The following is a 72,089-nucleotide window of genomic DNA, read 5'->3' on the forward strand; positions in this document are numbered from 1 at the left end:
ATGTGTCCCATGCCTATGGTCAGGTTACCATTACACAATATTGGATTTTATCATTAATATGAGCAAAATGAAGGTTACACCACCGATAACGATGCACAATAATAAGTTTGCACAAAAATGGCTTATAATAGTTTCACATGCAGGCATGCTCTATTCAGAAAGCTTACAAGGAAATTATCAGTATTTCATTACATCAGCCTATAATGGCTAAACACTTTCTTTTCAAGCTAAAAGTTAGGTGCTCATTGCTCAGTGTAATCCACCTTGGATCATGCGTGCATCAGTCAGAGCCTCTTTAGCAGTACCGAAGCCCAATTCTCTGCATACCACGCTAGCCGACTGCAAGCTCCAGTGGTCATCACACGCTGTACCCCACGCAGAGCAATTCAGGACCTCCACCCGGCCTTCCCCTGTCCTCGCACCACCCTTTAGACGCACCTTAGACTGGGTCAGTGACAAAGAACTACCTTTGTTACTGTTATGACTTTAAATAGTCCTTATTCTAACTAATGACTGAAATCTAGTCCTTATTCTAAAGTGATGGTTTACTGCTAAAGAGAAAGCAGAGAAAGTTTGTATGGAGTATTTTTCAAAGTCAACAACATTACACAATTTGAGATTTTCAATAAATGCTCTTACACTATAGTAAGCTTTCAGCACAAACCCATTCCATACATTTTCAGAGCTTTGAGAGAAGCTGCTAGTAAAATTACTTCCTACAGTGTTCACTATTCACTACTCACTATTCAAGAGGCAACAATGTGTGCTTAGGGTCGTTATCCTGTTGGAAGATGAACCTTCGCCCCAGTCTGAGGTCCAGAGTGCTCTGGAGCAGGTTTTCATCAAGGATGTCTCTGTACATTGCTGCATTCATCTTTCCCTCGATCCTGACTAGTCTCCCAGTTCCTGCCTCTGAAAAACATTCCCACAGCATGATGCTTCCACCACCGCTTGCCATTCTGGCCAAAGAGTTCAATCTTTGTTTCATCATGGTCTGAAAGTCCTTCAGGTGCCTTTTGGCAAACTCCAGGTGGGCTGTCATGTGCCTTTTACTGAGGAGTGGCTTCCGTCTGGCCACTCTACCATACAGGCCTGATTGGTGGAGTGCTGCAGAGATGGTTGTTCATCTGGAAGGTTCTCTCTCCACAGAGACACGCTGGAGCTCTGTTTGAGTGACCATTGGGTTTTTGGTCACCTTGCTGACTAAAGCCCTTCTCCCCCGATCGCTCAGTTTGGCCGGGCGGCCAGCTCTAGGAAGAGTCCTGATGGTTCCAAACTTCTTCCATTTACGGATGATGGAGGCCACTGTGCTCATTGGGACCTTCAATACTGCAGAAATGTTTCTGTACCCTTCCCTAGATCTGTGCCTCGATACAATCCTGTCTCGGAGGTCTACAGACAATTCCTTGTACTTCATGGCTTGGTTTGTGGTCTGACATCCATTGTTAACTGTGGGACCTTTATATAGACAGGTGTGTGCCTTTCCAAATCATGTCCAATCAACTGACTTTACCACAGGTGGACTCCAATCAAGTTGTAGAAACATCTCAAGGATGATCAGTGGAATCAGGATGCACCTCAACTCAATTTTGAGCGTCATGGCAAAGGCTATGAATACTTATGTGTTACGCTACAGCCAGCAGAGGGCACTGTGGCTCGGCTCCTGACGAGTCACATGACATTGTTTGGGTTCCTGCTGAACATTTATTGAAGTGACTTTCATTTGCCACAGTGTCTATGTTTTGAGTTTGATAATGTTCGGGATTTAAACGCCTTGGTTACTGAGCACGGGGCTCAGTATTATTGGTTGTATTATTTGTGTCGGTCGTTTCCATGCCTTGAATGATCTCACTGTATACCACGTTTCTTGTTTGCCAGCGAAGACCGCGTTTACTTTGATTTTGAGTTTAGTGTTTAATAAAGACTTTTGATCTGCACCTGCACCCGCCTCCAGTCTCCGTTCCGTTACATTATGTACATGTGCTTTTTTGTTTTTATTAATTTTTTTTAAATTTGCAAAGATTTCAAACAGACTTCTTTCACATTGTCATTATGGGGTATTGTTTGTAGAATTTTGAGGAAAATAATGAATTTAATCCATTTTGGAATAAGAGTGAAACATGACAAAATGTGGAAAAAGTGAAGTGCTATAAATACTTTCCGGATGCACTGTATTCATGTTTCCAGATGAAAGATGCATATTAAAAGGTATAAATGATGTATCCTTGATTGAGAGCACTACCCTTGCAACAAGGATAGTTACAGTTTAGTACCATACTATTATTTCGGAGAGTGTATCTCAATTCTGAATATGGCCCTTAATTTGTCATAATGATTAATTTAACAGCAAATGCATTTTTCTAAATCATGCTTTTTTGCTAATACCTTTAACAGTACCTTTCTCAGTGAGCTTATCCTTTCAAAGACTCAATCAGCCTCTTTTTTTAATCTTTTCAATCCCCCCTCTCTTTTCACTGTTTCCTTCCTGTGCCCGCACACATCAGTCATGAACATGGTCTGTGTAGCACAGCACTCTCTGCTTACATTTCACCATCTGGTGCGAATCTGCAAAAGTGTCTTTGACGTGGACTGCAGTTTCTGCACAGAAAGAGACAGTGAAAGAGACGGACAGATAGACTACAGGAGGGGGGCTAGACAAATACTTTAGACATTGATAAAAATACATTATAGACATGGACAAGCCATAAACTCACAAAAGAATAGGCCCATTCACCAGAGTCTCCAGCAATATTTTGACATTAGGTCTCACAGATGAAAGTTATTAACTGTCAAGGACCATGCAGATTCTAGTGATATATCATCAGAACAAGAGCAGATTTATGATCAAGTGGATTATGTTTAGAAACTCTCAGACTCAATAATAGTCTAGGATAGTGCTAGGATTTATATGTTTATGTCTATTGTCTACTGTATCTCACTTCATTATAAGACATGACAGCTTTTTTTTCCATTGTAGAAGAGATTATTTCAATGACATAAGATGTGTTCTTTGAGCAGCTACTCCTAAATGCACTAAATTAAGATAAGCATTCAACACTCAAAAAGCAGCCAGCAGCAAAACTCTCTTGGTTGCTTCCTATTTTCCTCAGGCTTCAGCTTTGCAATCAACACTTCCCATGATTATTCTGAAGACTCATGCTTTATTTGTCCCTTTATCATATTTTTGCTCTATGCAGTACTAAGTTTGGACAAATCTGGAAATGGAAAAAAAAAAAAAAGTCATAAAAACTTAGGAAATAAGACACATTTTCAATCATTCATCTTTAGTAATCCCTTTATCTTGGTAAAGGTTGGGGTGGATCTCGAGCCTATACAGGGCATGAGGCAGGAGTACACCCTGGATTACATACCAGTTCATCATAAGGCATTATGCTCACACATTCACACACTCAGTCATATCAATCCACCTTCCAGTACGTTTTTTGGGAAATGAGAAGAAACCAGACAGCCCGGAGGAAACACTACCCATCACCCTCAAAACATACAATATATCATTATGCATTTACCTGAATTGTTAAATAAATCTATATTATATTTCCCATTCTTCAACATTTCATTGACTGCTTTGTGAGTTTGTGGCATTTTCTCAGCAGCTTCTTGAGGGAATCGTCGTGGATGCTTTTCTAATAATTTTGAAAAGGTTATCACATATGCTGAGCACATGTTGTAATTGAGTGCTAATTGTAGGGAAAGAGCGGCATTTTGAATAATATTTCTGAATATATATATATATATATATATATATATATATATATATATATATATATATATATATATATATTTGTATATATTTATTTATTTTAAATGTGAGCAAAGAAGGCTGTGAAAAATTATGTTTATTGTTGAACCTTTTGAACTTTGTTAAAAAAAAAATCATAAAAATACCCTGCTCTCATGGAATCAAACAACTGCAAACAAAACACAGGTTTATAAAAAAAAATCTTTGTTAAATATAGGTGTGAAACAATTATTGGCACCTGTATGAATTCATATGAGAAAAATACAACCCCAGTTCCGAAAAAGTTGGGACAGTATGGAAAATGCTTACAACAACAAACAGGAGTGATTTGTAAATGTACTTTGACTTGTTTTTAAACAAAAAATTTATAAATACAATCTGTTTGAGATTTTACCTAATCAGCTGCATACTGTTTTGAAGATAAATGTTTATTTTGAAATTGATGCATGCAAAACCTTCCAAAAAGCGATGTAACAAGTTGAAATATGAAGGTGATGTGAAACAGGTGAGGCAATCATCTAATCATAGTATATAAGGAACCTCTAAAAAAGGCCTAGTCCTTCAAGAGCAAGGATGGGTCGAGGCTCGCCAATCTACCAACATATGCATCAGAGGATAATCCAACACTTTGAAAATAACATTCCCCAAAGACAAATCGGTGGGATTTTGGGATTTTCACTTTCTACAGTGCAGAATATAATTAAGGAATCTGGTGAAATCTCGGTGCATAAAGGGCAAGGCAGAAAACCACTTCTGAATGCATGTGATATCCTATCCCTCAGACAACTCTGTCTTAAAAACCGTCATGAGTCTGTAATGGAGATCCTGACATGGGCTCGAGAATACTTTGGTAAACGTTTGTCAGTCAACACCATTTGCCGCTGCATCCACAAACGCAAGTTAATTCTTTACTATGCAAAGCAGAAGCCGTACATCAACACTGTCCAGAAGCGCCGCCAACTTCTCTGGGCTCGGTCTCATCAGATGGACAGTAGCATAGTAGGATCATGTTTTGTGGTCCGACAAGTCAACATTTCAAATAGTTTCTGGACAAAACAGCCATCGTGTAATATTTTGAGATACTGGATTTTTGATTTCCATGAGCTGTAAGCCGTAATCATCCAGATTTTTTTTTTTTTTTAAAAAGGCTTGAAATATTTCACCTTATGTGTAATGAATCTATAATATATGAAAGTTTCACTTTTTGAATTAAATTATTGGAAAAAATGAACTTTTATATGATATTCTGATAATGATATTCTATACACTTTTTGGAGTGTGATGCAGTCATCAGATATTAAATGATAAATGATTATTTTAAAAAAATAAATTAAATGCACAAAGTAAAACATCAAACAATGTGTTAATAATGTGTTTTCAATATAGTACAGGGTGAACTGAATTAATTTTTTTAAAGCAGTTTGAGCGATGCTGTAAGGATGATCTGTTGCTACTTGCGGACTTTTACAGCATATTAGTTGCACGGAGCGCCACTAAGTGAGACCTCAAAAAGCTGCTGTATGAGGAGTTTGTGAAACAGCGAGTCATGCTTGAGCCTACCGAGACGGGTGTCCCATCACCGGTCAGTGGTTCCGAGGATTTGGCTACAGCGGAGGCTGGGGCCAAGCCCGAGGAACCAACGCACATAGATCGCGTGGTAGTAGACTCTCCATTAGAGGAACACATGCTTGCGCTGCAACAAAAGAAACTTGACCTTGAGTTAAGTCGTCAGCAGTACCAAGCTCATCTACTGCTGTTCCAAACACTGGAGCTGGAGACCAAGAAGGAGATAAAGCTGAAGCAGCTGGAGTTGCAAAACAGGCCAGCTCTCAGTTCACCTGCGTCTCCGGCACCTGCGCTTCCTGTACCTGCGTCTCCGGCACCTGCGCTTCCTGTACCTGTTCATCAGTCATTGCCTGTGCTAAGCTTGCGTATCGTGGCACCTCCTCTGCAAGTCCTGCTGGTTTTGACGTTAGTAAACACATTGCGTTAGTTCCTATGTTTAGGGAAAGTGAGGTGGACACCTATTTCCCTGTGTTTGAGCGCATTGCTGCCACTCTGCAGTGGCCTAGAAATATTTAGTCTTTATTGCTACAGTGCAAGTTTGTGGGAAAAGCTCAAGAAGTATGTTCTGCTCTAACGTTGGAACAAAGCTTGGAGTATGAAACAGTTAAATCGGCTGTGTTACGGGCCTATGAACTTGTCCCCGAAGCTTATGGGCAGAAATTTCGAAAGCATGCCAAAACCGCCAACCAAACATATATTGAGTTTGCGCGTGAAAAGTCTGATTTATTTGATAAGTGGTGCGCCGCAAATAAGGTCGTTACTTTAGACCAGTTAAAAGAATTGATCCTGCTTGAAGAATTTAAGACTTGTATTTCTGACAAAATTGTGGTTTATTTGAATGAGTCTATTTGCTCACTGATGCTGCCGTTTTGGCTGAGTTTGTGCTCACGCACAAAACTGTATTTTCCCCTCCGCGGCATGATATTTCTGATTGCAGCTACAGTTCGAAAGCTCCTGTGAGCGCATTTAAAAGTGCTAGTGAGTCGTGAATGTTTTTACTGTCGCAAATCTGGTCACCTCATTGCTGCTTGTCCCGTTTTAATGCGCAAAACAGAGTGTGGCTTTAATGCATGTACAACAACACTGTGACAGTTTGCATTCACTTCCTTCAGCTGAGACTGCATTTGAACCTTTTATTCTGGATGGTGTAGTTTCACTCTCCGATACCGATTCGGATCGTAAACCACTGTGTATTCTGAGAGATACCGGAGCAGCTCAGTCCTTTATGCTGGAAGGTGTCCTTCCTTTGTCTGAACACTCCAGCTGTGGTGCAGATGTTCTAGTTCAGGGTATTGAACTTGGTGTAGTGAAGGCCCCATTGCATATGGTTTATCTTCGTTCTGAGGTTGTGTCTGGCTTCGTTAAGGTTGCAGTTCGACCTTAGTTGCCAGTTAAGGGAGTTTCGTTTATTTTGGGTAATGATTTAGCCAGTGGAAAGGTTTTCCATTTTCCTGCTGTAACAGACGCTCCCGTGTTGCATGAGAGCGATGAGCTTACATGAGTTTCCCTCTGTCTTCAGTTCCTGTGTAGGGACACGTTCCCAAGCTCGCAAAATGAAAGGTGCTGTCGATATTTTAGACTCTTTTATGTGTAGTGACAATCCCTTGTTTGAAAACCAAGATTTGTGTTCATGTCCTGGGGTTCTTCCCGAATCTAAAACTTCAGTATTGGAAGAAGAGTGTGATAAATGGAGTGTTGGGCGAGAACAGCTTGCGGCTGCCCAGAAAACGGAGAGTTCGCTCTCTCACTGCTCGCTGCTGTAGATAAGGCACACTTACCTCATTGTTCTACAGCGTATTACTTTGATGGGGATGTATTAATGCGTAAGTGGACACCCCCGACCTCTGAGCATTTTTGTGTGCTCTCAGTTCTGGGAAGTCATAAGTGACGAGCATGGGATTGACCCTACAGGCAGTTACCATGGCGACAGTGATCTTCAGCTAAACACAATTAATGTATACTACAATGAAGCTACAGGTGAGCTATTTCAAGGTTATGTACTTTTTTTTTTATAACCTTTTTTAATACATATAATACATATTCTGTAATTTTTATTCATTTTTTGATCCTTTCAGGTGGCAAGTATGTCCCCCGTGCTGTTCTGGTACATTTGGAGCCGGGTACCATGGACTCCGTGAGAGGTCTGGACCTTTTGGGCAAATTTTCAGGCCTGACAACTTTGTTTTCGGTAATTATTACACAGAACTCTATAACTGCATACAGATGCAAAGCAGTAAATGAGATAGTCATATCTGTCTTGTGCCTCATTTTGATTCACCTGCTATTTCCTGCTAGCTGTAACTCTGCATGTAATAATCAACACTTCTCCACAGGCTAGAGTGGTGCTGGTATTAACTGGGCCAAGGGCCACTACACAGAAGGTGCTGAGCTGGTGGACTCTGTCCTGGAAGTAGTGCAAAAGGAGGCAGAGAGCTGCGACTGCCTCCAGGGCTTCCAGCTCACCCACTCACTTGGTGGTGGTACTGGCTCAGGCATGGGCACACTGCTCATCAGCAAAATCCGTGAGGAGTACCCTGACCACATTATGAATATCTTCAGCGTTGTCCCCTCACCCAAAGTCTCGGATACAGTGGTGGAGCCTTATAATGCCACACTGTCTGTCCACCAGCTGGTAGAGAACACGGACGAGACGTTCTGCATAGACAACGAAGCCCTGTATGACATCTGTTTCCGCACCCTCAAGCTCACAACACCAACCTACGGTGACCTCAACCACTTAGTCTCTGCCACCATGAGTGGAGTCACAACATGTCTGAGGTTCCTTGGGCAGCTCAATGCTGACCTGCGCAAACCGGCTGTCAACATGGTGCCCTTCCCCCGTCTGCACTTTTTTATGTCTGGTTTTGCCCCACTGACTAGCAGGGGTAGCCAGTAATACCATGACCTCACTGTGCCTGAATTAACCCAGCAGATGTTCGATGCCAAGAACATGATGGTCACTTGCAACCCACGCCACGGCCGCTACCTCACGGTGGCCGCCGTTTTCCGTAGCCGCATGCCCATGAAGGAGGTGGATGAACAGATGCTCAATGTGCAGAACAAAAACAGCAGCGACTTTGTTGAAATGGATCCTGTCATGATTCCCCCTTGAAGCAGCGTGCTCCTAGCGCGAATGCGCGAGCACCTGCTTTTCCAATGTTGACAGCAGTGACAGTTCAACATGTGCTCTTTGTTATTGTTTAGGTCACGTCTCCTCCCCGTCTTGTCATTGGTTGTCTTGTCACGTATGTCCAGATTACCCTCAGCTGTTAGCGGTTACGAGGGTAATCATATCAGCATATATACCGCATGCCTCGCAACACTCAGTGCGGAATATTATCGTAGTTTAGCTTCGAAGCCGTATGTTAGATAACCATAGTCTGAGTTCAGTTCATGTCATGTCATGTCATGTCATGTCATGTCATGTCATGTTTCCTAGTCCATGTCCGTTAGTTTAGTTTACTGGTTTCTCCGCTACCAGTCCCTCGCTGTATGCTTCATTTCATGTTTTGTATATCGACCCTGTTTTCCGTGCCACGACCTTGCCTAGCTAGCATTTTTGCGTACTGTTGTCCATGGTATTCCACAGAACTCCTCAGATGTTGGTAAAGAGATATCTCTGATTTGGTCTTGGTGGATGCTATATTAAAACTATTCAGTAAGAATAAATAGTTAGGTATATTATAAAGCTATTCTCATTATGGCTTAAAGCAGTTCCTGGTGATGGTGATTGGTGTTATAAGATCTGATTATTCAGCTGACCAGGATAAAGTTCATCTCCTTCTCTGCTTCTTCGCTGTATGAATCACCTAAGAACAAAATATTAAATAAAATGATTGTATTGCTAAGAAGAAACATATAAGGTAGATAATAAATAATGAGCTAATTAATGGTGGGATGTCTTGAAAAGTGAAAAGTCTAAACACTGCAAATCTATACAAATAGGGTTAGTAGTTACCTAAGTGGCACTGATGCAGCCAGATTCGATGACCATCGTATTCGCAATTGTAGCGCATGGTGTTATTGGTGAAGTCACTTTCTGCTACCTCAAAGTTGGGGTTTAGTATAACCTGTGAGAGACAGAGCCAGCGAAATGCGTTACACATTTTGGAGGAAGAAAGTGCTAAATAAACAAATGACTGACCAGTTTATGTTAATATTAACTAATGAATCCTACAGGTGTATCTCCCCTCGTTCAGTATATCATTGTGTGCAATGTCAGTTTAATAAACCTTTTTTTTTCAAAATCAAAGCTACAGTCACTGTCCACTTTAATAGGAACACTTGTATACCTGCTCATTTATGCAGTTATAGTCAGAAATAAAGATGGGATGGATTTTGGTTGGTAGCATATGTTGCTCTAAAACCTGTATATACCTTTATATCCAGATGTGCAAGCTGGAATTGAAACCTTACTTTTTCCTTAAAATGGTACATTTTGCTGATGATTCAAATCCAGCTGTCCTACATCTGCATTTCACAGATAAAATGCAAAATCAGACCCATATGTGCAGCCCAGGCCTATGCATATCAGCACCATAATCATAACACCTGCCGTACCTTCATTGCAGTCTGTGTCCTCGAGGCAGAAGCTGGCTTTGTGACCATCTGCCACTTTTGTGTCACTGAGATCCAGCAGGTCATAGTTGGTAAAGATATCCATGCTGTGATAGTGCCTGGTAGGCGTAACACACAGGTAGTGAGTGCTGTAGGAAAAATTACAGCAGGATTTATTACTGCTCTTACAACCATTTCCAAATACAAAACTTGACTAATTCACTTTAATGCCTGCTCACAATACATAAAATGTAAAACTAAAATGTGACTAGCACATTTTGTAGTACTAAGCTTTATGTGTGTTCCAGAAGCAAATTGAAATATTGAAAAACTCAACAGGTGGGGACTCAACACATGGTATAAACTCTAGAGCTCAGTTCTGTAAATTAAAGATAAATCCACCCTGAATGACTTGCATATTAACTCCTTTTGCTGGTAGCCAAAAATGTTTTGGGGCTACCTGTGTTCAGCATTGATGTGTTTTGTGATCTCACAAAAGAACTATTTTGGGGTTAAATGTTTTTTTTCTGCCTTTAGTTTGTGCAAATTTTCTTTTATGAATAGAGTCTTGTTTCCTTATGGGTTCATCTATTAGTCCCACGTATGGGAACTTTTTGGTTTTCATTATTTCGGTTTCTATGACTGAAACGATCTGTATTATTTTTTTTTACACGTTTATTGCATAAATAATAATCTTATTTTGTAAGAATTGAATAGCCTACTGATTTTTTTCCCCCTTCCGAGTGATGTCCAAATTATAAGTGACGGTTGATTTGAACTGTCTGGCGCACAAACCCCGTAAGTAAGGTACCACTCTACAAATGGCTCATATGAAAGTAGACACTTAAGTCTTTAAAAATTAGCAGTTATTTCAAGTATTTCTTATTTTACCTAGCCTACCTGGGGCAATATATTCAGAATTTTTATTTTAAATTATATAAAAAAAAAATATTTTTAACACAAATGTTATATCTTCACAGCAAATGTTGATATCAACCCCATTCCTCGTCTCAAAGATGCCCCAAGTACTTGTCCATGAACACCCAAAATATAAGGAGGTTATCTCCAAACACTAAAATTGTGTGTAAGGTTATCCAAACACAGGTAAAAACCTCTCCAAAATGGCACAAAACCTCTCCAAATGGCACCAAACATCTCAAAATGACATAAAACCTCTCTAAATGGCACAAAGCCTTTAAGAATGGCTTTTAGAAAGACTTCTAGAAATAGCAAACATTAAAAAAAAAAAGCACAAAATAACCTCTCCAAATGGCACAAAATGAAAACAAATGGCAGTAGCATGAACTCTGTTACACAATGTGTAATTTCACACACACACAAAACAAGTCTTATAAAATATAATGTTTATGAAAAATATTGCCAGAGCCCCAGGTGAAGGAGCACTTGCTCTCCAAATGGCTCAAATGATGGACACACGAGTGACCCCTCTGCTCTGACTTCTCTGAGGGTTGATAGAGGCCGGCCGACCCCGGAACATGAACTCGGAAATAACTGCTCCAGAAGCTGTGACGCATTCAGGCTTTTTCGGAGCACGCCGCCGCTATACGACGCCGATAAATCGCACGCTGAGCGAAAACCAGTGGAAAACTAGCGATCAGAAAAACCTGCTGTATAAAGTTTTGCAGGAAGACTGCTAGAGCGGAGCTGCCATTTCCTGATAGTTTCTCTGCATGGCCCTGTAGCGCTTTGCTGATTTGGCCTGTACCCGCTGACACACAACTCAAGACCAATGGATGCAAGCGTAGAAGGTTTAGTTGTGCTGATTACGCTTTTGATTTTCTCAGCCTCTGAGTGGTCAATCATGTCGAGTTTGGGTTTGTTTGAACGCTAGAAGTATCTACAATTGGTCGAAGTGGGTGTCAATCAAGTTAGACTGCCAGATAAAATTTAGGAGGCGGGTTGTTCAGCATAGCCAAAGCAGATTAGCGTTTTTTAGATGGTGTCTCAGTTCAGTTTATGGCTAATTACTAAATACCAGAAAGGTGGGATATCAAAACACTTGCATTTTGAAGAGGACATTGTGACTAAATATGGAACTTTGCATTTGGTTTCTTCAGTAAAGCTGATGGACTTTATACCGATGGAAATGTGCATGATTTACAAAACCGCAAGCGAAGTGGATTTTCGTCTATGTAGGTATTGTAAGGTAGTAAACGTTTATACAAGTTTAAATGTTATATTTTTATTGTTGCAGTTGTGTACGGTGTTTAACTATCAAAAAAAGCTTTAGTCGTGCTCTCCGATTTATCTGTCTCAATGTTTTCGTGGAGAGGTGTGAATTGTTTGCCCAGCACGGAGCTCAAACTCCGGCCCTTTCCCACTCCTCTGCTCACAGGCAGTTAAGCAGTCATGAAACTGCACACAAAGAAAGCCACCAATGTACCAGAACTACGGCGATAAACTAATACATTTGTTTATACTAACTGAAAGTTTCCGAACAGTCGTTTTCTATTCCGCCGGCGGAATGAACGTAAGTGTCGGACGAAAGGGGTTAATCTTTCTAATTGGGATCACTGGCGTTCAAAATTTTATTTTGTAATCAAATTTTTAGTTAGCCATTTTAGTTTAAACTTCATTTTATCAACATTTTGGTTTCCTACATTTGCCACAATGCCATTCAACTACCTGCTGATAGTGGTGCCAGTGGGATTTAGACCTTGCTTCATTTCTAACTAAAGAGACTGATGCAGCAGCGCTTTAATCTGTCCAGCTGCCTCACGTCATCTGTTGCATAGCTTTAACTTTTATACTAATACCAATATTAGCACTGTTGTGCTTGTCATCTTGTAGATCACTAACTCATCAAGCTGTGTGTGCCATAAATCATTAATTCAGATCAGGAATGAAAATGCTGATTCAGCAGTCCTTTTGTTATTGTGTTTGCATGCAGAACATAACCAAGGCAGTCATCCTCCATGGCCTTCTTAGTGTGCCACCTGGAACCAACCTGTACAGCTGCTCTGCCCTCATGGTCTGTACTGCCCCTGACCATACGGATCTCTACATGGATCCTGGTTCTCTGCAAGGTCTATTCACTGAGTTACGTGATGACAATCCAGTGAATATAAACAGGACTGTAATTCTATTATGCAAGGTATTCATTCATTCATATTATTGTGCTTTTGTGTCAGTGCTTCACTTTAAGTTGAGGAATTTACACTTTACCTGGCTGCTACCTCAATAACTGCCATGTCCATATTTGGTATAAGCTAATTTGCTGAACACTAAGTCATAGCATGTTCTGTTTACAATTATACCATTTTTAAATTATTGTTACTCCTTGGTACCTATCTTCAGCACTGAAACTGTGTACTGTTCACTGTGCCTATTGTCCTGTTTTAGTAGTATTGTATTGTCATGTGGTGTTAGCTCATGTTCGCATCTGCACTTTGTATAGAATGTGTAGATCTTATTTAGTTCAGTGTCGTCTCATGTGGTTAGTGTTGTTTTATGTAACATCATGGTCCTAGAGGGCTGTTGTTTCATTTCACTGTGTACTGTACCAGCTGTATTTGGTTGAAATTAGAGATGCACCAATGTATCGGCCGATAAAGGCTATTTTTCCCGCTATCGGCTGATAGTTTAAAAACATCCGATGACCAGGGCCTATTATATCCTGTCAATAAAAAGAGGGTGGGAAAACACATGGATTTTGTGCTGTGTGTAAAGATGTCTGTTGTCTGGAATGATTACAAAACTGCAGTTTGTAAGCTCTGTAAGTTCTGCACTGCTAAAATTTTACACTGGAAGTAAATTTTACAACGCAGAAGTTTCGGTGTCCAGTCACCCCCCCCCCCCCCCCCCCCCCCCACTCGCCCTCGTGCTGAAATAAAGCGCCAGTACACTGTTGAAAGATTTAAGTTGAAGATGAATTGACAAAAAAAGTATATATTGAACATAAAAATATATTTGTGGAGTATATGTATAATTCATATCCAGTTAATGTAAATATATAAAAAAAAATTATTCTATATTACCATTTTGATGCTCCGTCATGAAGTAGAAATGCTTTTGTTTGTGGTGAGTGAATGTGAGACTAACAGGAGGTTTTTTAGAATTCAGTCAATGTTAATATGAATTAATAACATTCAATAAGTTAAGAAATCTTACTTTAATCTTCAGAATTTAGTTCATGTGTTCATGTTAATGTGAGTAATGTGTTTTCTGTTTGAGACCAGTTACTGTGAAACAACTTGTTGAAATAGAGAGAATAAAGTTTTTATTTGCATTTCTTTCAGAATTCTTTTAAATTAATCATTATTAATTTAAAAGAAGGTATAAAAGGCAGAACTATCGGTATCGGTATCACTCTGAATAATCAGGTATCGGCTGAGAAATTTAATATTGCTGCGTCTCTAGTTGAAATGACAATAAAACCACTTGAACTTCGTTATTTGAGGAAGATTCCTGCTCATTAATCTTGATAACTGCTCACATACTATAATCACTGAATGCATTATCATAAGAAGAAGCAGTGTAGTTAGACTCATTCTCACTCACGATGCCTAGACTGCAGACAGTTGAAAGTCAAATACACATCTCATCATTTGCCCATCCACAATCTTTGAGATTTTGATTAGACATATGTCAGAATGGATTCTAATTATAGATTAACAGCATTAGGCCTACAGAATGCAAATCATATACAATGATCTAACAATCTGTACTGTCATGACCAGTTTGTGATCTATTATCAATGGAATAAACCAATTTTATTCCCTATGTTGTTGATTTACTTTGTTGTCGGCCACAGAAGTGCCTGATGCAAAATATTTAACTCATTTGCCAAATGCCAGTCCTTGGTATTATAACATGGTTCTGCATTTCCCAAAATACTTTTAATAGTAATAAAAGGTCATATGATCTAGTCTTCATTTACCAACCATTCTCAAGTAAAGAGCCGACTTGAGCTGCTGACTTTTTTCCATGAACAACGCATCACTGATTAAGGAGGATATTATACTACAGTACAGCAAGTGCTTAAGCTTTATAGTTATGAAAATGACAACCTTGTAGTACTCCTGAGTGTTCCAGCATCTGGAATCTGTCAGTCCACATCTTGAATCTACAAATGCAACCTGCTTCGCTTCGACAATAGTCTCTGTGTGTTTTGTTTCTTGTCCTGAGTTCACTTATGCTACAATCTCAGCATGTTATAGACATCCACTCCTGTTTAATACTCCGCTTATTTAAAGCACTGAGGCAGATCCATACTTTTGGCAACTACCTTCCTACACAGTATATATATGGCTCTATCTGACAATTCTATGTTTTTAGATGCACAGCTTTACATTGTTAATCTTCAGTAAGGTCAAAGCAGATGCATCTTGATGCACAACTTCTCACTTTTGTCAAAAATAATTCCAAGGTCTGAATGTTAAAGCCAGTCATGTTAGATTGAGCAAATAAGTCTCTGGTAACTGAGCTGGGTACCTCTGATATAATACACATGCTCTTGAAATTCTGGGAATTCGTACTCTGAGGCCGCTGCTAGCATATCCCAGTCTCAGCTGCCTGCATGCCACCATGGCCTCTCAAGAAGTCCAGTCATCCCCACAGATCAGGCCCCACTTCCCTAAAGCATCAGCATTAGTGGCCAGAATCTCCACCCGACCCTCCGGTTGTGTACGGCCTCCAGTTATACGGATCTGCAATGAGCTTAGAGACAAGCAACAAACAGCAAAGAAAAGTAAAAGGCTGTTCAATCCAGCGACTCATTTAAACTCACTAGGTAGTGCATCCATGAAAGATCATGGGGTGATTTCTACAATTAAGGGTTAGGGATGTCATGAGAACCGATCCTTCTATGCACAATAACAGATATAATGTCCTTAACTTTTAAAGTCTTGTAACAAATAATATAATGGTGTAGCACGTAACGCTGAGGAAAAAACACTAATAAGATTAAATAAACAGAAACGCTAACCCAGTCAGAGCATCAAAACGGAGAACCACATTAATACAGAAGTAGATTTAAGAGGGGTAAGTCCACAAAATCTAGACGAAGTAATGCAACGACAATATCTTCAATAAAAATGCAAATACTGTAGAGCTGGAAGGCTGAATGCAAAAAAATAGGAGAAGAGCGAAAAAGACGCCGCTGTATAGGTTCACCCCGATATCAAGAGTTTAACATAGTCTCCTGCTTCCTCCGCTGAAATAAAATCCTTCTGAACACCGTTATATGTAATGCGAAGCCGAGCTGGGTGAAGTATTCCATAGTGAGTACCCTCAATACCACAAAGTTGACGCCGAACCTCGTTAGTAGTTATATCATACAGTTTCTGTCAGCTTCAAAATAAAACAATACCACAAAAGTAAGTTCAGAAACAAACATTCTCTTATACCACAAAAAGGTATACATTTGTGTGTGATTAATTCAGGGAGAAACACGTTTCACAACCGTGTCATTAACATAAACACATTTGTTGGGGGAGATGCCCCACAATACACAAAACACACAGCACCAGGAATGGAAGGACACAACCCAGACATACAGGTGCCAAAATGACCCACTGATACAGTGGATAGGGTTACCCCCACCACCTCCGGCCATACATTAGGTGTACCTACAGAACTGTCGGTCAGGAAAAACACAAACCATAAATTAGCCCTCTAGTTCTACCGCCGTGATTGACATTTTGACAGAACGTACTGGCTACAATGAAAACACGTGTATGGGTGTGTTTAGAGAGAGAGAGAGAGAGAGAGAGAGAGAGAGAGAGAAAGAAAGAAAGAGGCGTGTCTGAAAACACGTATGTGTGGGCGGGGTTTAGCGAGAGTGAGGTGTCTCAGTTTAACTTCATTACTGCTTAACACAGCGACTGAAAGACATCTCTGGAAAAAACTTCTCCTAGTTTAAACATCTTTTAACATTTTTACCTCGTAAGGATCTTTGTTTAGAAGTCATGTAATATGCGCTATTCTTTTTAAACAGCTCTTTTAACCATTTTTACCTCCTAAAGGTTTATGTTTAGAATGTATGTAATACAAACGATTATTTTAAACAGATTCTTTTTTTAAAAAAAGACGCTTTAACTCCTAAACTTTTTATTCAAAGGTAAACCGGGATCCCTAAAAACATAATCAACAATTGTTTTCATTTATTTCACAAAACAAACATTCTATATTCTAATATTCTATTCTTATATGTACACATTCAAACATCATGCTTTTTTAACAATGTGTTTACACAAACACATTCCCATATTAAAAACATTATTTCTTTTCAGACGTATTTCACCCCACCAAAAACCAAACTCATTAACATAAACACCTTTTGTTGGGAGGGGGGCTATTCACGCACCTCTCCACAGCACACCCAGACACAAAGGAACCAGATTGACCAGCTGATAAACTCCATAGGGTTACCCTCCTCACCACCCCTACAGACCTGCCAGTCAGGGAAGCACAGAGGGTCATAAATTATCACACACAACACTTTGATTGACAGTTTGACAGAAAGTGTATGATATAACTACTCTCGTTAAATGCAGCGTGAAATATCAACAGAGTCATTGTGGTGGTGGAATCTGCACGCAATAGCTCGTGGTCGTTCACCAGGCTTGGGCTTCGGCTGAAGGGTCCGGTGGGACCGGTCCAAAACCGGCTCCTTCTCCAGACCAAATGCCACTCCCCAACTACCCCCTCTATCCCAACGTTATTGTGCCTTGACCTCAACTCCAAATCCTTACATTTATTCTCTAATTGAGTCACGGTTGCAGTGAGAGACTCGATAGTAGTCTTCATGTGTGCTATGTCATCGGTTCAACCGGAGAGAGTGTGCTCCATTTCCACAACAGTACCTTTCATTGTTGATATGGTAGCCTCGGTAGCGACTTTATCACTAGCCAGCTGTGTTTTCACGGCCTGCAGGTCAAGCTGGACAGTAGACAGCGCATCCCTGAGAGTCTCCTGGAGCTCCTTTTTTTAAAAAATCGGCTATCCTTCCTCAGTGAAGCCAGCAACTCGAGCTTGAGTGCGGCGAAGTCAGGGTCACCGCTCGGCGACGCAGATTCAGGGGAGGAAGTATTGGATATGTTAATGAAGTGAATTCAATATGTAACCAACATTTAGAATTATTACTTGAGCATAATCGTATAATCAATATTGGTTAAAAAAACATAATCTATATGTATAATCAACAGTTAGAAGCATAATCTAAATCCATAGAACAATGTTTGATCAAGTTATATTCTGAGTGGATTTGAGCTGAATGAACTGTGTTTCAGTGTGCAACAATTGTTCTTCTGTATTAGCTGGCACCTGTCTCCACAGCAATAAAAACTGGCAGTAGATAGTCGCATGCGTGAGTAAATAATTTTGAGGCAGATACAAATTAGGGAGTTAGGAGAGGAGGTAGATATCAGCGGGGACAACCGATAGAGACAGACAGATGCTCATTGAGGCCTAAGAAGGGAGCCAAGGTCAAGACACACAAGCCTGTGTGTAAAAGAAACCTTTTTTTGTAAAAGAAACCTTGTCCTCATGAAACCTTTTCAAGAAAAACAACTAACTGTGCATGTTCCACAAATTTAAGATAACGCATAGACATGAATATTTAATTGTGGCAAAAGAAGGTTGGTCTATTTCAACGAGGAAAAGCAAAACCCCAACTAGAAGACTATGCTTTGGAGATGGGTATATAAAGACATGTTTGTGTATGCGTAATTCAGACACTCTGCAGAGTGTCACACTTTATTGATTATCAATAAAATTTATTTACTTTTTGACATCTACTAAACTCTCTGTCTCTGAAGTTTTTGACCTAGGCTAAAAGGTTGATTTTATTCACGACATAATTGGTGAACCCGACATGATTTTCTAGGAGCAAAGAGTGAGACTCGAGCCGGCGAGGCTGACCCTGGAGAAGCCGTGCAAGCGTGGCCACTCATTTTAAAGGTAAGCAGTCCTCTGCTTTTTTGGATAAATACTTGCGTGGTTTTCCTGCGGGTCAGCCTGAGAGAGTGTTAAGGTCATACTATTGTTATACAACTTGAAGTTAGTAATTTCTCCTGGTTTAAAAGGCTATATTCTACTGGAGAAAATCAAATTGGAGCAACGTAATTTAAAAAAAAAAAAAAAAAAAAAAAGATTGTCAACTTGTGTTCATAATTATGGTAATTAAGTACATGACACTTAAATTCCTTTAAATAATGTGAAAAAACTAGTTGGAACAACTTGATTTTTATGAGTAATCAACTTAAAAACTTGTGTTTATTATACAGATTATTAAATAAGTTTTAATTGAAAATAAATTTGATTGTATATGAATAGGTAATTTCTCTAACTCACTGTAGTTCGTTGGTTGAAATTAATTTAAAGTTGTCATAACTCAAAATGATTGATGTTTTGCAAACTGTTGAGTTAATGTTTTGTTGAGCCTAAACATTTGTTTCTGGAGAGTACTGACAACCTTCACAGCCGTATTAGATCTGTTGTCCAGCAGTGTAGTGAATGTGATTTGTTTGGAATGGTTTGAGTTTTGGATAGATCAAGCTAAATAAAACGCTCAATACACATGGGTAATTATGTTTGTTTTTATATTATTTAAGGTTTTATGCTAAACATAATCCAAAGTTATGAACAATTAAAGGTTTAGTATAATTAGCCTACTCTGAAAAATTTAAGTGATATATGTGCACACATAATAATCATGGATCCAAATATTGCTAACTTTGGCTGAATTATAAAAGCCATTAGTCATACAGAATGAAGACCCGTTTGGGAGCTTATTGTTGAACTGAGTCAAATGAACTGACTTACTAAAAAGAGCTGGAATAACTCTAACTAATTTATGTATCTTTGATTCCTTTACGTGTACGTGTTTATAAATCTTTACATGCCCTGATGTTGCCATGCCAATTGGTCACTCACATCACGATCGCGATGAACTCAAAGCAGAAAATAAATAAATAATAAAATAATAATAATAATAATAGTAAAAATAATGTAATTATTGTTTTATTAAGTTGAACAGTGTAAGTGTAAGTTCTTTTGGCGTGTGGTATTCGTGTTGCACAATGATGAATAATTTGCTGCATATTTCTCTTTAAATGCTGCTTATGTCCAGTGATGAATAATATTATTAATATGGTAATATTAGTCTGCACGTATTTTCAAACTTTCTGTAACGTATTTTATGTCTATTACAGATGTGTTAGTCCTTCACATTAGAATAAGATGGTGAATAGTTAATGTTGAATTAGGATTTGCATGGATTACATGTGTCTGGATTAGGCAGCGTTGCGTGGTGTTTTCTTTTGCTGGTGATGTGACATGTTGTGCTGATGTGGGTCTCACTACAGTGACATGTTTGTTAGTTTAGTTCAATTACAGTCTCTTTGCAGCATTGTAGTTTGAGTGATTTGTATATTTTCGGAACCGTAGACTGTTGTAGAATAGAACAAAATATTGTGTGAATATACAAATATATATTATATACGGTGTGCTATGGATATGTAATACAGTGTATACGAAACACAAGTCTCAATATTTAAATAATACAGTGCAATGGTCACAAACACGAGGAATGGAGCGTATACTGCACAATCTGTGAGTGAATTGAAAGTCTTTTATACTGTAGCTGTGATTGTGCTGTGAATTTAATGCAGGTGTGTGTGTGTGAGATCTGGGAATTGCAGTACATGGCAGCCATGTTCGTAGGCCGCAGTACATGAGTAGATTTAACACCAACTTAATATGATCAAATACGGTTTAAACGAAATGGATACATTTATAAAGGGAATTTTTAATGCCTTTCACAAATGGCGTTCAGCAAAGGAAACAAATTTGTGTTAAATTGAAACAAAGCTCATAGATGATAAATTTTATGTTAGACTAAGCTAAATACATATACGCATTACTCCTAATTAGATATATTTAAATAAAATTAACAAAATTTAATGTGTCATGTATGAAGGGTCTGAGTGATATTTTGAGTGTGGTACAGTTATAAGTTAATAAGGGACAAAGGGGTGCATGCACGTCTACCCTTTTAAACTAAACACTATTGTTGTACACAGTAAAAAAACAAATTCAATAGGTTGTTTTGATTAAAAATTAGTGGGATAAAAGAGACTAGAGAAATGTAAATACATGTCTAGATCTCAACCTCATTTACTCTATTTTTTTTAGTTCTGTATTATTGGGATTATTACTCGTTAGCACAGATGGGATATTAACATGTTAGGCTAGTGTACATCACAAATAGTCCTAGACTAAAGGATTTTTTTTCATTCACCAGAAGGATATTAAGAAAGGAATTCAGGAAGGGATAAGAATGAATCTTTGCCACTTGGGGTTGTATTTTTTAAAGACATCAGACTAGAACTCTTTGACAGATTAACTAAACATGAGAGTAGAAGACCCCTTTTATGAGAGGAATTATTCCTTTGATTAGAGAATTAGAGATTACTTCAATAATTTTTAAATGATTTGATAGACCAACATTATTTATTCTCTGCAGCAATATTTCATGATCCACTGTGTCGAAAGCCTTTGATAAATCGATAAAAAGGGAAGTGCAGTAATTACCTTTATCTAGAGATTACACAATATTGTTTAAGACTTTCAAAATGGCTGTTGTGGTGGGTTTTTTTTTTTTATATAAACAAAATTTTTTTGTTTTATATTTTATATATAGAAAATATTTTTTTGCAATCTGATAACATGTCAACGGTTCACTGATAAGGATTTCTAAAAGTTTTTGATAGGACACACAGCTTTGGAATTGGACTGTAATTATCTAATAGTGGGATTTCCCTCTTTTAATAAAGGAACAACAAAAGCCGATTCACAAATTTCTGGTACAACAACAGTGCCTAATGAAAGATTAAAAAGATAAGTTAAAGGAGATGAAATAATATCAGCTGATTAATTTCAAAAACACAGATACCACACAATCAGGGCCTTGTGATTTGTTTATATCGAGTAATTTGAGTGCTCTATAAACATTAGAACTCTTAATGTGTTAAAAACTGAACTCCTCATTTTGAATGGGTTTCTGCATTATTAAAATCAGCGTGCAGTAAATCAAATGATATTCACCTTTTAATTTACTAGGCCTTGATCTGATGCATAAATTAAACATTTAATGATGTGTTTTGCAGTTGTGTGTTCCCAGTTGTCTGTCTCCAGTTTCCAAATTGGACAGTGGTGGTGGCATCCCTCATCCTGAACTCGCTAACATACCTGGCACATTATGGGCTACATAAGGTTGAAGCATGACAAGTAACATGTACACTGTATTAAGCTAAAGTGAAGTATAGTCATCCTGTGTCCTGTAAAACAATACCTTCTGTCCTCAGAAAAGGATGAAGGGACATGCCCAATTATTCTAGCATTATTACAGCAAGCTGTGATAACAACTGTGATAAGTTCTGCAATACAACACACCCAGTAACCAATGTTTAAGGCTGGAAGAGGACGGCATTTTACACAAAATTTGCAAAATCAACGAACTAGTAATCCCAGTAACTCCATTAGTGCCGGATGTCCCTACTGTAACCTCTTCCATTCCACATGATGATTATTATTTCTCTGTTGTCCTGTGTTCAGCTCTTTTTCCAATGTGCCTGCATGAGAGCTCTCAAGGCCGTTACTCCCCTTAACATTCCAAGATCAGTAATACACCTGGGTGCATCTCCCTCAGGGGCTGCAGACTCCCTGCGGTCTACTCCTCTGTGGTCAGAGACTCCCTCGCACGCTCCCAAGGCCGACAGGACATGATTGGGCTCATCCTCCGCCCCATAAAGCACAGCAAATGTTAAGCTTCCTGGACGTTATCAAGTATGGTCTTCAGTGGATCACTGATTGTTCTCTTCATGACAAAATCCTGAGCGCTGGGTGTTCTAAGGAAAAACTGACACTGAATGGACTTATGCTCTGCACCTGTACTATGGCTGGCAAACTACAACAAAGCCTTTCTCTTATATGTGACTGAGACAGGGGGTGCCGCTGCGGGGGTCCCGGCTCAGGAGTATGGGGGCGCTTGCAGGTCTTTAGTTTTATTTATCGAAAACATTGGATTTGGTGGCACAAGGATTGCCAGCACATTTGCGTGCCATGGCTCGAGCTGCTCTCTTAGTGCAGATCACTGGGAAAATAGCTCTCACACATTGATCTTACATTCATCACACCAGGTCACTTCTATTTTGAATTAGATCCACATGCAACACATGACAGCTCATCAAAGAACAGGATATGAAGTTATTCTTTGTGCCACCCAAAATTAAAATATTAAACCTATTAGTGTGTCTAATACACCAACTGTAGTGTTGTATTCCCTAATGAATTCTGTGGAGCCAGTCACTGAGAACACTCACAATAGCCTAGCCGAAATTCATATTTCCTCGAGCCGAAGTTTGAACTTTTTAGACGTTCCATCTGGAAGATTTTGTGAGCACCCTGCTCTGCCCAATTAAAAGCTATCACTACTATGAAATTTATGCTCAAAACAATGTCAGAAAGGGAAAATCAGTATCGATAGGGCTCATATCAATGCCAGAAGGGCCGTTTAAGCACTTGGTGATAGACAGGTTTAGCAGATGGAGGGAGGCAATGCCATCAGCAGACTAAACTGCTGGAACAGTGATTCAATTTTTAACCAGAGAGGTAATTCCTAGAGATGGCATACCATCTCAGATTAGCTCTGACAATGGCTCAGCGTTCGTTTAAAAAAAAAAGTGTTGCAGTAACTGTGAATAAATTAAAATTTTACTGTGTTTATCACCCTCAGTCACAGGGAATAGTGGAAATGGTAAGTGGTACCTTTAAGGCTAAGCTTAACGCAATTTGTGTTGACTCTGAACTCTTTTCGGTAGATGCTCTACCTCTTGCACTAATGACCTATTGCATGCAGACTAACAGAAATATGCATCCAACACCGCATGAAATGCTTACAGGTCGACCCATGTCTGTGTCATATCTGAGAGGTCCTTATGAAGAACTGCCACTGAAGTAATTACAGATGGAACTAAGAGCATATATGCGATAACTAACTGCTAAGTATGAAGCTATCTATTCACAGGACCAGAGCTGAGGACTGAGAGAGGAGACAGAAGTTCCTTCTCCTGTGACTCCTGGAGAACAGGTGTACCTAGGGGTGTTCCAGCCCAGAAGGGAAAGGCCGTACAAAGTGAGCACCTAGATTAAGACCTAGGAGACATCTGATCGAAGGGGACGATCCAGTGGTTGACATTGCAGGAGAAAGAACAAGACAAGAAGTGAGAGAGGGTCTAAATGAAGATATGGGAGGATGGCAAAGAAGGAGGTCTGTCAGGAGTCGTACCAACAGAGCAGGAGGAAAGAAGGGCTCCTGCTGTTGAGAGTGGTTCTGACGAGCCTGATACACCTGCTGAAGGAGAAAGAGGCCCAAGCAGATGTCCCTTCCAGGACAACTTTTCCATAATTGACTTTTCAGCCCTTGACTAGTCTCCAAAACAGTACTGAACTAGAATTGAATGAGACAATCAGTGAGCCAGATTGGATCTCTGATCGGCTGCAACAGGATGGAACAGATTCCAGTTCCTCAAGTGAGGACGAAGAAGTATGATGAACCATGCCCTGGGTGTAAGTACTAGCTTGACCTCTCCCCAAGGGTGGGCCCCCTGCGATGTGCAAAGTATCTGGGTCGAAGACAAACATTGTTGATGCATCCTCTGAGAAAGGATGTGATGGAGTTTTTATTTTTTGCTTTTTCTATTTTTTAATTTTTATATTTTCTATTACTATATAATCAAGTGTGATTAAGAGACAGGGTGATCACTGTTATGATTAATCAAACTGAGAAAACTGTTTTGTATTCATGTTTATTAGTCTATACTTGTATCAGCTATATGTGCCTAATCAACTGTGTATTCTACATAACGATGACAACCACGGGCAAGTGCAGAACCAAACGCATGCTCATGCTTACAAACACTGTTTTGATTTTTGTGGTTAGGGAAAGGGAGACAGAATCTTTTACTCCTTTCTAGCCAATGGGAGTGGAGATGTTTGGTTCTGATCTCCAGAGAGTGGTTTCAGGATTTGGTCATTGGTAGATGGCTGACGTGGTCATACATTGATCACTAGTTAGTGTAAATGAAGGGACTGGATTGTGAGATTACTCTCACTAGCTAGGTGGGGCTTAGTAAGCCCCAGAGTGGGAGAATATATGGAAAATATCTATGAAGTGCAAACAATATGTGTAACTAACATTTGGATATGTTAATGAAGTGAAGTCAATATGTAACCAACATTTAGAATTATTATTTGAGCATAATTGTATAATCAATATTGGTTAAATGAATGAATGAATGCCTTTTATTGTCACTATACATATGTACAATGAAATTAAGAGCCACTCCTTTTTGTTCCGTGCAAACATATACATTCAAGCAAACATATACATGTACATATACATAAAAAAAACATAATCTATATGTATAATCAACAGTTAGAAGCATAATCTAAATCCATAGAACAATGTTTGATCAAGTTATATTCTGAGTGGATTTGAGATGAATGAACTGTGTTTCAGTGTATTGTTCTTCTGTATTAGCTGGCACCTGTCTCCACAGCAATAAAAATTGGCAGTAGATATTCGCATGCGTGAGTAAATAACTTTGAGGCAGATACAAATTAGGGAGTTCGGAGAGGAGGTAGATATCAGCGGGGACAACTGATAGAGACAGACAGATGCTCATTGAGGCCTAAGAAGGGAGCCAAGGTCAAGACACGCAAGCCTGTGTGTAAAAGAAACCTTTTTTGTAAAAGAAACCTTGTCCTCATGAAACCATTTCAAGAAAAACAACTAACTGTGCATGAAAAGCAAAACCCCACCTACAAAGACTATGCTTTGGAGATGGGTATATTATTGATTTTCAATAAAGTTGACATCTACTAAACTCTCGGTCTCTGAAGTTTTTGACCTAGGCTAAAAGGTTGATTTTTATTCACGACAGAAGGGGACTCGCTTGCGGCACGCACACTTGGCCTCAGTTGTGTCTGAATGCTACCATGGGTTTTCATGTTCTTTCCAGACATTTTAAGGTGCCACAAAATTAAAAGTGTAAACAAAGAAACGGGGTAGAATAAGTCAAAAGCTGTTGTATGACCGAAAAGCACAAATTAATTACAATTTTAATCGAAATCAGCAGGAGCCTCCAACTTCACGTCCTACATTCACATTAAAGATCATTTATACATGAAAAATCTTGTTTTATTTTGTCTCCGAAGTGTCCATGTTGAACATTGTTTTGAATAGTGTGGAAACATGGAGATATTTTTTGTATTTTTTAATCTTGAACATTGATAATTGTTTAAATGTATTTTTAAAAATGATATTTCTTGGAGCCGGAGTCTGCTATTCTTCAGGTTTTTTTTTTTGTTTGTTTTTTTTTTTGCTGCAGAACACATTAGGTCAAAGCTGACATTATTTACAGGCTACATATTTTTTTTTACTTTGGAATAAACCTAATACAAGTGACCAGTCAAACATGGCAGAAGAACTCAATAATAAATGTAATAACTTTGATAATAATGGATGGTGATGTGCACCGCTGTAAATAAATGTAAAAAAAAAAATACAGGGACCCCCTGGCTATGTGTCAGGGACCCTCTGAATGTTTATTATTATTATTATTATTATTATTATTATTATTATTATTATTATTATTATTACTATTTTTTTTTTCTTTTACCGCTGAGGATAACCGTTATAAACTCAAACTGACCAATAAAATAAAGACGCATTTAAAAAAAAAATAAAAAAATTGTTGCAACAATATCTGCCAATTACAATTGAGTGTACGCTGCATAAGCCAATAGTCATAGACTTCTAGGTGGCCTAGCAACAAGCCTCCATCAATGGGAATGCTTTGGCTATTTCAGCAGATTGAATAAATAGTAGTGCTTCGGTTGTTATATGTTCTACAGAGTGAAAAATGAGGGAGAATGTCAGTTTGCAAATAGGACGATGCGGAAACCAAATTGGTGAAATGGTAAGACCTGAAAGATTGTCTTTTCAACACACATTCACATGTAATAAGTGAAAGATGGTCACATTCACAGGTTTCCATGGCCTCTCTGTGTGTGAAGGCCTCAAGCTTTTTGAGTCCCGTTCGTTTTAAAAGTTGTTTTTGATTAGTTTATATAATAATTTCATATTTTTGTATCACAGGCTCAGTTAACTTTATATATATGCAGCAACCATACTGTTAACTATCGGGCTTAGCAAACCACATTTGGTAAATGTTGATGTGAAGCCCAAATGTCTGTGAGCCATTAATATTTTCGACCTTTTCCGCTACGAGCGAGTTTCTGTAAACGAGTAAACGGCTAATCAATTCCGCTGCTGAAGGGTGTAGGTCGCGCGCGCGCCCTGCAGCTAACATGGCCCGTTGCATCTGGTTAGGATCATGGAAAGCTACCTACGTGAAGTTGGCCCCCCACCAACGCAAAACGTCAGAAAAATAGTCTGAATCGTTTGTGCTGATAAAAGTTTCGTTTGTTCTGCTTTCGTTTTTAAAATATAAGACATTGAATTATGGTGTGGTGACGTCACCAGCCCCACACATGCTCCAAGTTCATTCAAAATAGTCTCAATCGTTTGTGCTTCGATTGTGCCGTAAAAAAACTTCGTTTGTGCTGCTTGGTTCTGGAGATGTTAAAAGAATATTTATAGGTCATTCTGGGGTCACCCTAACCCACCCCCCACATGCTCCAGATTAGCCCGAAATAGTCTCAATCATTTGTTCTTCGTTTGTGCTGCTTTCGTTTTTAAAATATTAGACATCTTTAAGATATTAGCATCTGGACAGAGCTTAGTGAGCAGCTAGAAAACAAGATCACTGCAAAGGCTCTATATACTTTTGTTAAGTTGAACAGACACAACATGTGAACTGCTTTAGGGTTTATTTATGGAAGTGATCATGAAACAAGTGGCAGTAGTGATGACACTGATTTTGAGCCAGGGTCACTTTCCCCAACACCAAAAAATTGCTGGACTTTTGATCTTCAAGTTCCATTTCAGAAATGGATTGAATTCATGCCCGAAATAGTTCAATATAAAAACAAGTTCTCCAAAACACAAAAAAAGGGAATACACAATTTTGAAGCCTGGCATCTGGACACATTTGGGAAGAAGCTAAAAGCCTCTGCACATTTGTCTTTAAAAGAGCCATGGTCTATCCATCAGTAACAGAGAAATTCCTAGAAATCAGAGGCAATTGTAAGGAATGTCATGGCCACATTCACATAAAATGTGACAGACTGATTGCATTGTTTAAATTTAAATACTTTCACAAATTGTATTTTTGTTCTAAGTGTTTTTAAGGTCCATTATTTGCGTCAGAGGATGTTTGATAGTTCACAGTAATTCAATTTCACAAGTAAAATCATTTTGGCTTTTAATCTTAATTTATTGAGTCATTTAAGTCATTAAGTTTCCACTTGGAGTTCGTTACATTTCACACATCCTGTGATCCACGGTGTCCCTTAAAAGTTGAAAATGCACAGTGGATAGGTAACAATTACAGGAATGCGACTATTTAATGTGATTTGTCGTTTGGATTTTACCGTGTTACTTCAACTGTATTGTTAAAAAAAAAAAAAAAAAAAAAAAAAAAAAGACAGTCGGCACAAACGATTGAGACTATTTCAGGTTAATTTGGAGCATGTGTGGGGCTGGTGACGTAATCTCATAGAACTTAATGCCTAATATTTTATAAACGGAAGCAGCACAAACGAAACTTTTCGGCACAAACCGGCACAAACAAAGCACAAACGATTGAGACTATTTTGAATGAACTTGGAGCATGGGGGGGTGAGCCCAGAATGACCTATAAATATTCTTTTAATATCTCCAAATCAGAAGCAGCACAAACGAAGCGTTCATCGGCACAAACCAGCACAAACGAAGCACAAATGATTGAGACTATTTTGCTGATGTTTTGTGTTGGTGGGGGGGCTAACTTCACGCAGGTTGGAAAGCTCTCTCAGCGGCCACTGTCCAAATAACAAAGGGTTAAACTTTATTGCCTATATATTATTGTTTTTTAATTTTTCAGTCAGCGTAAAGGCTTTGACCAGCCAGCCTGGCTTTATATACTTGTCTGTCTCTCTCGCTCTCTGGTGGAGCAGCGTGTCAGATTGATGTCTCAAGTTGTGACTTGAGTGAAGCTTGTTCTGTTTTTCTGTCAGTCTACTTTCTTTTGCGTTTAAGCTTTTGAAGTAAAACTAGTTATTTGTCATTGTTTACAAAACCACACATTTTTGTGTGTTCTCAGTTCTGGACTGTCATCTGTGATGAGCATGGGATTGATCCTACAGGCAAATACAATGGCAACAGTGATCTTCAACTAGACAGAATTAATGTATACTACAATGAAGCTAGAGGTGAGCTATTTCAAGGTTATGCACCTTTTAAAAAAAAAGTTTTGAAAAATAACCTTTTAATACATATAATACATATTCTGTCATTTTTATTCATTTTTTGATACTTTCAGGTGGCAGGTATGTCCCTCGTACTGTATTAGTGGATTTGGAGCCGGGTACCATGGACTCCGTGAGGTCTGGACCTTTTGAGCCAATTTTCAGGCCTGACAACTTTGTTTTCGGTAATTATTACACAGCACTGTATAACTGCATACAGATGCAAAGCAGTAAATCAAATACAGTCATATCTGTCTTGTGCCTCATTTTGATTCCCCTGCTATTTCCTGCTAGCTGTAACTCTGCATGTAATAATCAACACTTCTCCACAGGCCAGAGTAGTGCTGGCAATATCTGGGCCAAGGGCCACTACACGGAAGGTGCTGAGCTGGTGGATTCTGTCCTGGATGTGGTGCGGAGGGAGGCAGAGAGCTGCGACTGCCTCCAGGGCTTCCAGCTCACCCACTCACTGGGTGGTGGTACTGGGTCAGGCATGGGCACCCTGCTCATCAGCAAAATCCGTGATGAGTACCCTGACCGCATTATGAATACCTTCAGCGTTGTCCCCTCACCCATAGTCTCGGATTCAGTGGTGGAGACTTATAATGCCATACTGTCGTTCCACCAGCTGGTACAGAACACGGATGAGACTTTCTGCTTAGACAATGAAGCCCTGCATGACATCTGTTTACGCACCCTCAAGATCACAGCACCAAGCTACAGTGTCCTGAACACCTTGATCTCTCACACCATGAGTGGAGTCACAACATGTCTGAGGTTCCCTGGGCAGCTCAATGCTGACCTGCGCAAACTGGCTGTCAACATGGTGCCATTTGCCCGTATGCACTTCTTCATTCCTGGTCTTGCTCCACTGATTAGCAGGGACATCCAGCCATACCTTGCTCTCACTGTGCCTGAATTAATCCGGCAGATGTTCGATGCCAAGAACATGATGGCTTCTTGCGATCCACGCCACGGCCGGTACCTCACGGTGGCTGCCATTTTCCGTGGCAGCGTGTCCACAAGGGATGTGGAAATGGGGATGATCGATGTGCAGAACAGATATAGCAGAAACTTCATTGACTGGATCCCCAACAACGTGATGATAGCTGTGTATGACATCCCACCCCATGGCGTGAAGATGGCCGCCACCTTCATTGCGAACAGCACCGCTATCCAGGAGCTGTTCATTCGCCTCTCTACACAGTTAATGTCCATGTTCAGACACAGGAGATACCTGCACTGGTACACAGCTGAGGGTATGGATGAAATGGAGTTCACAGAGGCTGAGAGCAACATAGCCGACCTAGTATCAGACTACCAGGCATACCAGGATGCAACTGGTGACGATGAAGGAGAGTTTGAGGAGGAGGAAGGGGAGGAGGTGCCGTAAATATATTGTCAGTAATTTTTTCCATATTCTGTTCACATGTTTACGTTTTTCTGTTCATGTTTGTTTGTTTTTCCATGTTCTTCTGTTCCTTTCTTTACTGTTTGAGTTGTTTGTCAAGTTGTTTCTTAGGGTTAGGGTTCCTCATTTTGTTCCTTCCAACTTTGTTCAATACAAGTAAAACATGCAATTAATAATCATGGTCTCAGGGTATTTCTTGCAGTGAATCTTAATAAAATTCTTATTTTCCTATTAAAACCAATATGGTTCTGTTATAAGGGTAGGTTTGTTGAATTGGCCTTTGCTAACTATTTTAAGAAGTGAAGGTCTTTCTCACTTATAATTTTGGTGTACCACCAAATACAGTATTCAGTTGAGTATTTTAATGTGACAAACTGCAGTATTCTCATTGCACAATTTTGAAAAGACTTAACTACTGTTAGCTATAGCACTGTTTAACTACTTGTGTTGCACCAAAGTGGTTTTAAGGGCTTAATTCTGCCTTTCTGTTTATCCAGAAAGAACTAGGGTCCATTGTGTGCTAAAATTTGAGGTTTCTTTCAGATGATGCATATTAAAAACTGGACAACTACCAAGAACAAGCCAGAAACAGCAGGTTTTAAGAAAACTGCCTTCAATTGTGCAGTCATGGGTTAGGGTGCCCAAAGTGGATTATGGGTTGTTTGGTGAAGAGTTAAGAATTGTCTGGCTTTGTGTAGAATGCCTTGAATTGCACAAGATTACTTACATAGACTCACTTTTCTTTCAGAGTTTTGGACTTGGGTTTAAATACTACGGAAGCCTTAAGCGGCCATGCATTATTGCTTTTTTTCTGTTTTCTTGTGATCAAGACTTAATTTTCCTGTGCACTGGACATCAATCATCCCGACTGGGATGGGGGTTCGAATGGGTTTTTTGGCTAAATGCTTGAAATAAGGTCTGTGGTTAACACAAGCTCAATATATGTTCCCGTTTACCCCACTCAAGATTGTTTTTTAAAAGCTTTTACGTGTCTTGAAAAAGACGGTTGCTAACAAGTTGGTAAATGGGACTACAGAGGTTGTCAGGGACATTAAACGTCATCACACCGAACAGGAAAACTCTTCTATTACAGCCTCGTTGTGTTTATACTTGCACTCTTGCAACTCAACTTGTACATTTATCAATTTATATGTATTTTCCAATTGTATTGTTTTTTGTAAATAAAGATTGAAAGAGTTCCCGGAAGCGTAGCGGTGGTGACGTTGAAGTCATGCGACCGGGCTGTAGTTTGTTTATAGCTTAACATTAGCTTTTTACTTCTGGTGAGTGTATAGACTTCAAAAATCTTATCTCAATGAACAAAACATGTGAGAATCATAAACTTTTGTTGGTCACAGATTTATTTTCTGCAACAATCCAAAAGCCAATGATAAAATTCTATTGGCTTTTTGTTTAAAGAACCAGGGTGATCCTAATTTCTGGGGTGGCCTAATAAAATACCTCATCGTTGCAAGATTGACGATTTACACATTAGTGTCCAACGCTTGAGAAAGGGGACACCCCTCTTTCTTAATGTGGAGATCAAGTCCATCTCTACAGCGGGCAATTATTACATTTATGATGGTGAAGAGGCCAACGTGCATGTAACACAAGGGCGTAGATTTGCATATGGACGGTAGGGACATGTCAGATATCATGCCACCAAAAAAATCTATGAGACATCAGGAGCTTTTTCCCCACCCAAAGCGTAAGTAATATGTAGTAAACTAACTGTCCAGTAGCCACATTGATTTAAAATGAAAACCTGTCAGCGACCAAACGTCACCAGCCTTGCACTGCGGAAAGTAATAGCGTTAAAAAAAGAATGACCCTGCCTTCTGTAAAAAGGGTTTCAATAATTGGAAGAATGCCACAGATAGCTTTAGTCGCTGTTTGGATTGTTTAAATAGACACCAAGGACTATCATGAAGAATGTTGATGTTGGATGCAAAACATTTTTTTTGTTTGTCTTTTTCTCTTTTCCATTAACAAGTAATTTCATAGTTTACTTTCTTTTAGTCTTTGATCTGTTGCTTTGTATAATTTGTATTTAAATGTAAATACAGATCTTAATGTAAATATAGATGTTATATTTTAATAAACCAGTTGGTTGTCAACATTAAACAGTCCTTTTTTTTTTCTCCCGGAGTGGGTGGGTGTCCTTACCAATATTGAGACCAAACCTACGCCCTTGATGTAACACCAGTCCCATTCACAAAGGATGAGATTTTCTCACAATAAAATTACATCGTGAGAAAACAGCAGAAACAAAAAAAGTAATAATGCATGGCTGCTTAGGGCTTCCATAAATTATAGATGGAGTTTGAGAGTTCAACTTCATGCCATGTGAAATGTAACAAACAATGATAAAGTGCACATATATATATATGCTGAAAATCCACTTTCTTAAAGTTTCTATAAACTGAAATCACCAGGGATAAATACATATAGTTCAAACATTTTGTTGAAAAATATCCTCAACATTTTATAAATGCATCCATTATGAACATTCCCTTTAAAATGCTTTAAGTTTTCTAAAAGCTTATTTATCTATTATAGGGACTAGAAGAAGGATGAACGTGGACTGGTTCGTTAATGAGGAAGTACAAAATTGGGCTGCTCCCTTCAGCTATTTCCTTTTTCTTTCTTTTTTTTTTTTTTTTTTTAGACAAAGGGCTAATTTAAGGTCCTCTGTTCAACTGCTCCTGGGCTGACTGTACGCAAAAATGCTAGCTGTTGTCCATGGTATTCCACAGAACTCCTCAGATGTTGGTAAAGAGATATGTCTGATTTGGTCTTGGTGGATGCTATATTAAAACTACTCAATAAGAATAAATAATTAGGTATATTATAAAGCTATTCTCATTGTGGCTTAAAGCAGTTCCTGGTGATGGTGATTGGTGTTATAAGATCTGATTATTCAGCTGACCAGGATAAAGTTCAAACTCCTTCTCTGCTTCTTCGCTGTATGAATCACCTAAGAACAAAATATTAAATAAAATGATTGTATTGCTAAGAAGAAACATATAAGGTAGATAATAAATAATGAGCTAATTAATGGTGGGATGTCTTGAAAAGTGAAAAGTCTAAACATTGCAAATCTATACAAATAGGGTTAGTAGTTACCTAAGTGGCACTGATGCAGCCAGATTCGATGACCATCGTATTTGCAATTGTAGCGCATGGCGTTATTGGTGAAGTCACTTTCTGCTACCTCAAAGTTGGGGTTTAGTATAACCTGTGAGAGACAGAGCCAGCGAAATGCGTTACATATTTTGGAGGAAGAAAGTGCTAAATAAACAAATGACTGACCAGTTTATGTTAATATTAACTAATGAATCCTACAGGTGTATCTTCCCTCGTTCAGTATAGCATTGTGTGTCAGTTTAATAAACCTTTTTTTTTTTTTTTTTTTTTTTTTAACATGCCTCACCCTCCTACAGTCACTGTCCACTTTAATAGGAACACTTGTATACCTGCTCATTTATGCAGTTATATAATCATTCAATCAAATATCAGCACACAATGCATAAAATCATACAGATACAGGTCCAGAGCTTCACATCAAACATTAGAATGGGGGGATAAATGTGATCTCTGTGACTAACTGTGGCATAGTTGTTGGTGCCAGATGGGCCGGTTTGAGTATTTCAAAAACTGCTGATCTCTTGGGATTGATTGAATGATTAGATAACGGCATAAATGAGCAGGCGTACAAGTGTTCCTATTAAAGTGGACGGTGAATGTATGCTTAAGTATTATTAATTTGCTGTGCTTTTGCAGTTTCATATCTCTGCCACAGAGTGCAGATTGTGAACACCATATTTACATTTCTTTGCCATTATAGTGGTGTTCTGCATTTCCAAAAAAATATAGGTATCTGTTGTGGATTGTGTTTGTATGACAATAATTTATTTATTTATTTTTCATGAATAAGGTTCTTATTGTTTACCTGCAGTATGTAGTTTCCGGGTTTAACATCAGTGATATCAATCCACTGGCAGTCTATATCATGTCTGTGTCCCAGAAGCCAACCGTGATGCCCTGCTCACCAAAGTTGGCACACTCATATTGTTTTGAAACACCTGTAGCAATGAAGTTAACAAATCATATGCTTCTCATTTTCTGTCAACACGTAACCTAAAAACTATCCAACCATGAAGACAAATCCCACCCCAAGTCCAAAAAAGTTGGGACGCTGGGTAAAATGTAAATAAAAACAGAACACAATGATTTGCAAAACTCATAAACCCATATGTTATTCACAATAGAACATAGAAAACATTTAAAATGTTTAAACTGAGGAAATGTACCGTTTTAAGAAAAATATATGGTAATTTTTAATTTGATGGTCACACCACGTCTCAAAGTTTGGACAGGGCAACAAAAGGCTGGAAAAGTAAGTGTCACTAAAAAGAAACAGCTGGAGGAACATTTAGCAACTAATTAGGTTAATTGGCAACAGGTTAGTAACATGACTGGGTATAAAAAGAGTATCTTGGAGAGTCTCTCAGAAGTAAAGATGGGATGGAATCTGGTTGGAAGCATATGTTGCTCTAAAACCTGTATATACCTTTTATATCCAGATGTGCAAGCTGGAATTGAAAGCTTACTTTTTCCTTAAAATGGTACATTTTGCTGATGATTCAAATCCAGCTGTCCTACATCTACATCTATTGACCTTATCTCTCATAATAATGAGGGTGCACAAGCAGTCTGATAATAATGGTAGATTAAACCAGATAGATTGTGTTTAGATGTTTCTGTCATGTATTACTGGAGTGCAGATCCATGATATACTATACACGTTTGCATCTACAAAATCATAGCATGAGTATTTGTTGTGTTTTACAAATCTAAATTCAGGAATGAAAATGCTGATTCATACAGCAGTCCTTTGTTATTGTGTTTGCTTGCAGAATATAACCAAGGCCGTCATCCTCCATGGCCTTCTTATTGTGCCACCTGGGGCCAACCTGTACAGCTGCTCTGCCCTTGTGGTCTGTACTGCCCCTGACCATACGGGTCTCTACATGGATCCTGGATCTCTGCAAGGTCTATTCACTGAGTTACGTGATGACAATCCAGTGAATATAAACAGGACTGTAATTCTATTATGTAAGGTATTCATTCATTCATATTATTGTGCTTTTGTGTCAGTGCTTAATTTTAAGATGAGGAATTTACACTTTACCTGGCTGCTACCTCAATAACTGCTATGTCCATATTTGGTATAAGCTAATTTGTTGAACACCAAGTCATGGCATGTTCTGTTTACAATTATACCATTTTTAAATTATATTGTTACTCCTTGTTACTCCTTCAGCACTAAAACTGTGTACTGTTCAGGGCTTCACTGTGCCTATTGTCCTGTTTTAGTAGTATTGTATTGTCATGTGTTGTTAGCTCATGTTTGCATCTGCACTCTGTGTAGAATGTGTAGATCTTATTTAGTTCTGTGTCGTCTCATGATCATGTTGTTTTAAGTAGCACCATGGTCCTAGAGGAATGTTGTTTCATTTCACAGTGTACTGTACCAGCTGTATTTGATTGAAATTAGATTATGCACCAATGTATCGGCCGATAAAGACTATTTTTCCGGCTATCGGCTGATAGTTCAAAAACATCCAATGACCAGGGCCTATTATATCCTGTCAATAAAAAGAGGGTGGGAAAACACGTTGATTTCGTGCTGTGTGTATAAAAGTCTTTTGTTTGGAATGATGACAAAACTGCAGTTTGTAAGCTCTATGAGTTCTGCACTGCTAAAATTTTACACTGGAAGTAAATTTTACAATACAGAAGTTTCGGTGTCGAGTCCTGACCAGTTTGTGGTCTATTATCAATGGAATAAACCAATTTTATTCCCTATGTTGTTAATTTACTTTGTTGTCTGCCACAGAAGTGCCTGATGCAAAATATTTAACTCATTTGCCAAATGCCAGTCCTTGGTATTATAACATGGTTCTGCATTTCCCAAAATACTTTTAATAGTAATAAAAGGTCATATGATCTAGTCTTCATTTACCAACCATTCTCAACTAAAGAGCCGACTTGAGCTGCTGACTTTTTTCCATGAACAACGCATCACTGATTAAGGAGGATATTATACTACAGTACAGCAAGTGCTTAAGATTTATAGTTATGAAAATGAAAACCTTGTAGTACTCCTGAGTGTTCCAGCATCTGGAATCTGTCAGTCCACATCTTGAATCTACAAATGCAACCCGCTTCGCTTCGACAATAGTCTCTGTGTGTTTTGTTTCTTGTCCTGAGTTCACTTATGCTACAATCTCAGCATGTTGTTATAGACATCCACTCCTGTTTAATACTCTGCTTCTTTAAGGCACTGAGGCAGATCCATACTTTTGGCAACTACCTCCCTGCACAGTACATATATGGCTCTATCTGACAATTCTATGTTTTTAGATATACAGCAATACATTGTTAATCTTCAGTAAGGTCAAAGCAGATACATCTTGATGCACAACTTCTCACTTTTACCAAAAATAACTCCAAGGTCTGAATATTAAAGCCAGGCATGTTAGATTGAGCAAATAATTCTCTGGTAACTGAGCTGGGTACCTCTGATATAATACACATGCTCTTGAAATTCTGGGAATTCTTACTCTGAGGCCGCTGCTAGCATGTCCCAGTCCCAGCTGCCTGCATGCCACCATGGCCTCTCAAGAAGTCCAGTCATCCCCACAGATCAGGCAGCACTAAAGCATCAGCATTAGTGGCCAGAATCTCCACCCGACCCTCCAGTTGTGTACGGCCTCCAGTTATACGGATCTGCGATGAGTTTAGAGACAAGCAACAAACAGCAAAGGAAAGTAAAATTCTGTTCAAACCAGTGACTCAGTTAAAGTCACTAGGTAGTGCATCCATGAAAGATCATGGGGTGATTCTACAATTAAGGGTACACTAAACATCAGTCATAAAGTTGAAAAAAACATTATGCATTGTACTGAAAGGTCTTTTTTTTTTTTTTAAATACATAATCGAAAAAGAAATTTTAGATACTTTCAGGAAAAAGTTTCTTTGACTGATTTCTTTGTCAACTCAGTGATAAACAAAATGTATGCCATCAAATATTCATAATAGACTATATAAATAATTGATTGGTTAAAATGTAACAAAACAAGTGTAACTTAGTTGACCTCTGAGTTGACAATAAGTTTATAAAAGATATCAGACGCATCAGAAAAAAACATGTGTTGTAATTCGAACTATTAAGCTAAACTAATCCTATGTATCTAGAAGTAGAGATTCTGACCCTTTTTTCAAAGCCCATGTAAGGGGCGTTGCACTTCACTGCAGCATCCTCCGTGTGTTTGCACTTCTTAGCAGTGATGTTATGAGGGCAAGCCCACAATCTCTTCTCATTCCCACGGCACCGTACCTCATTCATGTAGATGTGTCCCCTGCCTTTAGTCAGGTTACCATTACACAATATTGCATTTTCTCATTAATATGAGCAAAATAAAGATCACGATGCACAATAATAAGTTTGCACAAAAATGGCTTATAATAGTTTCACATGCAGGCATGCGCTGTTCAGAAAGCTTACAAGGACATTATCAGTATTTCATTATATCAGCCTATAATGGTTAAACACTTTCTTTTCAAGCTATAAGTTACGTGCTCATTGCTCAGTGTAATCCACCTTGGATCATGCGTGCATCAGTCAGAGCCTCTTTAGCAGTGCCGAAGCCCAGTTCTCTGCATACCACGCTAGCCGACTGCAAGCTCCAGTGGTCATCACCCACGCGAAGCCCTTCAGGCCTTCAGGACCTCCACCAGGCCTTCCCCTGTCCTCGCACCACCCTTAAGATGCACCTTAGACTGGGTCAGAGACAAAGAACTACCTTTGTTACTGTTATGACTTTAAATAGTCCCTATTTTAACTAATGACTGAAATCTAGTCCTTATTCTAAAGTGATGGTTTACTGCTAAAGAGAAAGCAGAGAAAGAGAAAGTTTGTATGGAGTATTTTTCAAAGTCAACAACATTACACAATTTGAGATTTTCAATAAATGCTCTTACACTATAGTAAGCTTTCAGCACAAACCCATTCCATACATTTTCAGAGCTTTGAGAGAAGCTGCTAGTAAAATTATTTCCTACAGTGTGCACTATTCCTTCAAGAGGCAACAATGTGTGCTTAGGGTCATTATCCTGTTGGAAGATGAACCTTCACCCCAGTCTGAGGTCCAGAGTGCTCTGGAGCAGGTTTTCATCAAGGATGTCTCTGTACATTGCTGCATTCATCTTTCCTTCTATCCTGACTAGTCTCCCAGTTCTTGCCACTGAAAAACATCCCCACAGCATGATGATACCACCACCATGCTTCACTGTAGGGATGGTATTGTCCAGGTGATGACTGGTGCCTGGTTTCCTCCAGACATGACGCTTGCCATTCAGGCCAAAGAGTTCAAGCTTTGTTTCATCATGGTCTGAAAGTCCTTCAGGTGCCTTTTGGCAAACTCCAGGCGGGCTGTCATGTGCCTTTTACTGAGGACTGGCTTCCGTCTGGCCACTCTACCACACAGGCCTGATTGGTGGAGTGCTGCAGAGATGGTTGTTCTTCTGGAAAGTTCTCCTCTCTCCACGGAGACACGCTGGAGCTCTGTCAGAGTGACCATCGGGTTTTTGGTCACCTCCCCGACTAAAGCCCTTCTCCCCCGATCACTCAGTTTGGCCGGGCGGCCAGCTCTAGGAAGAGTCCTGATGGTTCCAAACTTCTTCCATTAATGGATGATGGAGGGCACTGTTCTCATTGGGACCTTCAATGCTGCAGAAATGTTTCTGTACCTTTCCCCAGATCTGTGCCTTGATACAATCCTGTCTCGGAGGTCTACAGACAATTCCTTGGACTTCATGGCTTGGTTTGTGCTCTGACATGCATTATTAACTGTGGGACCTTTATATAGACAGGTGTGTGACTTTCCAAATCATGTCCAATCAACTGAATTTACCAGAGGTGGACTCCAGTCAAGTTGTAGAAACATCTCAAGGATGATCAGTGGAATCAGGATGCACCTCAACTCAATTTTGAGTGTCATGGCAAAGGCTGTGAATACTTATGTACATGTGCTTTATTTATTTATTTATTTATTTACTTTTGCAAAGATTTCAAACAAATTTCTTTCACATTGTCATTATGGGGTATTGTTTGTAGAATTTTGAGGAAAATAATGAATTTAATCCATTTTGGAATAAGGGTGAAACATAACAAAATGTGGAAAAAGTGAAGTGCTGTAAATACTTTCCAGATGCACTGTATTCATGTTTCCAGAAAGAAAGATGAAAGATGCATATTAAAAGGTATAAAAGATGTATCCTTGATTAAAGGTTGTATCCTACCCTTGCAACAAGGATAGGTACAGTTTAGTACTATTATTTCGGAGAGTGTATCTCAATTCTGAATATGGCCCTTAATTTGTCATAATGATTAATTTAACAGCAAATGTATTTTTCTAAATCATGCTTTTTTGCTAATACCTTTAACAGTACCTTTCTCAGTGAGCTTATCCCTTCAAAGACTCAATCAGCCCCTTTTCTGGTCCTTTCAACCCCCCCCCCCCCCTTTCACTGGTTCCTTCCTGTGCATGCACACATCACCCATGAACATGGTCTGTGTAGCACAGCACTCTCTGCTTACATTTCACCATCTGGTGCGAATCTGCAAAAGTGTCTTTGACGTGGACTGCAGTTTCTGCACAGAAAGAGACAGTGAAGGAGACAGACAGACTACGAGGGGGGGCTGGGCTAGACAAATACTTCAGAAATTGCTAAAGATACATTATACACATGGACAAGCCATAAACTCACAAAAGAATAGGCCCATTCACCAGAGTCTCCAGCAATATTTTGGCATTAAGTCTCACAGATGAACAGTCTGACAGTTATTAACTGTCAAGAACCATGCAAATACTAGTGATATATCATCAAGTGGATTACGTTTAGAAACTCTCAGAATCAATAGTCTAGGATAGAGCTAGGATTTATATGTTTATGTCTATTGTGTAGTGTATCTCACTTCATTATAAGACATGACAGCTTTTTTTTCCATTGTAGAAGAGATTATTTCAATGACATAAGATGTGTTCTTTGAGCAGTGCACTAAATTAAGATAAGCATTCAACACTCAATGACTAAGATAAAATTACATCTAAGACTCAAAAAGCAGCCAGCAGCGAAACTCTCTTGGTTGCTTCCTATTTTCCTCAGGCTTCAGCCATGCAATCAACACTTCCCATGATTATTCTGAAGACTCATGCTTTATTTGTCCCTTTATCATATTTTTGTTCTATGCAGTACTAAGTTTGGACAAATCTGGAAATGGAAAAAAAAATAAGTCATAAAAACTTAGGAAATAAGACATATATTTTCAATCATTCATCTTTAGTAATCCCTTCATCTTGGTAAAGGTTGGGGTGGTTCTCGAGCCTATACAGGGCATGAGGCAGGAGTACACCCTGGATTACATACCAGTTCATCATAAGGCATTATGCTCACACATTCACACACTCGGTCATATCAGTCCACCTTCCAGTATGTGTTTTGGGAAATGAGACGAAACCAGACAGCCCGGAGGAAACACTACCCATCACCCTCAGCACATACAATATATGATTATGTATTTACCAGAATTAAACAAATCTATATTATATTTAACATTCTTCAGCATTTCAATGACTGCTTTGTGAGTTTATGGCATTTTCTCAGCAGCTTCTTGAGGGAATTGTCGTGGATGCTTTTCTAATCATTTTGAAAAGGTTATCACATATGCTGAGCACATGTTGTAATTGAGTGCTAATTGTAGGGAAAGAGCGGCATTTCGAATAATATTTCTGAAAATGAATATATATATATATATATATATATATACATATATATACATATATATATATATATATAATGTATATATATGTATGTGTGTGTATGTATATATAAATAAATAAATAAATATATATATATATATATATATATATATATATATATATATATATATATATATATATATATATATATATAAATAAATAATATGAGCAAAGAAGGCTGTGAAAAATTGTTTCTCATTGAACGTTTTGAACATTGTTTAAAAAAATCACAAAAATACTCTGCTCTCATGGAAATCAAAAAACTGCAAACAAAACACAGGTTTATCAAAAAAAAAAAAAAAAACTTTGTTAAATATAGGTGTGAAACATTTATTGGCACCTGTATGAATTCATATGAGAAAAATACAACCCCAGTTCCAAAAAAGTTGGGACAGTATGTAAAATGCTTTAAAAAACAAACAAACAGGAGTGATTTGTAAATGTTCTTTGACTTGTATTTAAACAAAAAACTTAAAAAGACAATGTATTTGAGGTTTTACCTAATAAACTGCATAGTGTTTTGAAGATAAACATTTATTTTGAAATTGATGCATGCAAATCGTTCCAAAAAGGGGACATTTAGGACTAATAGCGATGTGACAAGTTGAAATATGAAGGTGATGTGAAGCAGGTGAGGCAATCGTCTAATGATAGTATATAAGGAGGCTCTAAAAAAGGCCTAGTCCTTAAGAGCAAGGATGTCGAGGCCCGCCAATCTCATATGCATATGCATCAGAGGATAATCCAACACTTTGAGAATAACATTCCCCAAAGACAAATCGGTGGGCTTTTGGGCTTTTCACTTTCTACAGTGCAGAATATAATTAAGGAATCTGGTGAAATCTCAGTGCGTAAAGGGCAAGGCCGAAAACCACTTTTGAATGTGTATGACCTCCGATCCCTCAAACATCACTGTCTTAAAAATCGTCATGAGTCTGTAATAGATATCCTGACATGGGCTCGGGAATACTTTGGTAAACCTTTGTCAGTCAACACCATTCGCCGCTGCACCTACAGATACAAGTTAATGCTTTACTATGCAAAGCAGAAGCCGTACATCAACACTGTCCAGAAGTGCAGCCCACTTCTCTGGAATTGGTCTCATCAGATGGACATTAGCAAAGTGGAATCATGTTTTGTGGTCCGACAAGTCAACATTTCAAATAGTTTCTGGACAAAACAGCCATCATGTAATATTTTGAGATACTGGATTTTTGATTTCCATGAGCTGTAAACCGTAATCCAGATTAAAACAAACAAAAAAAAAAGGCTTGAAATATTTCACCTTTTGTGTAATAAATCTAGAATATATGTAAGTTCCACTTTTTGTATTAATTTATGGGGGGAAAAATTACTTTTCTATGATATTCTGATAATGATATTCTATACTCTTTTTGGTGTGTGATGTATTCATCAGATTTGACATGATAAATTATCATTTTAAAAAATAAATTAAATGCATACAATAAAACATCAAATAATGTGTTTTCAATATAATACAGGGTGAACTGAATTTTTTTTTAGTGTTGTTTTTTTTTTTTTTTTTTGCATTTTCCATACTGTCCCAACTTTCTTGGAATTGGGGTTGTACATAGTTGAAGCACCTATAGATTTTATCACAACATCCAGTCTTTTGGGTAAGAGTCAATCAGTTTGGTACAGCTTGATGTAGCAATATTTTGCCATTCTTCCTTGCAAAAGCACCTTAACTCTGTTTGGCTGGGCATCTCCTATGCAGCCTTCTTCAGGTCACCCCACAGATTTTTGATTGTATTGAGGTCTGGACTCTGGCTCAGCCATTCCAAAACCTTGATCTCGTTTTGGTGAAGTTTCGCTTTGTCTTTTTTTTCTCCTCCCCTCAAAGCCTGCCCTCAGTTTCTTATTCCTTTTTTCATTTTGATAATTTCTTTGTTGATCTGGAGGGTTGCTTTGGGTCATTGTCAAGATGAAAGGTGAAATTCCTTTTCTTTGTAAGTGTTTTAGAAGAAGCCTTAAGGTTTTGCACAATTGACTGGTATTTGGATCTATTCATTATTCCATTCACCCTGATTAAAGCCCCAGTTCCATCTGAAGAAAACCGTCCCAAAAGTATGATGCTGCCACCACCATGCTTCCCCATGGGGTTGGTGTTCTTTTGGTGATGTGCTTTGTTTTTGGGCAACACAAAACAAATATTTTGGTGTGTTAGCCAAAAAGTTAAACGCTGGTCTCATCAGACCATAACACGTTATTCCACATAGTTTTGGGAGATTGGATGTATTTTTATTTATTTATTTTTGGTTAACATCTTGCCACCCTACCCCATAGCCCAGAGATATGAATAATTAATTTGGGAGATTGTTGTCACATGTAGGGAGCAACCAGTACTTGCCAGAAGTTGCTGCAATTATTTTAATGTTGCTCTAGGCCTTTTGGCAGCCTCCCTGACCAGTTTTCTCCTGATCTTCTCATTCATTTTAGAGTAAGGACCTGTTCTTAGTAGTGTCACTGTCGTGCCATATTTTCTTCACTTGTTGATTATTGTCTTTACAGTGTTCCGATGCCTTGGACATTTTTTGTAACCCTCCTGATTGATATTTTTCAACAATGAGATGCTGTACCTGCTTTGTAAGCTCTTTGTGGTCCATGGCTTTTCCAGGTGGATGTTACCAAAATCCTATTGGAGCAGTGGTACTTTATTTGGGTGTAATCAGTCACTTTAACTGCTGGAAGGTGTATACTAATTAGTATTTAACATGATTCTGAATGTGATTGGTTGATTCTGAGCATATCCACATTCACATTTATAAAAGGATATGCAAGTTGGGTATTGGAAGTTTTTTGTTTTTCTTCCCCAAAACATTTCTTACTGTTTGTCACTTTATATTTACATGTTCTTTTCCTTGTGGTACAGGGTTTTCTGGGCTCGAGCGCTGGAGCAGAGGATCCTAGAGTGGTGCAGATGGCACATCAGGTGAAAGAAGTGCTACCAGATGTCCCCCTGAGTGTTATCACTAGAGATCTGTGTAAGACACCTTTAGTATTCTTCACAACAGCAGTCAAATAGCTGCACAAATTCCAACAAAAAGCTATAATCCACTCTATGGATCTCTAATTTACGGTTCAATTATATTATATTTATGGTTTATACATTTTTCGTTGTGCATTTTAATAAGAATTCATGTTTTCTCTTGCATGATGGTCTCTTATGTCCATTTAGTGCAACAAACTGTGTAGATACAACTATTACCTGCAGAAGCTTCACCATCAGGCCTATCACGACCTTTAACCTCCACCACTCCTTGTTGCTCCTGTTGCTGCTTCATCGCCGACTCTAAAGGTGAGAATGATTCACTGATCACACACTGCCACATCACTATATGTCAATATACTAACAAAGATGAGAAGCGTTACAGGGAATGAAAATGAAAACGGACTACATTTTTAATTGAGTTTAATTGAAAATGCAGACAAAATCACTCTAAATTGTTCCACAGTTTACGTGTTATTTTCAAAGTGCTTAAAGAGTTAATAACTTTAGCTTTCAATACCAGTCTGATTTGAAGAAAGTATATCCTAAATATTTTCACAATAGGGCTAAAATAATTTGTCACTTAGTTCACACCTGACTACATAAAGACATAAACACTAGCAGGGTTTCATAGATGGGATGATGGCAGGAAAATCTGTGAAGAAAACATTTTTTCTACAAGTAACAATCACACTGCAAAGAAAAGGAACGCTCAAGTGAACAAAATAAGTACATGGACTATAATATGTAAAGAATATATGAATGATTAATCATTATTATTAACCATTCTTTTTTTTTTTTCTAATTGGTTTCCAACTAAAGAGGGGGCAAGAAATGCTGGAGCAAGGACCTAAAATATTGTTTCCTTTCAGAACAAACCATGAATGAAAAATACATTTTCTAATCCCTGTATACTAATTTTATCAGGACTTCTTTATCATCAGCAATCTAGACATGTTAACATTAATTCACAGACATTCTTGGTGTTTATCATGTTGGAATATGTATTGACCATTGCACGTGTGTTAAGATTAATGTCTATAGTCCAGTCATTTTGTCTAATGAATAAGAAAAGTACTATTTGTATATTGTAACATTTCATTAGGTTGATCTTGTTATTGAGTTACTACTTACTGATACAGTAACAATAACAACTTTATTCGTGACATCAGGTTAATATGTTTCTATTAAAACTTAGTCTCCATTTATGAAACAGAATCCGACTTCATAATCAGAGCCGGACGCTTTTATTTTGATTCGTCCTCGTCCTTTAGAGTCGTGTCTGACTTCACACGACTGTCAGACTCAGCTTGCCTGGCCTCTCATCCATTTAGACGAGCTAGCTAGTTCACTTTCATTCAAAATGGCATCAGCTGAGGAAATGTCTAACGCTGTGTCCGATGCGGTCCAGGAGGTCAATATAAACTATGACCATGTGGAAGAAGAACTAAATATGGACATGGAAGAGTCTCTGAGCGGCGGGTATCTGTTTTACAGGTAAATACTGCAGCTGTGTGGCTAGTTTGCTAGTTAGTTAGTTAGCATAGCCGGCTGCTGCAGTTCCTATTCTCACGCACGGCTTTAGAAAGTTAAACAACTTTACTGTGGATAATTCACTGGTTACTATATTATCTGAGAAAATATTAGTTTTTTTTTTTTTTTAACTAAAGAGTGGTTTCTGAAACGCGCAAAGCTAACTTTCGGTTGTTTACAGCCAGTCTCATTGGAGCACTGTGATGCTTGTTCTGACCAGCTCCCACTTTGTGTTTCTCTTTGTCAGCTAGTTCGATATGTTCACAGCTTCATTATTACTTGACTATATATAAATGAGTCTTTATTGGTCACATATACAGTAGAGCACAGTGAAATAGTTTTCTTCGCATACCCCAGCCTGTCAGGAAGCTGGGTCAGAGTGCAGGGTCAGCCATGATACAGCGCCCCCTGGAGTAGAGAGGGTTAAGGGCCTTGCTCATGGGCCCAACAGTGGCAGCTTGGCAGAGCTGGGGAATCAACCCCCGACCTTCCGATCAGTAACCCAGAGCCATAACCACCAAGCCACCACTGTCCCCTGTTGTGTTAATTATTTTACAATTGCCTTACTCTTGTGATATCTTCTTTAAAATGTCTTGTCTGTCTAGCAGTTGTATTAGTAATGCAGTTTCCTTTCTGCCAGCTTTGACCATCAGTAAAAGTACCAGTTCAGCTTGTGTTTTGGTGTCTTGTAGCTCAGCAAAACAAGCTGGATGTTCAGATGGGTAGTAATGTGTACATGTTTAAAGTGTAAGCCTTTTAACCAAGCATAACTTTTATTTTCTTTCTTTTTGAAAAGGGACAGGAAAGATTGGGCAGATCTGGAGCCTGTTCCTCAGGATGATGGGCCCAACCCTGTGGTAAAAATCGCATATTCAGACAGATGTGAGTGAAGGAATTTTGCTTGTTCAGTTTACACACACACATACACACGCATATACTTTAAATAAATGAAGTATGTAAATGTGGTGGCTTTGTGTCTTTACAGTCACAGATGTGTTTGATTACTTCAGAGCCTTGCTGAAGAATGATGAGAAGAGTGAGAGGGCGTTCGCGCTCACCGCTGAGGCCATTGACCTTAACGCCGCAAATTATACAGTATGGTGAGTTTGGTAGAGGACAGGAGAAGTATTCTCACACTACTTTGAACACCCTTTTTTTGGACACGCATACTGTGTAGGTGCACCTTGTTGGAGTACATTGAGATGTTCAGATATAGGGGTGTAACAATACAGATGCACTCCAGTCACGATACTGGTGTCACTATTCGATTCAGATTTTGAGCCAAATTTTAATGAAGGAAAAATTCTGACTGAAAAGAAATTATTTCTGAATCATAAACAATGAAAAACAGTGTGCTTTTTTCCTATATAAAACTAAATGCATAAAATTGGCTAGAAACAGGGGTAAAAAAGTACTACAGGTTTATCATGTCCTAAAAATACATACACATTGAATTAATAAATTGACCTGTTTCAGTGATTGACTGAAACATAATGAGTTGAGTAGCTGCATCTGTGGTGTCATCCATCCATCCATCCATCCATCCCATCCATTTTCTTCCGCTTTTCAGGGTCGGGGGGCATCAGTCTAAGTAGAGATGCCCAGACCTCCCTCTCTCCAACCAGCTCCTCCACAGGGTTACCAAGGCACTCCCAGGCCAGACAAGAGATATAATCTCTCCATCTAGTCCTTGGTCTGCCCTGGGGTCTTCTCCCTGTTGGACATTCCTGAAACACCTCCCCATCTCTACAGTAGGCATCCTAGACAGATGCCTGAATCTTCCTCCAAATGTCCGATCTCCTCACCATATCTCTAAGGCCGAGCCCAGCCACCCTGTCAAAGGAAGCTAATTTCTGCCACTTGTATCAGAGACCTCGTTCGTTTGGTCACTACCCAGAGCTCGTGGCCAAAGTTGAGGGTTGGGATGTAGATTGACCAGTAAATTGATAGTGTCACATTTTGGCTCAACTCTCCCTTCACCAGGACAGACCTGTACAGTGTCCATGTGACTGCTGATGCTGCACCGATCTGTTTATCAGTCTCTCGCTCTGCTCTACCCTCATTTGCTAATAAGATCCTGAGATACTTAAACTCCTCTTCTTGAGGCAGTAGACCCCATTATCTGGACTAATGTGTCAGTTTAACTGAAAATAGAGCTCCAAAGTCGGATAAAATGCCTGACTTCTGCGACTTTTTCTCATGCACTGTAGGTTGCAGTGGTGCAGGGCTTGTCATTTGAAAGCTACTGAAGAACTCTTTTTGTAAGCGTTATAACTTAATTGTGTATACCTGTAATGTGTGCCGGTTATTGTGATCCAGACGGTCACAATCTGCAGAAATCATCAGTAGATTTCTGGTAATTCTGCAGGCTCTCCAAGACAGAATGTGATCATGTGACCAGCGTCAGAAAAAAATCTCTATCTAGGGTTGTTATGAACTAGAAGAATGTGGCTTTTTTTCTGGCTAAGTACCACATTTATAAGCCATACTGTAATCTACACAAGTGCATAGCTTTAATGTGAGCTAATTTCTTTTGCCTTTGTGTTATAAGGACAAGTGTTTGTTATAGGGAGTGTGTTGAGCTTGATCAGTAGTAAGTTACCTGGGCTACCAAAAGTATTTGGACACCTTACCAATCACACAGTCAGTTTTGAAATTATACTGTCTTATCACCCAGCTCTAGCTCCATTTAAAGGTTAATGGTAATATGGTTTCCTCATGCTTTGCTTGCTGGAATCCTCTGCACAGGCACTACAGGAGAGTACTGCTGCAGGCTTTGGAGAAGGATCTGCGAAAGGAGATGAAATATATCACTGCGATTATAGAAGACCAACCCAAGAACTATCAAGTCTGGTAATACCACCCTCACTTTATTATCAATTAACTAACCTGGAATCACAAAAAAAAAAAAAAAAAAACCTGTGTCCCAGTTTAATGATTTTACTGTTGCATATACAGTTAGATTTTTAATTACCACATGTTTATAATTAGATTTCTCAGTGTATTGTTGTTCTTAACAGCCAAGGACAAGCTATGTTCTTCACTTCCTTTGGCTTTTATGCTATAATATGTGTAGTTATTGCAGTTAAGATCTTCCTCTTGATAAACTCTTTCTCTTGAATGCTGTCCACTTGTAAAGCTTATAGTGTTGTTACACTCCAGTCCCCTTGACTTTGCTCTTTGTGCTTGGCTAAAGGCATCACAGGCGCATGGTGGTTGAGTGGCTTAATGATCCATCTGAAGAGCTGCAGTTCACATCTGAGATCCTCGTTCAGGATGCCAAGAACTACCACGCGTGGCAGCACAGACAGTGGGTCATTCAGGTAATATCTAAACAAGCTCATGTTTTTCCCTTAAAAACAAGGTGGGTTTTATTCCCTTTCTTTTCTTTTTTTTTCTCTCTCTTTTTCTTTTTCTGAAAGCGTTACTTAACAGGAGATTAGATGTGAACTTTTTGAGGGTGAATCTCAGAAGCAGCTGGCGGCAGGATTTGGAACAAAACCTGTTTCTCCTTGGCAACCAGGATGGTGATTTGCCCACCCCTTCTGCAAAGTATGACTTCACCAAGGATGTTAAAGGATACTAAATTCCTGGGATGGTTTAGAGATAGCAAACTGAACAGACTACTACAGTTGCAGATTTAAATTGTTTCAGCAGCTTTAATACAACCGTAACTGGTAGCTGTCGTTTACATGCGTAGCTATGGAGGGAAGAGCACCCATGTCTGGTTACTGGAATTTTAAGTTGAGTTACAGTGTGTATACAGTAGGTGTACTGTAATTTGAGGAGACAAAAGCTTGTGGATATTTTATTACAGTATGTCAGCATGTGGAGTTTTACGAGAGTAAGCTCTTAAGAGTGCCACTATAACTTTGGGAAGATAAAAATCATGTGCTGTAATAGTTTTGTCTTGGTGACCAGAAGGTTGTCAGGGTTTTCCCTAGGTTTTCAGAGGACTTGGGTGCTGTCTGGGTTTCTGGGGGTGGTGGTGGTTTATTTATACATAAAATAACTATTATTATTATTTCCTAAGTTTTTTTTTCTTTTCCACGTTGTTTTTCATACGTTTCATGCATGTCCTCCTTACCAAGAAAGCTGGCAACACTTATTACACTTATAGTCAAAAGTCAATTAATTTCAACAAATAACGTGGTTTTTGCAATGCCAATATGTAGAGGTATTCACACCACACCAAATAAATTTGGGAAAAGTAAAAACGGTCAAGCAATTATTGCACCACTTAAGATAGAATGACCCACAAACACTGATTGTTGATTGGCAGGTCATTCATGTTGCCAGATTACCTTTCTGTTTGAGACCAAGCCACCTCACCGTTTTGTTTTGTTTTTGTCACCGCATAGAACTCCCACTGTTGTTTTTTACGTTCATTCTGACAGGTCACCGAAATGCTTTTTTTTTTTTTTTTACATTCATTTGACTTAAAGCTGCAGTACTGATCTTTTGCCTGTCTATCGCCATCTCTGTTTGAACTTTAAAATAGAGACAGACCGATATCGATTTTTTTTTATAACTGATACCGATTATTTGCATGTTTATGTGCCCGATAACCGATATGCAGAACCGATATTTATTTATTGTTTTAATTGTTTTTGGCAGAGTGGTAACAACTGAACTGAGCAAGCTGTTTTATTTATAACAATTGTCAATTTCACTTCCTCCTTACATACAAAACAAAACAATTATTTATAGAAGAATAAATAGAGGGGTCTTAAAGAGTGCAAAAAAATAAATAAATAAAGTGCACTATTATTTTGTATTATTATTTTTTCTTAAATAAAACCTCCGATGAGGTAAACTAAAGCACAAAAATAATTCTAACAAAAAACAGATGCAGTACTACAATGGCACGCAATTCTCAAAACACACACAAGATGGCGCCATTTATTGGTGGAGCCAATATTACAGCACCTATATCCAATTATAGAAAAATGCTTAAATATTGGGAAAAATATCCGTAAAATCGATTATCGGCCATTATCTAATATAAAATTGCAAGTTACTTGCAGAGTTTTTGTATTTATTTATTTTATTTTATTTTTTTAAATGTGGGTTGTGGGTTGCTCCGATACTGTGGGATATGTGGGTGTGCGGATGAACCTGACGGTTTGAGGTATACATATAGGTTGTATATTACCTCTAATACTTAACAACGGAGGTGGCAGTGGATATGGTTTTCTTGGAGTAGAGGCGAGTTGCGCTCTCTCATAGCTAGCAGAAAATAAGTGTAATTTACCACACTGACAATAGCAAAACAAACAATAACATTGGAGACTTGATACCTAGCTGAATCAAGTGAACAAGTGCGCTAATGTTAGCTAGCTACCTATTGAGCCACTGAAATGTCTTACCTGTTCAACAGAAAAGCCATCTCTGCATCAGTCTTCAATCCCTTCAGACCTCAGAGTTGTATTTTTGTTCTGGTTTTAGCATGGGCTCTGTCGCATTCCCTTTTTCACCACAGGCTCTCTGCAGTTTGAGACTTCTTGGTTTTGACAATAGTTGATTCCCCAGATGTCAACGATGGTTGCGTTTAGAATGATCCAGATTAAAAATAGCCATCTAGATGACAAGTTTATATTCTAAGCAACTGTTGTAAGAACACAAAGCTACAAACACTCCACCATCCTCCACCCCCACGCACACGATATAGTAGCCGGCTCTTCTTTCTTTTTACGGACGTGATGTAACCATGCATAGACGAATGACCTCAAACTGACATTTTCCGCGAAATCCGATCAGACAGCTCAAATTATAAATCATAATTATAAGCTTACCGTTGCGAATCAGGGAAAGGTAAGGAGACCGGTTTGAACACTTTTTATTTATTTATTATTTTTAAAATTTTCTTGTGCAATAGTTGATTTTTGTTCTGTACTGCAGCTTTAAGGTGCTCCGCAAAAAGACTTAGCCTTTCTGTGGTAGGGAAAACCTGGTTGTGCTTTCTAATCTACTATTGTTGGGTGCTTGCGCATTATTAATATAGTTAAACAGGTTATTTATTAATTAATTAATTTATTTATTTAATCCATGTGTGATCATAGGCACTGAGACACCTCAGTATATACATTTGATAATGCATAAGTGCACAAAAAGTCATTCCCATTTTCTGAAATTGGCCTAATTATAGAGACATGTATGGAGGTTTATTATAAAGTTGACTTTTACTGAAGAATTCATGAGTTGCAGAAGTGGATCACTTTTTTTTTTAATTGAATGACAGGAAACTAGACTTCCAGTGTGAGTAATTTCTGAATAACTGGGTTTTCTGTTCTCTCAGTGGAGGGAGTTATTTTAAAATGATTGTGGTAACCTCACCCAGGCTACAGACACAGTAAAACGCTGACATATTCCTTTGCCTGTCAACTATTCAGCTTTGTGCGTGGATTGTATAAGTTGCAATTTGATTTGGGTCAAAGCATCTGGCATGTGAATAAATGTAAATGTCGAGCAGAAAGTATTGAAACTTTCTCTTTCTCTGTGTCTGTGTGTGTCTCTGTGGTGCACAGGAATATAAAATGTGGGACGGGGAGTTGGAATATGTGGAGGAGCTGCTGGAGGAGGATGTGAGGAATAACTCGGCGTGGAACCAGCGTCATTTTGTCATCAGTCATACCACCACTTACACTCCTGCAGAAGTGCTAGAGCGAGAAGTGCAGTGAGTGCTGCAAATAGACGAGGCTAAATCAGTCATATTTCTTCTTTCTTCTTACATGATGCATGGTTATTTCCTTCTAGGGGCTTGTTACCATTTATATCATTTTAGTCACTGATTAGAACAGCATAACAGTTTGGTTCTCTTTTTTTTTTTTCTTTTTCTTTTTGGCAAAAAAGGTACACCATAAAACAAATCAAGAAAGCACCTCACAACGAAAGTGCATGGAACTATCTGAAAGGGTGAGTAAGAGTTGTACTTTGTTCTTATCCATGAAAATATATTGATTGCTTGTTTATAATTTTGTCTGTTGATGGACTGCATATGTACAGTAGATGGCACCATTTCTCAATATAGAAGATTTTGACTCATTCTTGGTGATCATAGTGAAAACCGGGAATCATTCACAAACCACAAAATAGACGTTTAACTTGCCTTGTTTTGTAATCTCAGGGCAACAATTTGAATTTGCCACATGGAGGTTTGTGAGTTTTGAACTAAAAACTGTCGCGTGTGTGTGTGTGTGTGTGTGTGTGTGTGTGTGTGTGTGTGTGTGTGTGTGTGTGTGTGTGTGTGTGTGTATGTATGATTTGATTGATTTGAGGTAGGATTCTGCAGGCGACAGGACTATCGACGCATCCTGGGGTGCTGCAGCAAGTTCAGGAACTGCAGGAGACATGCTGCTCACCACATCTGCTTGGTTTCCTAGTGGATTTCTACGAGGACGCACTCGAAACCAACAACAGTAACAACAAGATTGACACACTCAGCAAGACCTTAAAGGTAAATAAATAATAATAATAATTAAAAAAGTAAAAACACTGCCCAAATGTTATACTTGTTGGACTAATACAGATATAGAAATTATTACACCGAATTGATCTATAGGAACGGGGAAAATGATTCTTGAATGCACAGCGATTGTCTTGAACGATTATTGAACAACTGGAATTTTACCAAGCCTCATGTATATTAAAAGTACATCTGTCTAATGGGAAAATAAACAGTAGGCTAGGGCTGCCACATTCCTTTAAATCCACATTCAGATATGAATAAGGCCGTCATGTTCTACTCCCACAAAATGGGTGAACATAGCAAGGGTTATTCTTCAAAATGAATAGGTGTGCAGCAAAGGTTGAAACGCTTTGTAACGGTAGGTTAAGGTAAATTATAGTTTCAGACCCGTAAGATATTAAAATCAGCAGATGCTGTGTTTAATCGTGTAAAAAAAAAAAAAAAAAAAAAAAAAAAAAAAAAAAAAATTTTAAAGAACACCTGTGTAACTAGATACAAAACTGTAAAAGAGCATTTAATCACTGCTATAGAGAGCTGTCGTAATTTGTTCCTAAGCTAACGACCATAAAAAAAAAATTAATATTGGTAGAATTACTAAAATTACATTAATTAAAGAAGTGCATGTGTAGAGTTAAAGGTAAAGTAAAACAAACAAACAAAAAAAACCAGTGAATTTACTTGGTTTGATTGAGGGGTCTATGCTTACGCATTTAAAATTTACTGGCCAGATTTCATAAGGCTATTAGATGTTTTCGAATTCTACAATCCATGTACAAGACTGTGGTAAAATTTCCATTTTGGTCAAAGGGGATTAGAATTTTCCATGTGGTTTGTGTGCATCAATCTGAATGATTGATCAGGAACATTAAACAGGGAGTGTACAGCAGTAAGGAGAGAAGAACCAGTGGGAATCACTGGGAACCAGTTCATTATTGAAATGCAGTCCAACTTTGCTTTTCAGATTTTTAGTATTGACTAGTATTTCGAGCTTTGAGGTGTGACACTGGGTGACTTTTGGACACGCTGCTACTGACGAAATATAGTTGAGACCCATTCGAGATACAGCAGAATACCAGGTGATTAGTTGTCCATCTCAGCCATTCCTAGACTTGTTTAATCCATTATTGTCTATAGAAAGGTGTGTATTTGATAAATGTGCAGCTGCTGGGATAATGTTATGATAATGTGGATGATTGTTGTTTTGAGCAAGGTAGGCCCGTTTACTACATGTGGCACTGCACATACATGCACTCACCAGTCACTTTATTAGGAACACTATACTAATACTGGGAAAGACCTGCTTTGCTCTGAGAACAGCCTTCTGTTCTCATGGTATAGATTCTATAAGCTGTTTGAAACGTTGCTTTCAGATTCTGATTCATGTTGATTGCATCACATAATTGCTAGACATTCATGCTGCGATTCTCCCATGGCAATTAATCCATGCTTGATTGGTATTAAACAGCCCAATGTGTGCCAAGAGAACATTCCCACCACCATTACACCACCACCAGCCTAACCTGTTGACAGAAGGCAATTTGGCTCCATGGATTCATGAATTTGATGTCAAATTTTGACCCTTCCGTCTGCATGCTGCAGCAGAAATCAAGAATCAAGATTTCTAATCTTCAGTTATATAATTTAAAATTCTTGTTCTTGGCTCACAGGCATGAAACACAGTGTGGTTTTCTGGAGTTGTAGCTCATCTACCTCAAGGTCTAATTTGTTGTGCATGCTTTTCAGCTCACTACGGTTGAAAATAGTGATTATTTGAGTTCCTCAAAATTCTCTCAACAGTCTTAATGACTTTATGCATTGATTGATGCAGATAATTGGCTGATTGGATATTTGCATGAATGAGCAAGTGTACAGGTGTTCTTAATAAAGTGGCTGGTGAGTATGTGTACGTATACACACACATACTACACAGGCTGCAATCCAGTATATTTTGGCAGTCATCAAATTGCACTTTTGAATCAATAACAATTCCAAGTCAGATTACAATTCACATATACTGAGATGTTTTATTTAATTAAGTAATAAAAAGATTGTTACATTGTTGTCTCCACAGTGCAATAAAAAAAAGGTCTGTGATTGAACAATTTCTGTGCAGTCACTTACTGTGAAATGACCATAATATTTTTGAGAAGGCATCAACAAAGTCATTTCACAAAGATACTTTAATTAAAACCTAACGCTGAGGGGTTTCCCTCATCCCCGCCCCCCAGCAGAATGAATAAGGAATGGCAACACACACATATTTAAGTGTTAAAGAAACAAACCCATACAAGTGACCTTTTCAGATAGAGCAAGAAGTGCTGTATATTGAGAATCGTTAACAGTAGGATCACTTTTCCTTGAGCTGAAAGGCTTTTAGTGTCTCACAGTGAGGTGTATTGTTCCCTAAGGAATACTGTAAACCGATCCCTCTTCCTGTGTGAAAAAAGGTCAGCTCTACAGAAAGTGCTGGTCAGGTTGTCTATGCCTTCTGGGGAAATTTCCAGTGTTTTACGGTGTCATTGTATATTTGATAATCTGTAGTAATTGGTCTTAATTAGCTCTCCCCTTCTCCCGTTATTCACCCCATCTCTTTTTTAGATCTGTGAGCTGCTTGCCCAGGAGAAGGATACTGTCCGGCGGGAATACTGGCGCTACGTGGCCCGCTCGCTTCAGAGCAAGTACGGTTCAGAAGACATCCAGTCTACCTCCACCGAGGAGCAGGAGATCCCCAGCAATAACTGAGAGAGAAAAAGAAAGAGTGAACCACAGATCTGTGTAACTGGTTCGAGGGAGTAAGACTCTTACTTAAAAGCTTACAAGACTCTCGTTGAACTGTGTGTTTCTGTATTTTAGTTTTACCATATTGGTAAAACCCATTATGTAGTTGTTGCAAGTCAAGTAGAGGAAGAATATGAAAGCTTTGTGTAGTCATGTGACGAGATTCGAAGGCTACAGTGAGTCAGTCATAGTTTGCTAGCAAGTTGACAAGAAGTTTGGAATTCAGACTCTGAATAGAGAAAAGAAATTTAGCATGAATAATAAAGGACTACACAAATATATGCCCAAACTGCAAAATGTATACAAAACACTTGCCAAAATATTCCCTAGCAAACTCCTGTAAAGTTCCTGTTCCTGTGTGTATGATTGTTTTTGTATGCTTACAATAAAACAGAAAGGTTAACACAATGTTTGTTCTTGATGTATAGAGATTGCAGGTATGCTCTCCTGTGGGTAAATCTTAGAAAGTTGCAAGATGAGGGGAACACTTCTCATCAGGCTATGTGGTGATCACTCTGAAGAATACTCATTCTGTCAATACTTTTTGCTTTGAAGAGAGCAGACCCAGTCTCTTCTTCTCTGGATATTTTAAAGTCGGTGACTTAAAGGCTAAATTGGTGCAGAGAAACTAATTTGATTTAGAACAGATGCGCATTTCCCTGTGTGAAAGGGGGTTTTGCCACTACTGCTGAGCAGATGCCTTCTAAATGAATTCAACCAGCATTCATTCATGGTTTTATTTTTGTCTTTTTGGTACCCCTGAGTCTGCAATATATTTGATTTAGTCCAATTTTCCCACATTATGTCTTCACGAAGGCCTGCAGCTAATAAATTCGTAAAGTTGCTCTGATTTATGTTGTCTGTACTCAATTTTCATAATCTGTTCCCATAAATTAGGGATGTGTTCTAATGGAGCCTACACCACTGAGGGGGTATATACGGAGTTCATTAGCAGGGTTTATACAAAAAAAAAAATAATAATAATAATAATTCTTGGAAGGCTGCAGAGTTTAACTATAGGATTTAACACCAACAAAGACAAAACTGGAAAAGGGAGAGGAAGATGTGTATTTCTCATCTAAAATAAGGAAATGCACCGACTTTTATTCATGTTGAAATACTTTATTGCTGAAAGAATATGGATGAAGCTTAATTATGGCTTTAATTATGACAGGAGTGTCAGATTAGTACTGCTGGAGGACCATTGCACTGCATAGTTCAGCATCCTACATCACTTTCTGAAGTAATTCAGTTCAGCTTATTACCATGCCTTTCATTTAATTTATCAGAAGAGACAACACAAATTTCTGCAAGGCTGTGACGTTCGGACACCTCTCTTTGACACTTGTGCAGCAAATAACTGCAACTAAACGTTTCCTGCACGTTGGCTTGGAGGAATTTTAGCCCATTCCTCAGTATAGAACAGCTTTGACTCCAAGACAGATGTCCTGACATTTTCCTGTAGAATGTGCCGTTATAATTCAGAAGTCATTGTTCCATCAATGATGGGAAGCTGTCCTGGCCCAGCTGCAGCAAAACAGCCCCAAGCCACGATACTACCACCACCATGTTTCACAGATGGGATAAGGTTTTTATGCTGGAATTCAGTGTTTTCTTTCTCCAAACATACTGTAATGCTTCACATCTAAACCAAAAATTCTATTTTGGTCTTGTCTGTCCACAAAACCTTTTTCCATTAGCTTTCTGCGTTGTCCATGTGCTTGTTAGCAATGTTCTTTTTGGAGAGCAGTGGCTTTCTCCTTGCAACCCTGCCATGCACACCATTGTCGTTCAGTGTTTAGGCTTTTAGTTGCTTTGAAGTTACCCTGGGCTCCTTTGTGATGTGTGTGTGAAAATCTGATGATGATTTAGCTCATATTTATGCAGAAAATTCTAAAGGCTCTATAAGTTTTCAAGTACTACTGTATATTATCTTTGGCTGTGTTGAGTGAGAAACAGTCTAGACTCCCTGCTTTGTTTGAGACTATTTAAAACCTTGTTGCAGTATTCTAGCTTTGCCTTCTTTTAGCACATCGTGTCCTGTGGTCATGGCTTCACCTGAGATTCACAAGTGTATGAAAGAGAGCATTTCATGTTCAGTTGTAAACAGGCTCTGAATATTGACTGCTATATTGGAGCAAGCCAGTGCCTCCCAGATCATGCAAGAGAGAAGAAAAGAATTCAGAGCAGTCTGTCTGGATGTAAACCAAGCAAAGACATTTCCCTTTTAATTCTTCTGCAACCCCATTCACCCAGCTTAACAGGCAGCATTGTAAGAAGTCCTCTGTTAATTTTCACCAGGGCCCTCTGTTTGAGACAGTGTCAGGGAAGAGAAGTGATGTCGGGGACTGTGTCCAGGGCTGGTGAGTAATTGCAGGCCATGTCCTTTTGGAACTGACTGCTCCATTACTAGTGTGATACCTCAGGAACCCAACAAAATGGATGTGGGCTACTCATTTCTCTCACTCTCTCTGTTTCATTCTCCTGCTTCCTCAGACACTGTTATTTGTTCCTGTAACTGAGCTTCCCTGTAAGTTCTGTTCTTAGAAAATTGTCAGTAAATATGGAGTAGTTGATTTCAGCTAATCTGCAGCCTCACTAAGCTGATGATAGGACTGTACGCTGGTTTTCGATAGGTTGTAGTTGAGTGTCATCATTTGAAACTCATTCTCCAGGCCTGCTTCAATTGTAGGAACAACTGGCTCTAGTACTGTAGTATATTTAGTCTTACATAGTGCTGTAAATGGAGGGTTATAGATTGGCTGTCAACGAATAACTAGTCCTATCCTAAGCCTGAGCTACGTTATAGGAAGGGAGAGCACCTTCCTTATAGTTTCCCACCCTAAAAGGACATACTTGCCCTCAAAATAGTCCAATTATATAGTAGATAACGCCCACATTGTTTTTGGAACTGCAGTGCTAAACATCATCTTCACAATTTTTCAGACCTCACCTGTTACCTTTGTTAACTCTGAATGGTAAAGGCTTATATCATTAGCGCCTCCATGGATAGCTACATTAGGAACCCTGTGTTTGCCTAGCACACTATGATTACCTCCAGTGTCTGGTGCCCTGGCTAACTATAGCTTCTGGTGCCCTTAATAGTTAGCTAATTTCATGTCACCCTGCAGACCTGCCTGATTCAACCTTACTTCTGCAATAAAGACTGATTTTCTGTTGTGGTGGATGTTCACACATGGATGCCCTAAAGATTTGCACTTCCCAAAAACAGTGTATGCCCAATATTCCTCCTTGTTTCTGTAGACAATACACCTGGACACTGTAGATTTGTACAAAAGAACCGCTGCAGTAATCGTACATGACAGTTCTGGAAATATCATTTACACTTATTCAACATACTTAGTATTATTTGGGGTTATAGTATAGAGCTGTAGAATAGTAAAGATTTTATAATCCCACTATCTGGTGTCACCCAGAAGAGGACGAGTTCCCTTTTGACTCTGGTTCCTCTCAAGGGTGTCGTCTCAGGGAGGTCTTCCTTTCTACTCATCTGCTACACCTCTGACTTTTTATTATTATTTTTTCCTATATAGCTCCTTTATGTCGATATCTATTGTTCACAGTGCTATACAAATAGAATTGAATCGAAGTGTTTAGTTTTATTACTCTTATCTGGATTCACAGACCTCACAAGGCTCAATCTGCTTCCAAAAATAAAGAACCTGCACCCAGTTTTTCTATGTAGAAACGAGCGAGGAAGATCTTAGTAAGCTTTTTATAGCCGCCAAGGGAAATGCCAGGTGCATGAAAGTAAATGAGGTAGAAAACTCATCAGAGAATGTCTGTAAGAAATGATTTCTGATGTGCTGTCTCTAAATGATACCAATCCATGATTAATTTCAGGGTGTGCCAAGAACCCAATCACCCAACTCAAACTACAACGTGACAAGTCACAGAGGTCTTTCATGGTTTAAAATTAACCTAGAGCACAATCATCCATGCGTGGGCAATGATGGGTTTGTTTTAAATTACTGAGAAAATGTCTGTGTTAACATATTAAGTGCATTTCAAATCGTTAGATATTTGAAAAAATGGTTGCTAGGCCACACTTGTGTCTCTAAGCCCTGATTATCTTTGTGTGTGTGTGTGTGTGTGTGTGTGTGTGTGTGTGAGACAAATGTAGCTCTTCACAACGCAGGACAGGTAAGCCCTTATCTATTGTCAAGCACAGGGAGGGAATACCAATGAGTTCACCGATGCTCATATCAGAACCTTATTAAATCCTGCACATTTCTGGTTCCCTTCTGTATTTCAAGTTTTAGTGTTCATGTTTAGTGTCAAACTAATGTGACTATCACTCAGGTGTGTGTCCATGAGTATGACTATGATAGTAAATATGTACTTAGAAGCACGGAAAATGAAAATAGAGAGCAATCAGATTGGGATGAATATGCATGCTATGTGCTACATGCGCTGATCAAGTGCAGTGGAAATGTATGTATGTATGTATTTATTTATTTATTTATTTATTTATTTATTCATTTATTTATTTATTTATAATAGTGCATTTTATATGTTAGCAAGCAAAGTCACACATGTTGTTCTTAATTTTCCAGAGTGGTTCAAGTCAGATTGCATTGTGTGATCTACCTGAGATGAGACTCTGAGCCCTGCTTTCAAACTCAATAAATCTGAAAAAAAAAAAAATATTATTATTATTATTTTTTTTTTGGCAATATTCAAGAGAGAGTTGTAATTTAAGAAGGAAAGGGGACCTATTTTAAGCTCTATTTTTCCACTATATGGAAAATGTAATGACTTTATGGGTATTAAATTTGTCACCTGCATGTCAATTGTTGCATTTGTTAATGTAATATCATTACCACATGAATGTCTAGCCTCACTGCATATTCTGATATTGAGAACAAAGGGAAAATAAATAAGCTAATTTGCTTCTCCTGCTTCCTGTGTGATTCTCCCAGGAATCTATCAGAGCAGCATTAGATGTCGTACACTGACGTGTATGTACTCGAGACTATTATAGTCTCTCTCTGCCTTCTCTTCTCTAACATTTCCCACCATAGCAACCTGATGCAAATGAAGAAAAAAACACTGGTCTACTAACAGACAGACATTGAGTGGTTGGCGAATTAAAACAGCAGCAGTTGATGATAAATATTGTGAAAGCTGTGAAAAAACCCCCAAAAACAACAATCAGTGACATCACCAACAACTTCCACAGGGCAGGGGTGAAGGTATCACAATCCACTGTTTGAGGAAGACTTATAGAGGACAAACCACAAGATCCAAACCACTCATCAGCAGTAAGAATCGGAAGTCTAGATCGGAATTCCAAAGTGTCGAGAGAGAAGGGATCTGCTCATGATCCAAAACATACAAGTGCATTGATCAAGCATGGTGGAGGTAGTGTCATGGCTTGAGCTTACATGGCTTCTTCTGGAACAGGCTCAGTAATCTTTATTGTTGATGTAACTCATGATGGTAACAACAGATTGAATTCAGAAGTCTACTGAAACATTTTCTCTGCCAAATTACAGAGAAATGCATCCAAATAAATTAGGAGGAACTTCATCATGCAGCAAAACAATGATCCAGAACACACAGCCAACTCAAAAAATAACTTATGGAGGGTTTTAGACTGACTTTAACCCAACTGAGCATGCATTTCACCTCCTGAAGAGGAGACTGAAGGGAGAGACCCCCTGAAACAAACAACAACTGAAAGCAGCTGCAGTACAAGCCTGGAAAAGCAACACAACAGAAGAATGTAGCAGTTTGTGATGCCATTGGGTCGTCCACTTGATCCAGTTATTGCAAGCAAGGGAAATACAACCAAATATTAAGTGTTATTTACTTTAATTTATTTATTTGTTCCTATACGTTTGCCCACCTAAAAATTGGGTGGTCAGCCATTGAAGATATTATGTTTTAAGTTAATACATCTAGATGTAAATATCAGGAAATTAAATCTGAAATTCTGATCTTTTGTCTCATATTCATCTTTTGATCTCAAACCCAAATGTCTTCATTGTATAACAAAAACAAAAAAAATTGGCCTTACCATTCCAGTACCCAGTAGGGGTGTACTCACTTTTGTTGCCAACGGTTTAGACATTAATGGCTGTGTGTTGAGTTATTTTGAGGGGGCAGCAAATTTACACTGTTACACAAGCTGTACACTCACTACTTTACATTGTAGCAAAGTGTCATTTCTTCAGTGTTGTCACATGAAAAGATATATTCAAATATTTACAAAAATGTGAGGGGTGTACTTACTTTTGTGAGATACTGTATGTGAGGGTGCTTTCCAAACTGACCAGCAAGTTGGTTGGTTGGATGTTAGTTCATTTGTTCATTTGTTTTCGTTTTTCTCTCTCTCTCTCCCTCCCTCCCTCCCTGATTTACAGAACCTTGGGTGACATAAAAATAATTGTTTATCCTTTGAGCAGATATTTTATTTACAGCTACAGAAAAGTGAGGAGGGATGGTGCTGTGGAGCATCACAGGGTCCCTGTTTGATCCTGAGCTTGGGTTTATGTCTGTGTGGAGATTCTGTGCTTGTTCTCTCTGTGTTCATGTGGGTTTCCTCTGGCTTGTCTGGTTTCCTACTAGTAGGTGGATTGGCTAAGATAAATTGCCCCCAGGCATGAAAGTGTGTGCGAATGTGTGTGTTCATGCTTCCCTGCGATGGACTAGCATCCCATTCATGGTGTATTCCCAACTCACAGCCAGTGTTTCAGGGATATGCCCCAGACCCATCATGATCCTGAACAGGATATAACGATTACTGAAAGTAAGTCACCTGCGATGGATTGGCACCCTGTAAAGGTTGCCCCCCTCCTTGTACCCGATGCTCCCTGGGATAGACTCCAGGTTTCCTCGTGACCCTGAAGGAAGGAAAAGCGGTATAGAAGATGGATGGATGGATGGATGAAAGTAAGTCAAAAACTACCAAATTCACAAGATGTTTTCTGGTTCTCTTTGGATAGTTAATGGTCCTTTGCTTAGTGAGAGGTTTTACTTGAAAATACTTTACTTACAAAAGGAAACCCTCCAGCTTAAGAACCTGTAAAATCAGAGTTCAGCACAAAAAGCTCTAAATATAGAATTTGCACATACAAATGGAAATTATTTTATATTTTATTTTAGATCTCTCTCTCTCTCTCTCTCTCTCTCTCTCTCTCTCTCTCTCTCTCTCTCGCTCTCTCCTGGTTATCAGATCTTCTATGTTTCCTCCAGAGACCTGAAGACTACTGCATGAATGTCAGAGAATGTCAGCACTCTACACTCTTAGGGAAAAGGGCTCAATCAAATGTTCTTTGCTTTGTGCCCCAGGAGGAATCCTTATATAAAGGTTTTGTAGCATCAAACAGTAGATGGTTTCTCTTTCAGAAAAGCTTTCAACACTTATTGGTTTCTAAAAGTCAAATATGATCCACTAAATGGACAAAAGTTTGTGGACACCTGACCATTAAACCCATATGTGGGTCTTCCCCAAACTGTCACCACAAACTTTGAAACACAATTGTACAGGATGTCTTTGTATGCTGTAAAATTGCAGTTTCTCTTCACTGAAACTAAGAGGCCCAAACATGAACCAGCATGGCAGTACCCCAGTGCACAAAGCAAGATCCATGATGACATGAACGTAAGTGGCTTGCACAGAGCCCTGACTTCAACATCACTGAACACCTTTGGGATGAACTGAAACTGTGACTGTACTCCAGACCTCCTCACCAAACACCAGTTCCTGTCACTACTGTGCCTATTGTCCTGTTTTAGTAGTTATTGTACTGACTTGTGTTGTTTGAACATGCACTTTATGTAGAAATGTGCAGATCTTATTTAGTTCTGTGTCATCTCATGTGTTTAGTGTGTTGTTTTATGTAGCACCATGATCCTGGAGGAACGTTGTTTCGTTTCACTGTGTACTGTACCAGCTCTATATGGTTAAAATGACAATAAAAGTCACTTGACTTGACTTAAGTTCCTGGCCTTATTAATTCTCACAAGCTCCCACAGCCATGCTCCAAAATCTAGTGGAAAGCCTTCCCAGTAGAGTGTAAGTTATTATAACAACAAAGGGAATACTAATCTAATATGGGATGCTCAAAAAGCAGCACAAAGCGGTGTGATGGTCAGGTGTCCACAAATGTTGGGGCCATATAGTTTACAAAGTCAGAAAATTAAGCATTTTATTTGAGTTTTCCAGCTTTGCTTGGCATATGTTTGCTGCCATTATGTTTGATTTGTGACATCCATTACCTAAGCTAATTAGTGTTTTAAAGTCTTTTCTATTTGATACAGTTAGGTGAGCGTATCTACTCTCATTATAATCACCATATGTGTACCTGCTGTTTGGCGCAGCAAACACGAGTAACAATCCATTTATCAAGCTAAATGCTTGCTCCTGTTACCTCATATGTTGCCATTACAGGACCAAGACCCTTCACTGGTTCATCCCGCTCTCTAAAGAATTATTTTAAAGATTATTTTGAAGCCATTTGCATGTACCATTCACCATTTCTGCTGCCAAGAAGAGCTTTTTCTGTATGCTCACATTATATTCCACAGTTTTAATAAATAGTTTACCACATCTGCCCTTAATTACTTACTACTTACTAGTATTTGTAATCAGACTCACAAAACACCAACTGCTACAAAAACTCTAAAACCTGTTTTTATTTGTTCTAAGCTTGCCATTTTCTCAAACTGCCAAGTTTGATATCTATCTAATATCCTGTTAAATGTCCCACATGATGCACAGTCCTTTAAATGGTCAGTCTGCCTAATCCATGTAAATGTAACTGCAGTTGAATCCCTGCGGAACTTAATTTTATGTCTGGACAATATGGTGAGAATATAATATCTGTTTCTTGTTACTGTAAGTAAATGATCAATTATCAATTTAATAATAAAAGTGCTGGGTATATTTTTGTGTCTATATATGTTAATCACTAGTTAGCAGGGTTGATTAAATAAACGATTCACTGTCAGTTAGCACCATAGGCCTAGTTTGTTTTACCCTCTATATCTTGTGGGGCGGGGGTGTTTACTCTGGAGCTTTCCTGTACCATTATACAAAAAAATTAATTGTGCCAACAAAACATCTGTACTATAATTACTGTACTAAAGCGTGCCATCTTATAAGTGTGTAGCTGGAACATTTTTGTGAGCGCTGTACAGTTGCTGCATTTTAAGAAGCCTGAACCTAAGGAAAGCCAGAGACATGCTGACACCTGCAGCTTGGCTTAATTGCTGTGATTAGCTCCCTCCTGGGAATAATTGTTGGTTGCTATAGCTGAAATTAGAGCTTCTCTGTATAATTTAAACAGTTTTAATGAGAATGTATTAGGTTGATAAATAAAAACAGTTCATCAGAAGGAATATAAACAATCTTGCACTTCGCAGAAAGCTGAAGCAGAAAGGCTGAAGGAATTATCATAATTTTAATTTGAGACTTTATGTGGGATTTTTATACTTGTGTGTGTGGGTGTGTATCTTACTATCCTTGCAGGACTTCCACTGATTATAATTTTTTTCAATATTAATTAATATTTATTAATGCAGCTAATTAATTCTATGCCTACACCTAAATCAAACCCTAACCTTAACTTCATTAACCAACGTTTTGCCTTTTTTATTTTAATAAAAATAATTAAATAAATAAAACAGCCAAAAAAAAAAAAAAAAAAACAGTGGGAACCAACTAAATGTCCTTACAAGGTCAAAAATAATCAGACATTCCTATCCAAGCCTCTCCTATGTGCACACACATATGGTAGATGTACATAATAAAGTGTATATGCTGTTCTATGTACATACTGTACTGTAGGTATGCAAAAACAATTTACACTGTGCCCTGGAAAAATGTGAAACTTTTTACAGTTACACTCTTGTTGACTTTTAACACAGGATAATAAACTATGAAACATTCAAGCCATGTTTTTTTCTTCTCAAAAGTGCCTTTATGGCATAAATTGTTCTTCCATCTTCCACCTTTTCCAAAATGTCTTTCCTCCACCCTGATGTGGTGGAAGACCACAGTGGCCCATTCAAAAGAAAAAGACTAATTTTTTTTTTTTTTTTTTTTTTTTTTTTTTTTTTTTTTTTTTTGAAACTTGGGAGCTGTTAACAAAAAACTTGGTCGGCCAAATAATGGAGTTGGATATAGAGAGTTTTCGTTCATAAAATGTTATTGATCATCATAAATTTACCGGGACCCCATCACTCATGTTTCAAAAGGCTTGTGAACTTAGTAATCATGTCAGCAAAACAGAAGTAACATTAGTCACTCCCTAAAAAGCCAATCTGAGCCCCGCCCAAAACACACTAGGCAGTGTTTCAGTACCATGGACAGCTCATACAGCTCTGCGAAGCCCTGACATGGTCTTATAATGCACATACAATAATATAGACTTTATCTTCACTTGCCATCCTTGCAAGTGTTCACACAATAGTAGTAGGACTTAAGTCACTTTCTTTCTCTACAATAGCCTAAATCACGTTTTATGAACATTATTTCTACTAAAAGCATTGTTATACGTATATAAATTTTCTCGCTTACAGTGAGAAAGCAATCTGCATGTAATAGCATTGTAGCAAGATTCTGTTTGAGAATGAGGAAGCAGTGAAAGAAAGCATCACTATGTGTCGCATTCTCGAGTTTGCAGCCAGTCGGAGTGGAGCGAGTTTAAAGCTCAGACTGAAAGCCAGTCTCACTGATGTGCGCTCGCTGACGGCGGCGCGCGCTGGAGGGCTGTAAGAGGGGGAGGGAGCGTCTTTCCTCTCGGTCTTCAAGACTAAGCCCTGCGGAAGTGGATGGCGGGAGAAGGTCATGAAGGTAATCGCTACCTTTAAGCTGGATTTGGGCGGCTGTTACCGCAGAAGGAGCGCGCCCTGCCCATCAATTATTCATCCGTTGGGGAAGCGGTGGGAAACGGCGGCACGGCACGTGGCTCCGCACATCCTCCGTTCTCCGAGCAGCCATCGGCGAGTCATGTCCCAGTGTGAGGGCACTTCAAGAAGATCTGGCGAGGAGGACCAAGGAGGATGAAGGAGGGTGACGGGCCGGACGAGGCAGAGGAGGATTATAATGAAGTTGAGTGGGAAAGGAGCGTGCGCCGTGGTCTCCAGCAGCCTGCTGTTCGCGTGCGCCGTGAGCACGGCGGTGGTCGGGTTCGAGTGTCTCTCACTGGGAGCCAAAGTGAAGGCGCACTTTCAACTGAGCGCGGCTGCTGGCGCGTTTTACTCGGGGATCCTGCTCGGACTTGGACAGGCACTACTGGCCATGGCGTTGATCTGCTGCAGGGGCAAATCGGCGTGTCGCAATTTATTTCTCTTCGGGCTTCTTGTATTTCTGCTCGGCGTGCTCACGGCGTTCTCGGGCGCAGTGGTGGACGGCGACGCCGTGTCGCTCGTGGAGCGGAAGTACTCGCGCTACTGCTTGGACACAGTGGATGTACCTGCGGCGTGCGGGCGTCTCAAGGATTACCAGCGCGGCCTGGTGGCATCCACCGTGCTTAACGCGCTCGAGTGCCTCATTGGGCTTGTAAACCTGGTGGTCATCAAGCGCTACCAGGCGGCGCAGTTTTACCGGAGGCGCAGAGCGCACAGGCGCAGCGCGCGCGCCGTCTTGCTTGCCGAAGAGCGCGAGCTCACCGTGGCCGCTGACTTCCGGTCGGTCTCTTATATTAGTCTAGGGATGTGCGGCTCCCAGGCGCGGGATGACGGCGCGGTGGCGCGGAAAAGCGGCCATCCGTCTATAGAACTACCGGGCTACGCGCCTGAACAAAAAGAGTTCCAGCACGTGTACGGTTTCTCCTACCCGCCCGCTAACGACTCACCGCCGGCCTACGAGGACATATTTCCCGGCGAAAGGAGGAATAAAGCGTTAGAGTGTTAAAACAGAAAGAAAGTTACAAACCCACCTCTCTGACATGCAGTGACAATCACTGGCGATTTGGCCCTGGACATCAGACGCACGCGTGTCAGCGTCTGTCTTTTCTCGACTAAATACAGTAATAAGCTGATTGTGTTAACGCATTGCTCCCCTTTTTTGCGTGGGAAGTGGGCAAGGAAGTACATGCTATATACACTCAGTGAACTACTGTAAGGAAAACTGAACTGAAATGGTAAGAGATATATTCAGATCATAAATCTAAAGGCCTAATGACTTTTCAACACAGCGTTTGTTTTAAACCTCTGATTGTACACATCTTATGCCCATGTAAGTTGGTTGATGTCATTCCGTTGTTTTGTTGTCATATTTCCTCCGTTTGGCTCATGAATAAAAAAAGTGTATTCACATTTCTATGTCGTAGATATTTAATGCAAATGATATCAAGCCAAACAAACAAACAAAAAAACTCTTATTTTGGGAATATATCATATAAAGATGGTAGCCTGTGTGCCTCTGTGGTTCTTTGGCCTACTGTTTAACAGATAATGACACTATAAAAAAAACTAAGTTAAAAACAACCCACATTGGGTTATCTGCATCCCAACATCTGGGTAAATATAGGACAGAACACATTTTGAGTTAAACTAACCCATCAAGTTGGGTTGTTAATTTTGACCCAGCAAATGTGTTGGGTTTCAACCCAAAGGACGCTTTCATTTTTACAAAAACGCTGGGTTCATTTTATTTCATAAATGGGTTAATATTTTCAGGGTTATTTTTACCCGTTGAAAATGTCAAATATAGCACATTATAAACAAATATGTCAACATGGTATCTCCTTTATTTATACACAAGAAGGTGTTCAGAAATGTATTCGTAGAGCTGTTAAAGTGGTCTTTATATATAGACTTTGATGTAAATGACTCAAATAAGTCCAATATTTAAGACGAAAACGTCAGATTTTGATCAAAAGAGACATTTAAAACATCCAAAAAACTGAGTAACCAACTTACAATCCAGTGGGCATTACAAACAAGTAAGCCAAAGCCAATGTGTTTAACTCATTATGTTTTTAACTCACCTGCGTGTCTAGTTAAGGACAGCACATTTTGTGTTGCTTTTAACACAGTGTTAGTACATTTAACACATGCTGTGTGTTAAACATTTCCACACAAATTTGTGTTCAAAAGTAACACAAAAAAACACAGAGATTTGTTGTTTATACTTTCCCCCCAACAATTATCCTAAAATGCAATTTGTTTGTATGCTAACATTCTACTAAAATGTGCACAAAATAAACAAATAATTGCATGAAATTCAGTTGACATTTATTAAAATCATTAAAACATTTGACAGATGTAAGAAATGGCATTGACACATCTTACAAATCTCCCTGCCATCTAGGAAGACACGAGTCCTCACTCTCTTCCATTTGAGCAGCTGTAAAATATGGACAAATGCCATTGGGCTTTAACTGAGAAATTGCGTTACAGAATCCTAAATTGTGTAATTTTGGAAATGTGACCTCCACTCTCCTAATGAACAAAGTGGCGCTGTAGACTCACCAGCAAAATCTATCTAAATATTTATTTTCCAGCCTTTACCACCTCACCGCCATTTTTCTTTTCTTTTTTTTGCACAACCTAATTAAGCCAACTAACATTACAGAGATAGTGGAAAGCATTACAACCTAAATCCCATCCACTCTTTTAGTCACTTTAACCTTGTGAAGAACTTTTGGCCTCGACATTACTGAGCTATCTAAGTTCTGTTAGCCACTGACTGTCTTCACTACTTAACCAGCATTAACATTCACCGAATACACGAAGAAACATGGCCCCAACCCAGCATTTTTTAGAGTGATAGGCTAGCAGCAAACAGGTCTTTGAAATGCACCTGGGTTATTTTTTTTGTATCTAAGCAGACTGGAGACACAGAACAGAGTGAAAAACACGATGCAATACTTTGATGCAATTACAGCCTACATTAAGGCTAATGAAAGCTGCAGCAGTTCTAAAATAGAATAATATTATTATACACCTGTGGTGTTGTGCTTCTCTCTGTAAACACTGAAATGCAAAATCACCTTGCTTTCAAGTCCTCAATGGTTATATAAACAGTGGGTATAAAAGCGTGCTGATGAGCTTGGGAAGAACAGGAGGGATGGAAAACAATAGCATCCTGCATCAGTTTTAATACACCTTAGAAGTGCAATTAATATTGATTCACATTTTCCTATTGGCACTGATAGTTGAAGGATGAATAAAAACCTATTAACAGCTGCAGCAAGGGCAAATAGCCTACCAATTATTATATGAGCAAAATAATGGTCAAATAAAAAAAGTTAATAGATCAGTGCTGCCAAACTGAATTTATGTGCTCAAGTCATTGTCAAAGATCAAGCTTGAAGTTTCCATGCATTATACATAGCAAGGTATGATGGATTACTGGCTGTCCACATCGTGGCATTTTGATAGTAGCTTCACCTACATATAATTCATCATGTTGTTTAGTAACACATTATCATGTGTAATTTGGATTGCAGAGGCATTGTAGTGTGGCATTTGGCTTCTAGTGCCAATAGTTTCCTACTGACAATAAAATGTTAACTTAGAGGGTGAAGGCCAAAGATCAAAAACTACTGACAACTACTTCTTAGATGTTTTCTGAGAACTATTTTAAAAATACCTGTTTCTGAACATTGAATATTCAGTAAATGAATCTGTGATTGCAGCCACTCTATTTTATATGTGTGGATAACTGTAAAACATTTAAACGTCGCAGAGTAGTAGATGGTTAGACAAAAGTGATTAAATGTTACAAGCCACGTGTAAGATAAGTGAATGTGCCTATGTTGGAATGTGCCTATGTTCCTGAAAGTGTAATAGAAGACTGTCTTGTTGACTTTCTAATCATTTATGGCATGTTCTTAAAATGGTTTAATTTAGCTAATGGATCTGAAAAAAATTGAATGCAGTTGCCATTATTATAATTCTCTTCCTGTTTTCTATTATCTATTATAGAAAAGAGCAGGACAGAAATTTACAATGCTTGCTTGATTTTATTGTTTGTGTGTCAAACAAATCAAACAAAAGCAATTGAAATAGTTCAACACAACAAATTCTTAGAGTGGTTTCCCCAAATTCAACTGAAAATGCAACTTATAATGACTTCTCCAGTTTCAAAATTATTGAAGCATTCGTTGTGTTGAATTATTTCAGTTGCTTTTGTTTGATTTGTTCATTGCAAACAGCTGAAAGTCTGTAAATCTTGACAGTAAACCTGATTTGCAATGGGGGTTGAATAATTTTGATTGCACCTGTAAATACCAATGTTAATGTTGTTGAATGCAGTTATTCATTTAGAAAAACCATAGGTGTTGATCTATGAAGTCTCCCACTATAACAAACATATGGAAGATGATTCAGTCACATATTTTGCACTGTAACAGTCATATAGGGTTCAGAGTCATGCTTTCAGCAGCTTAATAAATGTCAAAGAGATTACTTTGTTAGACCTAACATGCAGATCACTGAGTCGAATTCATTATACTTTTAATGAGCAAAATAACCTCACCAATTTCAGGAAGTAGCTAATTGGCCTAAATATATCACTGTCAAACCCTGAGATGAATTTGCTTGTCTCCATTTGCATATTTTCACTACAAGAGTCCACATTTGATAACTTTAGAAACAACTGCTGTATCATCAGAGATCAGGCATCTGTTACAAAACATATATCATTTTATAAATAAATACTCACACATTAATGTGATTGCATTTTGTGACAAAGCTGG

The 72,089-nt window shown here is 38.7% G+C and overlaps 3 protein-coding genes, 3 long non-coding RNA genes and 2 pseudogenes across 13 annotated transcripts; 5 read left to right on the plus strand and 3 right to left on the minus strand.

The window, feature by feature from the left end:
* Positions 1-5,306: 5,306 nt before the first annotated feature.
* On the plus strand, positions 5,307-8,438 carry LOC108268526 (tubulin beta chain-like; annotated as a pseudogene).
* A 2,979-nt stretch (positions 8,439-11,417) lies between these two features.
* LOC108268620 (tubulin beta-4B chain) lies at positions 11,418-30,736 on the plus strand. Of its 8 annotated transcripts, none has more exons than XM_017473674.3 (5): positions 11,418-12,050; positions 12,795-12,998; positions 29,176-29,284; positions 29,395-29,505; positions 29,653-30,736. In XM_017473674.3, the coding sequence occupies exons 1-5, from the start codon at positions 11,841-11,843 to the stop codon at positions 30,711-30,713; spliced, it is 1,695 nt and encodes a 564-aa protein (XP_017329163.1). In that variant the 5' UTR covers positions 11,418-11,840; the 3' UTR covers positions 30,714-30,736. The 8 variants fall into 8 exon arrangements, 4 of the variants coding, with proteins under 4 accessions (XP_017329163.1, XP_017329165.1, XP_017329164.1 ...); XM_017473676.3 differs by having other exon boundaries at positions 11,418-12,040; XM_017473675.3 differs by having other exon boundaries at positions 11,418-12,036.
* Positions 18,398-25,854, minus strand: LOC128633476 (uncharacterized). The gene is made up of 2 exons (XR_008396880.1): positions 25,730-25,854; positions 18,398-18,519 (listed from the first exon to the last, which is right to left on the minus strand). It is a non-coding gene; the product is annotated as an uncharacterized LOC128633476 (long non-coding RNA).
* Positions 30,737-33,448: 2,712 nt separating the features above from the next.
* On the minus strand, positions 33,449-34,853 carry LOC108268527 (lysyl oxidase homolog 3A-like; annotated as a pseudogene).
* A 391-nt stretch (positions 34,854-35,244) lies between these two features.
* LOC128633478 (uncharacterized) lies at positions 35,245-36,501 on the plus strand. Its single transcript, XR_008396883.1, has 2 exons — positions 35,245-35,359; positions 35,651-36,501. It is a non-coding gene; the product is annotated as an uncharacterized LOC128633478 (long non-coding RNA).
* An 821-nt stretch (positions 36,502-37,322) lies between these two features.
* LOC108268642 (uncharacterized) lies at positions 37,323-46,953 on the minus strand. The gene is made up of 4 exons (XR_008396881.1): positions 46,516-46,953; positions 44,850-44,933; positions 38,401-38,579; positions 37,323-37,526 (listed from the first exon to the last, which is right to left on the minus strand). It is a non-coding gene; the product is annotated as an uncharacterized LOC108268642 (long non-coding RNA).
* fnta (farnesyltransferase, CAAX box, alpha) lies at positions 45,910-57,259 on the plus strand. Its single transcript, XM_017473687.3, has 9 exons — positions 45,910-46,127; positions 46,960-47,045; positions 47,149-47,263; positions 48,912-49,016; positions 49,360-49,486; positions 52,691-52,839; positions 53,016-53,078; positions 53,445-53,619; positions 56,230-57,259. Exons 1-9 carry the CDS (start codon positions 45,994-45,996, stop codon positions 56,371-56,373), a joined length of 1,098 nt encoding a protein of 365 aa, XP_017329176.1. The 5' UTR covers positions 45,910-45,993; the 3' UTR covers positions 56,374-57,259.
* A 9,259-nt stretch (positions 57,260-66,518) lies between these two features.
* Positions 66,519-68,832, plus strand: LOC124628449 (transmembrane protein 271-like). The gene has a single exon (XM_047157409.2). The coding sequence runs from the start codon at positions 67,487-67,489 to the stop codon at positions 68,294-68,296; it is 810 nt and encodes a 269-aa protein (XP_047013365.1). The 5' UTR covers positions 66,519-67,486; the 3' UTR covers positions 68,297-68,832.
* The last annotated feature ends 3,257 nt before the right edge of the window (positions 68,833-72,089 follow it).

The sequence above is a fragment of the Ictalurus punctatus genome, chromosome 8 (assembly GCF_001660625.3).
Source record: "Ictalurus punctatus breed USDA103 chromosome 8, Coco_2.0, whole genome shotgun sequence".
Classification (NCBI taxonomy): Eukaryota; Metazoa; Chordata; class Actinopteri; order Siluriformes; family Ictaluridae; genus Ictalurus; species Ictalurus punctatus.

Bases quoted from the DNA above. Each gene is read 5' to 3' on its own strand.
- LOC108268620 (XM_017473674.3), top strand. From the start codon at position 11,841: ATGGTGTCTCAGTTCAGTTTATGGCTAATTACTAAATACCAGAAAGGT. The intron at 12,051-12,794 runs GTAGTAAACGTT...GTTTGCATGCAG, and splicing joins GTCTATGTAGGTATTGTAAG to AACATAACCAAGGCAGTCAT. The intron at 29,506-29,652 runs GTAATTATTACA...ACTTCTCCACAG, and splicing joins GCCTGACAACTTTGTTTTCG to GCCAGAGTAGTGCTGGCAAT.
- fnta (XM_017473687.3), top strand. From the start codon at position 45,994: ATGGCATCAGCTGAGGAAATGTCTAACGCTGTGTCCGATGCGGTCCAG. The intron at 52,840-53,015 runs GTGAGTGCTGCA...TTGGCAAAAAAG, and splicing joins GTGCTAGAGCGAGAAGTGCA to GTACACCATAAAACAAATCA. The intron at 53,079-53,444 runs GTGAGTAAGAGT...GATTTGAGGTAG, and splicing joins GCATGGAACTATCTGAAAGG to GATTCTGCAGGCGACAGGAC.
- LOC124628449 (XM_047157409.2), top strand. From the start codon at position 67,487: ATGAAGTTGAGTGGGAAAGGAGCGTGCGCCGTGGTCTCCAGCAGCCTG.